This window comes from Agelaius tricolor, unplaced genomic scaffold, assembly GCF_023055355.1.
Source record: "Agelaius tricolor isolate 1412-34295 unplaced genomic scaffold, bAgeTri1.0.p SCAF_3, whole genome shotgun sequence".
NCBI classification, from domain to species: Eukaryota; Metazoa; Chordata; class Aves; order Passeriformes; family Icteridae; genus Agelaius; species Agelaius tricolor.
This window is the reverse complement of record NW_027269263.1, coordinates 41238543-41310631: the sequence shown is the minus strand read 5'-3', so window position 1 is coordinate 41310631 and position 72089 is coordinate 41238543. Positions and strand designations below refer to the sequence as shown.

The window sequence follows — 72089 nt, the reverse complement described above, 5'->3', positions numbered from 1 at the left end:
CTATATTTTATTAGACGACTGAATGCTCAGGAAAAATACCCACAAAGTTTTAATACTTGGATAATTGTGATCATGTCCTAAAGGGGTAGTTAAAAGAATTTAGTACCTTTCAGGAGACGTTGTGATGAAGTGGTGCTAGATTCTGGAGGAGGTGCTTGTGAGCCATCCCAACCCTGCCAGCTCTGGGGCAGCACACTATCTTCCTGTTTGTGAAGACTGAGGATGCTGAAGGTTTCTATAGGTCAGCAGTGGGCTTAGTTGACATGAGATAATCAAAATGGATGTTGGAAGAAAAATCAGTGTAGCTGAGTAAGGCTACAGCAACAGTAGAGAGCACCAAGTTCATCTGTACTTCTGTTGCTGGCATTCATCCTGTAATGGCAAAGGGTCTCCTTCCCTCTCCAAATATCTTCATAGCTATTTTTTTAACTAGGCAGGATTGTATCAGCTTTTCCACTCTTTGAAGAGTGTCAGTTAGTGCTAGCCAGACTTCACAGTTAATTGTATTCTAATCTACCCAATTAGTCCCCTATTCCCACAAAGACTTACACATGTGGTTAATTTAAAGTTTCACGCAAGTGTGAAACTCTTCTGTGCCTGAGCCTGCCTGCTTCTAATGAGTGCAAAACCAAATGCTTTTCTTTCTGAAATCCCTCCTCAAGAGCCACAGCTTTCTCTTGGCCTTTCATCATTAATCTCAGCTCTAGTGTTATATGCTATCTCACCCATGCCTGATCATTAAACCTAATAAAACAAAGTGAAAAACAAATCCAAAATAAAAGCCAAATGGAATCAAATTACCTGATGGTCAAGCTTTGTAAATAATGAGTATCTCATGAAACAAATTCCCTTTCTTTTGCTTTCTGTTGTTTCCTTTCCTCTTTCACCCCCGCTGTGACTCTTCTTAGTCAATGTAATTCATTGTGTTGTCTGTTTTGTAAGCATCCCAGGGCAGGGATCTTGTAATCTCTACAGTCTGCACAGCACCATGCACCTCAGAGGAGTGTGTAAATATTAATCAACACACATTCACATTCAATGAAATCAAAAGCCCTAATTTTATGAATCAATAACACTGTCTCACTGGGTATGAAACAGTAGTAATCCATGGGCACGAAATTTAATCCTTTTGAAAGCTGGTTTCAAATGGAACTTTCATGAGCAGTATGAAAAATACATGGAAACAAACAAAGACATCTAGTAAAGCACTGGTTTGCTATATGAGTAGTGTTTATGGACTTCCACCCACAAAAAAAAAAAGTGCTGTCAACTGCTGGCCCTCAACCTGTTCCCAGTGATGTTAAATTCTGTTTGTAAAATTTTCTTAAATGACCTTTCCAAACTTTTGGATACTCTTAGTCTATCATTTCTCCCTTTCTCTGCCATTCCCTTAGTGGTGTTAAAGCATTACAAAAATGTTAACAAAAAAAATTGTAGAAATTAGAAAACAAGAGATTTATGATACTTCTGTGCAACCTCAGTTTATCCTTGCTCCTGCCTGTGTTTCATGCTGCAAGCTTCAATTGCAAGACCTTGTTCTATGATTTTTTCCAGCTCCTGAAAGCCAAAAGAAGTTTTACAGATCAATCAACCAGCGAGTGCAGACAAGGTGTTGAAGCTGACAGTAAGGATCATACCTGCCTTACAGGATGTCTAGCATGACCAGACTAACAAATGAGCCACAGCCCTTTCAGGCAAAATGTATATTCTTTCTTGCCTTGATTCACTATTATCCTCTGCACTGCATGGACTCAGAGCCTTCTGGAAAAAAGCCCTGTCTCTGACTGTGTCATTGTTAGCCTAAGCTGTTAGCAAGTTTTCAAGGGTTTGGTGGATTGTTTCTCTTAGGAGCAGAAGAAACTAAAGAGGGGGAAAGATATTTGCCTAAGTGTCTCTAACAAGAAAGAAAAAATACTTTTGCCCTATTTTGTCTTATGCATGATCAAATATATATTCCAGCCTGCTTTCCACTCTGCAATGTGTTCCCTAAATATCACTGCTAATTTTAAACCAGAGTCATGTAGTGTTTTACTGGCTGACTATAACTTGTCTTTTTTTTCCTTTGTGGGGGCATTCCTTAAGCTGGGCATAGTGGGGTCCATCCATTCCTATTCCTGGTGCTGCCTTGTCCCTGGCACTGAGCAGGGACAACTCTGACTGCAGCCCACAGGAGCTGGAAGTACATGACATCTCCACACCAGTTCTCTGCAGGGCTTCCCAGCTGTCCCCAAAGCTACTCAGACAGTCACAAGGGAACCCAGGCAGTAAAAGCAGTACATAAGAGAAAAGGAAAAATTCCCAGTGCCCATGTGCTCAGGCTGGTGAAATGTGTGATGGGAATTTTTGTACAATTGTGTGCTCTCACTCTTCTTTATGCTAAAACAGAATGAAACAGATCTTTCATATTGACCCCCAAGTAAGATAAATGTGCAACAGAGCTGCTGTGCTCTGGTGTGTCCAGGCAGTAGCTGATAAGAGAGATTTCACTAGTTATTCAAGCTTACAAAGACAACCATAGAACACCTGCAAAGCAGCACACAAGAGAAAATTGGAAGGCTATACACAACATTATTGCCATTTTTTTCTGGTTTTGAACACATAGCACATAATTAGTTTCCTTTTCTTAGTTTTATCTTTGCAGTGAGCAATCTGTCCTGTTCTTATTTTGTATTGTATTATTCTCTCAAGCCTTCATTATGCACTCTCAACATTCACCAAAATCTACTACAAACATTTCTGTTGAGAATACTGGGCACATCAACTAAAAACCACTGGAGTAAACACTGTTTCTATGTATAAAGCACACATATTCTTTTCACCTGTCTTTCATAAATCCCTTCCCCTGAAATAGTAAACTGTAAAACAGAAAATGCTCTTGCAAGTGTGGTACCAGAGTGTATTGTATAAATCAGCTGTATTTGGTTATTTTCTGAAAATTTAAGCTGGGAAGAATTTGAGGAAGGAAAGAGATGGTTGCATTTGCTGGACTTCCAGCAATATAAGGCAACTTATGGGATACCCACACAGTAGCTTCATCTGACTAGCCAGAAATCTGGCAGCCCCAGGGTCTACCAAATTAATGACATGTGTGGTACACAGATGGTTCATGTACATACAGTAAGTATGATGTGAACTGAAAGTGTCAGAGTAACCATGCACAGATTTAGTCCATGAAATCCCTCAGACACAGAGCAGCCACATTTGAGATGCTCTGGCTCAATGTTTGCCAGATTTGAAGGTAGCATTGAGCTCTGGGGTACAACAGTTTTGTCTCCTCTATTTATTCCACAAAGGAAGGGATCTTTTTTTTTTTCTTTTCTTTTCCCCCTAAATTAATAAGGCTTCAGTAAGGCTTTTCATGCTCCCAGCATAATACAATTAAACATAATTGTCATACTGTAACAGGTCTGCCCCAAGGGAAGTTACCTTTCTTCTTAGCCTGTATGGTACTAAGCTTTGGATTTGTAGCCAAAAAGTGTCCAGAACTCACCAATGTTTAGACTATTATTGAGGAGTGCTTGCACAGCATCAAGACCTTCTCTCTTCCCTGCTCTGCCCTCTCATTACCCTGCAGTGGGTAGGGGGAAGAATTTGGGAAGGGATGTGGCTGTGACAGCTTACCCCAAAGGGATGCTCCATGCCATATAAGACCATGCTCAGCAATGGGCTGGAGTAAAAAAGAGGTGCAGGGGCTTTGGCTTCCAAGACTGAGGTTGCTGAGGCTGGCTGGGCACAGGTCTGCTGGTGGGAGGTGATGAGTGATTATTGCCTTTGCATCACTTGGTTTTGCCTGGGTTTTTCACTTATTAAACGTCTTTATCTTCATCTCTGAGCTTTCTTGCTTTAACTGATGGGTTTGGCATCTGTGTGTTCATTATCTTGTAATATTCAGAGCAGGGCCTTGGGTCCCATCTATTTTCAGGTCCTGCTTTCCAACACCCTCACAAGCCCATTGTCCTGCTAATATCCACTGGCCCTGGCTTACACTTATTCACTGTCATCCTTGTCCTTCAGGATCTCATGCACACGACCCACTTGTCCAGGTACCTTGTTCCAGGACCTGCTCCTCATGGGGGACCTGGTTCCCACCATCCCAGCCCATAGTCCTCCTCCTCCTCCTCCTCCCCAGAGCCAGGCATCAGCTCTGGGAGCAGAGAAACAATCCTCCTACTCCCCTTCCTGTGCCCAGGAACACAACTGAAAGCACATTAAGCTAAATTAGTTACCTCTGGTTTTGTAACCTGCCAGCCATCACAATTTTATCACTAGTTTAAAAGTGTTAGTTCTTCATGCTGTTGCTGGAAAGTAAATTCCTCATTTCTGTAGGATAAGCAAGTTTATAGTTCTCTTGAGTGAGGGGTGCATTCTCAGCAGGTAACTATGTGAGTCTGAAGAGCTCCAGTGCCAGAAGATGACTGCCTCTAAGGCATGTATTTATTTACTTTTTACTTATTTACTATTTACTTTTACATTTTATATATCCTTTTTACTAGGATCTTTAAGCTCACCTGATTTTCTTTGCAATCTGAATCATGAAATAAGTTTTTATTCAAGATTGTGTCAGGATCAATCAACATGTCATTTATGAGGGGATTCCTACTGAAACTTTTTGTTTAGTAGCACTAAACGTACCATCACTTTTTAGAGTGAAAATGATCCTCTATGACAGCAGCAGGAGCTTTGTCATTGATTTCAACAGTATAGCTTTCTGTCTTTTCATATAAAAGAAGCACTTACTGCAGAAAGGAACTGAGATGCTGAGGCTTGGTTTGGACCCTGACTGATCTCCAAATCCCTCGTGAAATCACCCAGGAAGCAGAGCTCTACTGCAAGTCCAGGAACGAGGATGAATTCACTCACCTCCAAAAGAGAACAAGGATAAAGCAAATGCTTGGAAGATTTAAAGTCTTTAGGGACCAGAAGAGTTCATTCTTCTTATTTCCCTTAGCTGCTGTTGTAAGGTTTCCTTCACTGTGAGGCTGATCCAATTGCCACTGAATTTCACTAGTAAAACTGCAAGTGACTTGTTAGCCATAACACACTGAAAGGTTATTGTTGTTATCATTACATGATACAGAAATGAATTTTTAAGAACTTTTTGAAAAAGATGTGTTCCCTCTGGACTGTCACCTAGTCTGAAGAAGTTCCAGCTTTCAGCAAATAACACAGAATGACAGCTTCAGAAGTGTCTTACTAGCTCCCATTTCAAGGGATGTCATTTTTGCCTTCACCATGCCTGTTAATATGCCCTGACTTCAATGGGCTTTGCACATATCCTTGTGGTGATAAAAGCAGTCCTACCACCAATAAAACACCACAGAGAGAGCTTAGTGACAGCATGTAGGAGAAGTTCACTGTTACTAATTAAACCCACATTTTCAGTGTTGGGGCCTTGCTGCCTCACCAAGTACATCATAGGACTGTCTGGAGAAAGAAATCACAAAGAAAAATATTTAATTGGAATTTGCCAAAAGTTCCCCCAGCATACAATTTTTCATAGAATTACTCAAAACCAAGAAATAACTGAAGGTTTGAAGGGCATTTGTTCTTGGATAATAGTGCTAGTGCATTGCATGCTGGCAGTAACTATAAAAGGGCAACCATTTTTCACTTTCCCTGCCCCATGTCCATTCAGTGTACAAGAAGAAAGAGATTTTTGAAGAACATTTTTTAAGTTACTGCTGCTTAGAGTCTCCAGAGTAGGAAATTAGCATTGCAAATAGAGATCACACTGCTGGAGATCCTTTCCATCATGTCTTCCAGCATGATGTTCCCCCACGCTACACACTCATTGCTCATCTCCCCTATTTTGCTAATTTGCCTGCCTGAGAGTCACAAATATTCAATGACACTCTTTGAAACATGCATATTCACAGATTTCTTCATTTCTTTTTGCTGGACAATGAAGTTCTTTTCCTAAGCTAAGTACTCACACACCTTTCACCTTTGGGTCAAAGTCTGTATCTGTGAGAGAGAGATCAGGAGTCTTATCACTCAACCTTCTAACTCTTGCATTGCCCCAAAAGGACAGTCAGCAATCTTGGTGACAGCAGATTAGGAAGTAAGGAGCTTAAGAGAGCCTCAGAACATAGCTTCCAGTGTCCTGCTAGTATGCTTTGAAACAGGTCTCAGTGTATATTTTCAATAATATATTTTTAAAAATTCAACACACACAGAGTGGTCTGTTTGCCCTTTCATTACAAACACATTTACCTTCTGCTGATGGAGTAGCAGAGGCATGAACAACATCTGGGTCGTAGGCACTAGGAATCTTTGGGGATTCCTAGTGTGTTGCTCACTGTTCTAGAATTCCCAGCTGTGTTGCTCACTGTTCGAGCACACTGCCAACAAAAATTTAGGGATTATCTCCACTCCATTCTGTGCTTCTGCTTTAGAAAAGTAATGAACCTTCTTTTAGTCAAAGCTAAATATTTTACTGGGGATGCAAATTTTTCACTAATGAATGAATAGCAGACATACATTTTTCATTTTATAAAGAAGTGCTTAACACTGTCATTTTAAAAATGTATATTCATATAGCCATTTAAAAATAACCAGCACCATTGTCATAATTATCTTTTCATATGTTCAGCAGTGCCAGCAATTAACTATGAATGTAAATGTAATCAAGCACACCACCACACTTTTAACAAGTAAGGCAGTTTCTGTAGCTCTGTTGTGCAGGTGATGGTCTGTAGCTTGCTCTTAAGGAAGATTGAGGGGATCCTTTTCCCAGCCAACAAGGGTGCTGTCTCACTAGCACACCACATTGTCCTGAGTCTGCTCAAACTCCTGAAGACTTGCTCAAAAAAAAGGCATCCAACTCCAACCATGGGAAGAAAAATGAGTTTTTGTGTGTGTCCTCTCCCACAGACATGGGGAGTGAAGGAATGTCTGAAAGTAGTGTGTGGGAATTGACTTCTCTGGGGCGGTACTAAGGAAGTTCTCGCACACCTCTGTTAGCACACGTGCTCTGTATGTTACTACATCACACAATGGAATTGCGACCTTTTTTCTATATATCCCCTTCCCCAGTCTCCTTGGTTCAGCCTCCACCTGTCAGATGAGAGAAGCTCTGCTAATGGTCTGTATGTTTAAGAAAAAACCCCAAAACCATGTGCACAGTAGGAAACAGGACATGTGGTCAAAACACAGATTACCACGAGTGGGTTATTTCACTTGGTCTTGCCCCAGCTCCCAGAGCTCCTCAGCTCTCTCACAGTGCCTCTTGTTTCTCTCAGATTCTCAACTGCTTGGAGGAGACCACAGGTCTTCTCAAAACCCCTGAGACTGCATATTGACAAAAGGATATTAGAAATATAAATGGTGAATTTCAAAGGTATCATAGATATGATATCATTTCCTTGCTATGTGTTGGAAAAAATGGAAGGAGTCCTATTGTCCTTCAGAAAAGACATAAGACAACCAAGATTGGGGCACACAGGCCTGTGCCTCCAACAAAACATGCTGTGGAAGAACTAGCTTCGGGGTTGAAATGGCAATTTACTCACTGGAGTCCCTCAGGTAATCCCTATTTCTGCTGTGAGAAGGGCATGTCAGCAGCCATGTAAGAACATTTTCCCTAGAAAAAGACCAATACAACTTTCTCAGGGAAACCAGGCTACCAGACACCTGTCACTTGGTAACAGTCTTTGGAGCGGAATAGGATTGGACACTGTGCTAGATTTTAAGCAGTGGCCTGAGGGTAGAAGCACCCATGTGTCCTAGTGTTAGGTATTATTCTTCATTGCTTTGACAGGGTGACTGTGCTCTGGTCTGGCATACTGAAAAGCAAAGACTGTATGAGAAGTTTCACCATTGGATGCATCCCACAGGGGTCCAAAGACCCAAGGCACTTGATTAGGCACAGCCAGCACTCAAGTTCAAGTAATGCAAATCACTGCAAGGAGAAAGTGATGCCAACTAGTTAAGTCACTTATTATGAACGCACTGATGTCTGTCTGTGAGGTTAAGATCATCACTGACTAAATTGTTCTTTTTTTATTGGCCAGCCATTTTTGCTTGTCAGGATAGTCACTATATCTTCCACAGCTCATGGGGGTCATTGACAAGGCCACTGGCAGGTGATGAGAAGACTTCTCAGCTGGACACACGTGACAGAATTCCTCATAAGTGTCCTCCTGCAAATTCACATAATTTCTTTCATGATGGATTTTTGTTTCTGCCCAATGAAAACTTTACTGTGTCAGCACCAGCTGGACCAAAGACTTCAATTCAGATTTCACTTTGTGAACAGCACAGAGAATGCTTTTATGTACCCCCACACCTCCTGTTTTCAATTGGGTCTGGAAGCAGGGTTGGGCACAACACATCTTCTCCACTGCCATGTCTCCATATTGGGAAGAGGAGAATGCATCACTTAACAAAAGGTTATTCTGGAAGATTTCCAAACTGGGTCCTGTGCTTTTGAGATTAAGGTACTGGCAGTAAAGAACATCTTTTCAATACTGTCATACATAAAATAGTACAGGAATGATATCTATCTCTTAAGAAAAGAAAGTAAAAGAAACAAGTAGGCTACAAATACTGACTCCACAACAGAGTTTCTTGCTTGATAAAAAAAATAACTAGGGAAAAAATAAGAACAGTATCTTCTTTTCTTTAAACTTACTCCTGGTGCAGTGACAAGGCACAATATCATTAATAGTATTTTTCTTTAATGGTTTTGGATCATTAGTTATCATCATAGTAGATTGCACTAACTAGTTATGCACTTAAATATACATAGGAGAAAGTATGATCAGTAAATTTAATTTACTGGTTCCCTAATGGGCTCATCTCTATCTTCATCTTGGTGAAATCAGTAGTAGCAGGCAGGACTCTGTTTAAAGGCCATCCAAGTTAGCTCAGGATTGTTTCCTTGGACTCCAAGACATTTGAGATAGTTTCATGCAGCATGTCCATTGACACATGTAAAAACGCTTTACTAAAATATGAAACCTCATTTTTCAGAGATATCTTGGTGCATACTCATGCCATGTTGCATACAATAATTCTATTTTGTGTGTATCAGCCTTTCATTTTACTTTCTTAAAGAGGTGTGAGGATAAAAAACAGTTTCAATGGCTAAATTCATGTATGTGCATAAAATGAATTGCTTGCAGTGTAATAGAAATTATGATAAGGTGTGTTTCCACATGTAACGAGGGACAGTATAAATTTTATTATTATGATGTCTGGCAAAAAAATGATACAAATTGTTCAAAGGGCCCTTGCAGATAGATATCAGGCAATACTTCTCTGGTTTTGTAGCTTTCAGACTGCTATTGGTCTTGTGCTAGTGATGTAAAACCAGAAAACACGATAGGAGCTGCTTGACTTTTTTCACTATTCTGCCTTTTGTACCAAACAGACATTAGTACCAGAGTTTGTGCAGAAACATTAAACTCTAGAGGATGAACCAAATGAATCATATTTTGTCTGTTTTTTCAGTGATGTAGCTCTTAGAACTGTTCTCTGACCAGAAATGCAGCATAAGAAATGCAGCAGTTCTTTAAGTAGTTTTCCACAGATGATCACTACTGAAGAAATGTAATCCTGCTTGATATTCAGTATATATTTTCTTATGACAGTTTTATGGTACAATTAAATTTCATACTTTCTTTTCTACCACTCTGAATATGCATTAGAAAGCCAAGCATCATAATTCTAAACCAATTGGGTTGATTTGCTTGTTAAAATTCAGTTATTGCTTCTTTATGTGCATTTCAAAAAAAGGCCATTGCCTCCACCAGTATACTTAGAGTCAACACATGGTCACTAAAGGTCTTGGGCACATCAAAATTGTATTTCTAAGCTCAAGTTAGGCACTTTATGTAAAAAATGAAACAATGTAATTCTAAAATGGTTTCTTGGAGTAACAAACAGTAGAGAAGCAATAGAGCTAATGGAGGGCTAGGGAGAGAGGCAGATTATGAAACACATTGTGTATTACTTGAAAATTATACTGATATTTAGATGGACATAATAACTTAATAAGACTCATTTGAATGCAAGAGAATGAATGTTGAGTTGATATTAACTTTAATGCTTGTCATTTTATGTTAATTTATATTTTTAAATTATAGTATTTTTTTTTTGTAATCAGACTGGCTAATTATACCTCAAACATGTAAATTTGACATGATGGCAAAACCAAATTAAAAAAAAATTCAACTAAGTACTTGGTTATAAAGACCTATAATTCACTCAAACTGGATTCTGGCTGAGTTCCTCCAACCACACAAATCATTATGTTTTGCAGTAGCAGAATCATTCCATTTCTCTGAGATTATTTCTTTAGTTGATTTTCGAGGCAAAAATGCTAATGCACTCTATTTGTGCAATCTTAGCATGATCACTGATTTAACAATTTTTGAAGAAATCCTTCATCTAACCATGATATTTGCAAATGCAGCTTTCGAAGTTTCCCTCATGCTAAAAGCATCATTAAGAAAAATGTATTTTTCTAGCACCAAAATGGTCTCAAATTGGGATAAGGAGCTCTGTTCTTTAATAGTACACAGTAAGTTATTTTCATCAATACTAAACATCTGCTAACCTTCTAAAATCAAAATGTAAAACTAGTGCCTTACATTTTATATAGCTGATTCCCTTTAAGGCAGTTATTTTCCAACACATATTAAACAAAGTCACTGTGTCTAAGCATGCAAAATTGATGGGAGTTTATATGGAAAATGAGCACTTTCTTTTCTTACCTTATACTCTGGAGTTAGAGTTCATTTTATTGTGTTTCCAGAACTGAAATAATAAATTCCTTCTGTCAGTTCTGTTCAGATAGCTTTTTAAATGCTCATGACTCAGATGCCTTTAAAAAAACTATTTTATCTTGAATGACCTTGAACTCCATCAAATTAGGAGGTATGGTGTGTAAAGCTTTATGTACAGTGTTGAGCTGATAATCTTGTTGCACCAGCCCTCTACTCATTTGAAGTTATTTGGTTTTTTAGCAAGTATTTCTGTAATAGAACTCAATCATTTAATGAAATATTATTTTCCTTGCATATGACTGAGCAGATGAGATGATTAACATATATAAGCAACTTGAAAATCCTTACTCCTTCAGCAAGCCTTTCTTTCTCCTGCTTCTGCCTTCCTTTAGGGTCAGGGCTTCATTCATGTTGTCTTTCACAACACAGATTGCAATGAAATCAGTAAGCTAAATTTTAACAAGGAAAATATTCACTCCAGCAAGATGCCAGTTGATTCAAGAGGGAAATTTCTCCTAAATAATAATTGAAATTTGAACTGTTGCTCTGGGGGTAAAAAAGTGTACAGTTAGTGCAAATAGCTAGGTTAGGTGAAGTGAACCTCTGCTTCACTTGCCTCCATGGAAATGTCAAAGGAAAAGTCTGTCCCTGAGTTTATGAAGTATTTTCCAGTGCCATCATAACTCGTCCTCACTCGTCCATGCCTGCAATCCACGCCCAGTCCTGAGTGCACAGAACTGCAGGCAGTGCCTCCCACAGTGCTGAGAAAACACAAGTTCTGTGTGCTGCCTGCCTGCCTGCCTGCCTGTGATGGCTTTTGAGGAGCAGCCAGGTGGTACAGTGCCACCTTGCCAGGGCACTGCAGGGCTGGGGCACGTGTGGCCAGCGGCCCGTGAGCTCAGCAGCTGCAGCCATGGGCTCCAGGGAACAGCTCAGTGCTGGGCTCCACCACTGCCCTCCAGGACTGCAGCAATACAGCCCAAGAGTGATCCTCCTTCCCAGCAGGAGCAAAGCTGTCAGAGTGTGGTGGGAGCTTGCCCTGCCTTGTTTTCTCTAACCTTTCTGTGCGTGTAGGTGGCCAGGCTCACAATCACATCCACAGCTAATTAATAATTACTGTCTCATTCAACAGAGGTTGCTCAAGCACCTGTATGAATGGCTCTGCTCTAGCATCTTTTATCTGCTCTCCAATTGGACCCATAAAATGCATGTAATAGCAGTTACCCAGCACCAAGGCTTACATACCCTCAATGCAAAGCAGTGGAAATAGAAGAATTTTGAAATTTGCAGACCATCCTTATGATAAGAACATATCTTTTCAGTGGCTCAGAGCTGATTTTCTTTTATTAAAGCATCTTCCATAATAGCTAGTGCATACTTACAGTGCTAGTTACATTTTTGCAATTACGTTATTCAGAAATAATTGGATTTCTGGGTTTAATTGGGCTCTAAATTAGCCATAGCTTTCATAAAAGCTATTACAGAGATTTCTAATAGCAGCTTTTCCTGCTATTTAAGGACTGAGTATTTCAATGAGAGTGATTCAGCAATGTAAAAAGTCTTGGCTGCTGTGAACTCTAGCACAGGTTCAGAATAATTATGGCAATTTAGGTACCATCCTTTTGTAATTAAACATTTGCTCAAAACATTACCCAGAGTATATAACTGTGTCAAACAACTGGTTGTCCTTTAGAAAGATATGATTTTGTTTTCCAACTCTTTGGAAGATTAAGGAGCTTTATGGCAGGTTGGCTCCTGATGGTGGAGTTCAGAGGTAGAATAAGCACTTGTCTGCTCTCACCAGGCTTTTCACCAGCTCACCTGGGAGCAGGCTGTGTGAGGTGCCCCTCTGATGCTCCTTCCCACCAAGGGGTCCTGTGCTCCATTTGCTGACCACTCCTGCACACGTGCTTGCATGCAAACGTCCCACTACTGGAAAAACAGAGAAGTAAAAATGCAATCAGCTATTTTGGAGAATATCCTGGGGCAAGCCCTTTGACTTAGTTGCAGATGATTATGGGGTGATGATGAGGTGCTGACCTGACCCTTGTGCTTTTCCCTGGCTTCTGTCAGTGGCACCTCTCCTCCAGTGCAGCAGTATCTGTGATCCTCACAATCTTCACCATAAGCTGTAGGCTAGGCTACACTTTAGGCATCACTTTGATAAGGAATGGCCTTCTCCTACCAGACAGTGTAACTCCTGGCCATGATGATGCCTCCTGTATTTGTGTCCTAGCCTGGTGGGTCATAGTGGATAAGAACAGCAATTGTTTCAATGTGAACTGATTCCTGTTTACTGCCTGGCACCTGCACGCCATGCTTGCTGCACTGGTTGAGACAGGCTGAAGTTTTGCTCAGTCTTTTTTCATTTTAACTTAGGTGAAAAATGAAGTTTCTCTCAGATGCACAACTCAAAACTATGTTGACTGTGTAATACTGGACTTGAGGATAGAGTGTGACCTGCCAGGTCAAAATTCTGAAAGGATTTGAGAAGGCAGACTGATTGGGCTTTGTTTTTGAGAGAACAATTTAGCAAGCCTCTACCTGCTATTTTTTGCTTTGGAAAATGTATAATCTAAGAAAATTTAAAATGTATTGTGGTAAATTTAGCTTATTCTCTAATGCACTCACTCTTCTGATTAAGCCCACTTTCCCAAGGATACTGCCAAAGGAAACAAGCCCAATATTTTTCAAATTATCCCAGAAAAAACAGAACACTCTTCCAGTGATTCATATAAGTCTGAAACATGGTTGCCCTCGTAACAAAGATTAGAATTCAGCCCCAGATTAAAACATGAGAATCTGCATGCCTATAAATACATATTTACATGTGAACTAGGTGACCAAGCTTCCATTTCATCTTTGCAGTTTCAGTCAATAACCCACATGAGAAAAGCAGGATTAAGCCTACTTTTCTATAGCCACATTAGGGCTCAGCTCTGTACCTGAATGCAGGTGCCCAGAGCTACCTGAGAGCCCTGGGGGATCCCAGCTGCCTTTTGGGTGCTGATCCTGGAGGGTACATATCTCCCAGGGTCCACGTGTCACAACTGCCACAAGTGTCACGTCCATGGCAGGGGCACTTGAAATCGCACAAGAATCCTGAATTTACACAACTGAACTGATAGAAAGAAGTCAAAACACTGAAAGAACTTTGGGCACTCAGGGACTTCATAGCACATCATAAGATATCACCATCAACTGAATTTATTATCTTACTCTGAGTCCAAACAATACCTGACCTGAAAGACATGACAGAAGTCCAAATTTGCCAAAACTAAATATGAAGGTTGAAGCAATTCAGTTAAACTTCTGACTCTTCTTTTTTTTTTTTCCTTTTCCTTCAAAATGCTGGAGACTTTGCCTTTTCTGGCAAAAAAGTCCCCTACTGACACAGAGTTCCCTTTACAGGTATACTTTAGGCAAATGGTGAGTGACAACATTTCAGTGTTTTGCTGCAGATGCTTTTTGGCTTTGTTTTATCCATAATAGCTTGGAGGACTCAGACCTACTGCAAGGCTGAGAAAGCTTTTTGGCAATTCATTTGCAAAAGCACATTTTTTCAAATACCTGAGAAAATTCAGGGCTCTTTTGTGTAAATAGGGAAAAAGGGTATCAAGGCATGTGTCAACCCTAGACAACAGGAGTTTCACAATGGATTTCAACAGAAGGAACTTAAACCTTCAAGTTCAACATCCCAGTTTGCCACAGACAAATAAACCTTACTAAACTGTAAAAGTAAATTGAGTCAATTCACCTAGTTAAATGATTGAAAAAATGCAATCAGAAAAGTTGTCTTATTAAAAAGCAGTATTAAAGTACATTAACTTCTTCTGATGCCTGTTTCACACAAGCAAAGATTTATCAATATTCATCAATAATATATTCACCTATGGTGACTGTGAATAATGTGATGTTTAATATTCCCTAAATTTTTTAGATAACCTTAGTGAAAAGTCATTAATTATAGTATTTATCTGCTACTCAAAAAAGAACATGATATAAAATGACAACTCAATTTTCCTCTTTGACATTTCAAATACAACCAGGTCACATTCATCAATCAATAATGTGCTTATCATATATTGTGGTCAATTATGTCCCAACTATCAGTGACAGTTTTCTGGCTTGCAATCTGGACACATATACTGTCATGACAACTACATTCTTTTTAGCCCTTTTGCATTTTACAAGCAGTGCTCTTGCTTGAGGCACATCATAAATGTACAAAAAGGGCATCAGATACTTCATAATCCCAATTCCATTGCTGGGTTATTAGTATATTGCCAAAGAATAAACTTTCAGTGTACTGAAATCGAAGAAAAATATTAAAGTTTCCCTTCTCTGAAGAGAAAGTTACACATTAAATAAAGCTGACTGCACTACAAATAGAGCATTTGCATTTGCTGATTGCAAGGTAGCAATTATAGCTTACCACTTTAATGAAGCCATAAACCAGCTGAGTGTACTTCTTTGGTTTATTGCACCATGATAACCTTTTATTTTGGAGTTGTAGCCATATAAACTATGATTATTAATGGTATCTCTGTCAAAGACATTATTAATACTGTTTGCCAGGACATTATTTATATTCTGGTCTATCCGTAAAGATCAGACAGTATCTTCCAAATGAACTTTGACACAGTTTTAAATAAAACTTCTCATCTTCAGACAAATCATATAAATCTTAACCTTCCTGTTTTTATTGAAATTATTCTGAATGAATGATACACTCATAGATCTTATGATACAGTATTTCTCCACAGGAAAATGCTGACTGGTGAATGGTCTAATTGATTATTTCAACAATACCTGACTCTAATTTCCCTTGGAAATACTTTCTGATAAGGAGTAACAGAACAAATTCAATCTTTTGGAAGAGAACTTTGTTTTTTTAAATGAACTTCTTTTCAAATATTTAAATATTTGAAAACTTATTTGACTTAATAACCCAGCACGAAGTAAAATTATATAAGAAACAAGTCAAAAATAAATTATCCAGAATTTTTATTTTGACATATTTGCTCTGATTAGGAATTTGTTTCAAATTGCAGAGCTTCCCATGAAATAGAAAAGGCAGGTTTTATGAGGCCACTGACTGATCAACCTTCTTCCCACAGAGGTTATGGCTTATGAATAACTATCCTCCATGATTTCCTGAAAATGAGAAAATATGACTTTTCATATATACTTTTTTTTCATCTTTCTTGCCTGAAGTTTGTTCCAACTAGCTCCTAGATGGAGAGCTGAGAAGGGAGAAGATGTGTGAGTTCTCAGCCCTTCCAAGTGCATGATGAGACACATCATACATCTTCCTTTGTAAGTGCCAGCAGCAGAATATGGAAACGAGAGGAAATTTGAATATCAAAAGTCATTCTCCAGTTTACCCACTCTTAAAGCCTGACACAACACATTCCCAGTAGTAATTACCCACCCTGTTCCAATTCAGAAACAAGGGTACCACAGAGGTGGTTGAATGACCCTATCTGTGGCAAACTGTTAATTTATTCAGGATAAAAACAAAGAGAAAGGAATTAAAAAACTATTGTACATACCTAACACTTCAATAATAGCTGTTTGCTTGGTTTTATTGTTTTTACATCATATTTTGATGCTGCTATGCTCACTGGGACATTTAAAGGGTAATATAGTAATAATTTATGAAATAAGGTAGTCTGATATGCAACAGTATTCCTAGTGGTGCATTTCATTTCATATTAGCAATACAAAACCCGTGAAAAGCTGATGGTGGCAGTGGGTTCCCACTGAGACATACCCTATTACAGTGGTATCCATGTCAGCATGTCAGCTTTTTTCTTTTTAATCACTGCTTTGACATTCAGTGACTGCGGTGTTTTCCTTTCAAAAATCATACGGGTTTTCAGCCAGGAGCCACAATCATTTAGATGACATTCCTTCTCCTCCATTAAAGCCAATTAATGAAAGGAGGGCAGGTGAGTCCCATGGAGGAAGACAGATGTACCAATGCTGTTTGTGTGTGCAGGCTGCAAAGGAAAAGCCCTTCCTTAACCCATAGCCTGAGCCCCAGCTGGTGCTGCTGGGACAGCAGAGAGTGGGGAGCACTCCTGTGGCAATCTGAAGGTGCATTTCTTTTGTCCTCACAAACATTATGTTATGCTACCAGTGCACAAATACTGTCAGTAAAACCTGACCTCTTGATATTTAGTTAATGTAGTATACCCAAAACAAAGAAAGGGAAGACTCAGAAATTCTGACCTATAATTACAAAGCTAAAATTAAAATGTTGATGAGAGAGGTATGCTGATATATTGGTCAGCTCAAATAATTAGACTTGGTGGAAAATGGTCCTTCAATCCGTTGAAAAAATTGTAATACTAATAAAGTTTAATAACTGTAATAAAGTTTTCTCATCAATTGTAAGAGACCTTTCTCTGAGACCTTTGCCATTGCCTGAAGTGTGGTCAGACTGCCAGCCAGAGCTCTTGCTCCAGAGGGGGCAGAGCCTGGAGCAAGAGCCTTCCTGTACAGAGCCTTCTTTGGGTTTTAGTGCTGCTTTGAAAGGGAGATACTGCACGCCCACGGGAGAAAAGAGTAGGAGGTGGGCTTTGACAGATATGCATTGTGCAGTGGCACAGGCTCTGCCTTAGAATTACCTTATTTTCCCCAACAATGTCTTTAAAATTGAATCATCCTAGTTTCACAAAATCATTGAATCCATTATTCAATCTTTAGTTTCTTTTCTTTACACAATTTCCAGATTTTTATTATACTACCATCTCCCATCAAAGAGAGTAAACTGAAAATCATTGGTTATGACAAAAAGGAATTCCCATTAGCAAGTCATCATCTAATAATTTTAGGATCTTTGTATCCTATTATCAGCTTTCTTATGAAATACCATTTCTTAATGACAGGGATTTGACTAATACTGTGTGAACTCTGCTAACATAATTTGAAAGTTACAACCAAGTGTGTATTTATGGAATAAGCCGTCATCTTTTTCATGCTTGCACATAATTTTAGCCTGTGATTTGATCAGATGTGGATGTTGAAAGTTAATTTTCATCAAATCAACTGAGGAAGGAGGAATATAGTTATCACCATTTTCTGCTGGATTAAAACATATTGGCATTGAATTCAAGGGGCCTCAAAGGGAATCAGATTTCCCTTCTCATTGTCCACAAGATTTCCTTTGTGGGTGACAGAGGCAATCTATCCATTCAGTACTTTTTTTGAAGGCCATGGTACAGGTTGTATATGAGATATGCCACTTTTACTCTATTTCAGCTGGTTTCAATGAAGGACAAGCATTAGGGAAAATTCAGGCCCCTTTGGTCCCAGTCATAAGCCCTATGCAATGAACTCAATGCCTGATTAATTTCTGCCACCTCCTGCACTCTGAAATGCCACATTTCTTTCCCTGTGTTCCATCTGTTGCCAGTCTGGATTGATTTTACCTTAATCTGAGTTGTCTAAATCAGCTGTCCTGGCTCCCCACGTGGAAATTATACACTGGTGTAACACATCACCTGGTAATTATAAGTCTACATAGAACCATGTTAAAATGGAGAAGAAATTTATCTCCTCTTTTTATTTTTGTTCTGTATGTCTTGTTCCTCGTATCTCTAAGTCAGGGACAAACCACATTTATATTTAATAGTTCACTTTCCATTCATCTGAAGACACATTTCTTAGGTAACAGCTTGGGGGAAATGCTCTCCAAGTCAGAAAAAAAATATCAATTTTTTTTATTTTCTTGAAAAGACAGATACAGATTTTGATTCATTTCTCATTGATGATGTTCATACCACCCTTCCTCATATCTTAAAAGAAAAAAACCTCATAAATTTATTTTTAGAAAATAAAATCTTCTATGAGAAACAGAAACTTTGGATCTATTTAAGAGATATATACTCTGCTAATGAGTAAATATCAACTAACAGAAATGGAATTTTGTTTATCTTTTCATGGGTGGACTGACTCCAAGATTCTGAATGAAGAAGACAAATAATAAATTTATAAGGCTGCTCTTTCTGATTGAATTACAAATATAGAGATCCCTGTGTGAAATACTATATATAGAATCACAGAAGTTCAGAGAAAGATGTCTTATTGATAGGCTGTTCACAAGGCAGCCTCCAGTGGCAAAATGCTGGGCAGCGAGGTCGGGCACTGTCCTTCCAGTTCATGTTTGCACAGCAGCTGCCATTGGCTCAGGTGAGTGACTGATGTTCCCAGCTCTGACACCACATAAAGAGCAATACATTTTTTATCAAGTACATTGTCACAGAATGAAATAGGTAATATCATAAAATGATAGCAAATAGAGCAGAATTGTCCATATGAGCAAGTCACCTATTGTGCTTCAGTATTCTTGGTTCTTTGTCACGGAAATCCAGGTAAGGGGATAATGTCAGCACAGTCATGCTAATGGAAATATTTCCTTTGATTTCCATGAGCCTTGCATCATGCTTTTACTTTCTAATTTGAAAAATCTGATAATTCACAGTACAGCCCATAGAGTTATTAATTTGAATTAGTGAAGTTCTCTACCTGATTGATTTTAAACCAATTTATATAGGCTTGTCTGTTTAAGCTGTTAATGCTGTTGAAGATTACTATGGTATTACTGCGGTCTGCAATATTTCAAAGCTTATGGAGCTGTATCTCACCAAATCCTCAAAAAGGATTTGACTTTCCACACCACTTCTAGTCATCTAAGAGCTATCACTTGTGAAACAAGCCCCTGAAAGCCTGGGCCAGCTGTGCCAAGTGCCAAAAAACAGAATTTACTGTGCTGAAAGATCAGGAATTCAACTATTCAGCATAAAAACAAAGAACACATTTTTATTTCATCCAACTTCAGGTACCTGGATAAACATTTTGGTTAATTAAGCTGTGAAATTCCTTGCTGGATTTAGGGATTCTGATAGTTTTAGTGATTCAATGTTTAAATTCAACCTGTACTTTCCTTTGTGATTCATTCATTTTAGTGAATAATTACCCATTTAAAACAAGTACTGGTTTTGCAAACATGAAAAGAATACCTTAATAAATGTAAGTCACTTCTCTGCTCTAACTGCACCGGGAAGATAGATTAGTGTTGTAAATTAACCCACAAACAGACTTTATGCTCTCTTGCTCCTTAAAACAAAAGCAGTGCATGGCTAAGTAAACCATCCCTGAAAATATGTGGCTCCAATTTCTCAGCCAGTACTGAAAACATTATTAATTTCAGTTTTAAAAGTTTAGTGAATGACAACAACCTCTAGCAGAAAGGGAAACAGAGCACCACCTGCTGTACAGCCCTGCAAATGTTTCAGAACAAAAGCTGCAAGAAAACCATCTTTACCTTAAGTTCTGCAAATAGTTAGGATATATGGAAGGTCATTGTCATCCAACAATGCATGACCATGAGAGAGAGTCCAAAATTAGAGAGACATATGAAGATCCAGGTTCACAGTAAGTTGTCAAAAGCTACAAGGAGAAAGCAAAGCATGGAGTTTTGTTTCTTTGGAGGGACTAGCATGGCTGTGGTTTTTAAAAGTACAGAATTTGACAGCCTATATATGTATGTCTATGTGCTACTATATTGACATGGCATCTGGCAGACCCACTAGCTCAGGCTAAAACACTGCTATGATAAACCACTCAGAGGTTGTGTTAGTATGCCTACACCTCAGCAAAAGGAAAATTAATATGCTCAGTTCCCACATCTCTGTGCAAATCCTCAGTGTCTGCTCATGGTCAGTAGCCACTTGAAGATGAGCCTTTTAATGAGCCCTTGTTTGCCAAAGTTCTTTGGGGGAATCTCAAAAAGCAGATTAGGCTTAGGCATGCACATCACAGGCTGCAGAGGATCTGAGAGTTAGGAAAAGTGTTGCCAGTGACTCCTCAAGTGCCCAGCAAGCCTGAGGGTAACCCATCTTCAACACATCCAATATGAACCATTGATCAGCTCAAGAGTGATGGAAAGTGGTTGATTTCTGTCCTGTGAACAGAAAAGAAATATTGTAGCAGATGCTACACCCCTTGGGCACACACAGGTCTGTGACACCAGATGGGACCCACCCAAGGGTACTGAGGGAGCTGGTGGAATTGCCCACCAAGTCACTTTCCATCATTTATCAGGAGTCATGGCTGATGTGGAGATCCCAGGGTGACTGAAAGTTTGCAAATGTGATGCCCATCTACAAGTGGGGCTGGAAGGAGGATCCAGGGAACTGGGGGAGTCCTTCAGTTCAGTATCTCTATTGATGATCTGGACAAGGGGATCAAGTGCACCCTCAGTGAGTTTGCAGGTGACACCAAGCTGGGTGGGAGCATTGATCTGCTGCAAGGAAGGAAGGCCCTGCAGAGGGATCTGGACAGGCTGGATCGATGGGCTGAGGCCAATTGCATGAGGTTCAACAAGGCCAAGCGCCAGGTCCTGCCCCTGGGTCACAACAACCCCAGGCAGCACTACAGGCTGGGGGAAGAGTGGCTGAAACCTGCTCACCAGAAAAGGACCTGGGGTGTGGCTCAACAGCAGCTGAACATGATCCAGTGTCTGCTCAGGTGGCCAAGAAGGCCAGTGGCATCCTGGCTTCTATCAGCAATTGTGTGGCCAGCAGGACCAGGGCAATGATTGCTCCTCTGTACTCAGCACTGGTGAGGCCACACCTTGAATCCTGTATTTAATTTTGGGCTGCTCATTACAAGAAGAACATTGAGGTACTGGCACATGTCCAAAGAAGGGCAACAAAGTGAGAGCTGCACAAAACCTTCACAAGAAATCCCCAAACCAACACCAACCTAACAGTGTCATATAAATAGAGAGGGGCTACATATTTATTATAGCCTCACAAGAGGAGCTAAAATGAAGAAAAGAGGACTTTCTAAGCAGCTTTTCAGGTGGATAGATACCAATGAATGCAAACCTGGAAGCAGAGTGACCAAACATCTGTGTGACCTGCTGGAAAAGGCTGGCAATGTCCTGTTTGCTTCAGCCATGTCACTCACTTAGCACAGTTTCAGTGGAACCTATTAGAAAAAAGGTTGATTCAACCCTTCCCTACTTTTAAGAGCAGTAGAAATGTTTTGATTGTTTCCCCTGAGCTCTAAATTATGTCCATGATGCATAAGGATATTTTATTGAATCAACAAGCCAGAAGAAACACAAGCCATTTCTGACTCCTTCTCTTAAAGGAAAAGCTGTACTTTGCCACTGTCACTGCCCTTCTACAGGCCTGTGTAAATAAGAAATTAGAGTTCCTTGCATAACTTACTTCCTATCAATCATTACCAAGTCAGAGAGCTCTATTAATAGCCTGCAGAGATCCACAATCCACGGTTTGGTCCAGTTTACAAAAGCACCTGGATAAGACCCCAGAATGAAAGGGTGGTCACGGTCTGGTCTGTAGGGAATCCTTAACTGGATGGAGCTGCCATCATAATCCTAATTTGGACAGAGTTGCTTTTGTCATTCCCATTTCATTTGGACTTTGTGGGCTGCTGCTGTGTCAAGATACCATTTATGTGATGGTTGGTTTATCTCAGAATTGATGCCCAGCAGCTGAAATTGTAAAAAGCAGTAAAGAGCTGTCTCTTGCCATGAACTGGTGAATTAGGCTGATGGCAGCACATGAGGAGAGGTTGAAACAAATGAGAAGCAGAGAGGAGAGTACAGGTGGGTTTGCAGCCTCCATCACAGCCTCCCACACTGTGGGCTGAGCAAACAGGCTGAGTAACAGTGGGAACATTCCCATCAGGGTGACCCTAAGGATGGGAGGGTGACTCTGGAGGCCATGGACAGACCACAGGGGGACACACAGGTGTAGGGTGAAGGTGTGAGGCAGGGGGAGCGAGCTGTGGATGCTGGCAGGGGAGCACCACAAGCCCCAAGCAGAGCAGCCTGCTGTGGAAGTGGCCCAGCCAGCAGCCCCCATCAGTGAGGGGAACAAGGGAATAAATCCAGAGGGGAGATTAAAAAGAATAACAGTCAAGGGGAGACTACCAATTGGATTTTACTTTAACAGTTAAGCTGTCAGTGACTAGTGAAAACAACTAGACTAAAAGAACACCACCAAAAGTAGGCAGATTTCACCCTAAGTGAGACCCCAGTATATAAATATCAGCACTCCTCTGCCTCTCCCCCTTCACTGAGCACTTTCACAGGGTTCAGGAAGTCCAAGAGAGAATACTGGAAAAGTCATTCTCCTTTCTTGGAGAAATGCAGTACTGTGATCCTTCACACTAGTCTGGGATGAAAACATCTGGATGATTTTTTTTTTTCCCATCTGCTGAAGTAACAAAATCAAAATTGTATCATCCAGTTTATTCTGCAATTATAGAGGCTAAAGAGATTTAGAAACATCTTATTTCTCATAGCTATGTGTGTTTTTACATTTTTCTGGCTTTACATCACTTCACTGGAGTGAGTGACCAGTTGAAAATCTACAGCATCTCTTTTCAAAAAACAACCCATCATGAAAACCTTCTTCAACAAAACGAAGGCTTTGGGCATCAAAAACTTGGGCACGTTCTTTCTGTTTTACTCCAGACCACAGAAAAGTTTTCAACTCAGACACAAAAAACCTGAAATTAATTTTATGTTTAAATTAATGTGTTTTCTTAGAGAACTCAGGTTGGCACCAAGTAACTTCTCTCAAAAATATCCATATGAAGAAGTTTAAAGAACACAGCTTGTAGTAGCACTCCTCATATAACAGATTTAGAAAGCAAACTAAAAAGATTGAGATAAACATACATCTGATGCTATTAAAGTTGCACTGCTGTGCTCCCTTCTCCCTGAGATTCTGCTGAATCTAGGGCTCCCAGATGACTGTAAGCAGTAATGGTCTCTTAAAACTAAGACCAAATGTGAAGGAAAAGCAAAGCAGTTTGTGAGCTCTTCCTGTCCACAGAACCAATTACATTACAGACTGCCAAACCATTCTGTGTTTTAATTGCTGTTTGAGATTTCACTGCCTCCTGAAAAATAAAATTCTGTTTCCTTTTCAATTAGCACCCAAGAGATATTTAGGAACAAAACTGCATGAAAACAATGATAACACTAGAGGTTTTATTGAGATGAGTGCTACTTAATTTTTTTAATTTCATGCATTTCCCAAAAGAACACAACACCTAATTCTTCACTTACCCCATGTTCTCTACAATTCCCAAAGGTACCCCACCAATTTTCAGTCCATAGGGTGCAGGATGAAGAAAAACAGTAACTTTATAGCTAAAATATTGATTTAAAACCCTTGATTCAAAGCCCTAGGGTATCAAAAGATTAGTTACTTTTAAGGACTATACTAAAGGTGACTTTCAGCTACTTCATTATTGAAATGCAAAGCAAATTAATCCTGCAATTCAAAGCAGCGAGATACCAATGTAAAAGCTGTTAAAAAGCAAGCTGGTTTGACACCCAACAGACAAGCAGTGAGAGACCAAATAGCCATTGGTAACGACTGTTGCAGTAAATGCCATATCTTCCAGAGGAAAAAAAAAAACCACACCCTCAGTGTTGTATTGCAATCTCCAGATGAAAAAGGAACAGCAAATGATGGACCAGATTAACAGGGCCACGAGAAGGAACCTGGTGGGCATTCCTGCCTCTTCCTGAGGCTTCTAGGGGCCAGAGAGCCTCAGTACCCACAGCCATGACTCACAGGCGTTTCACACCAACCCCGAATCCAGGGCTGGAGCTGACAGCCTGCCTCACTGCAGCATGACTGCAGCCACACTGGGCACTCGTCAGAGCCAGGTGAGCTGGGAGATGCTGCAGGTTCACCCCACATTAATGGGGAGAGGAGTGGGGCACAAGGTGTGCTTGGTGTGCTGGGCTGCCACAGAGAGCCAGGGTCATGGGGCAGGGGAAGCCCCAGGGAAAATGCCTGACAGTATCAAAGTATTTAATCCACTCATAAACCACTCTCAAAATCTCCTTATAAAACTCAGGGCTGGAAATAGTGAGGAAGGGCTACTGTCACTAAACCTTGTGTGGTAGAATGACCCTGGCTGGACAGCAGGTACCCACCAAAAGCCACATCGCTCCTCTCCTCAGTTGGACACAGGAGAGAAAATAGCACATAAGGCTTGTAGGTCAGGATAAGGACAGGGAGAGATCACTGACTCAGTTACTGTCATGGGCAAACAGCCTCAACCTGGGGAAAAATTAATTCCTTTACCAATAAAATCAGAGTAGGGCAGAGTAGGGCAAATCTTAAAAAGCACCTTCCCCCAAGCCCTCCCTTCTTCCCAGGCTCAAGGTCAATTCCCCTTTCCTCTGCCCTGCACAGGGGGATGAAGAATGGGGGCTGCAGTCAGTTCCTCACATGTCTCTGCTGCTCCTTCCTGCTCAGGGGGAGCTGGACACAGCACTCAAGGTGCAGCTTCACCAGTGCCAGGTACAAGGGGACAATCACTGCCCTAGTCCTGCTGGCCACACTGTTCCTGATACAGGCCAGGTGCCATTGGCCTTCTTGGATACCTGGGCACTGCTGGCTCATGCTCAGTCAGCTGTCAACCAGTACCCCCAGTCCTCTTCCAGCCACTCTTCCCTCAATCCTTAGCATTGTGTGACCCATGTGGAGCCTTGGGCCTTATTGAGCTTCAATACTGTCAAATTCAGCCAATTAATCCAGCCTGTCCAGATCCCTCTGCAGAACAGCATTCCCTCCCAACTTGGTGTCATCTGAAAACTTACTGAGGGTGCAATCAATCCTCTTGTCCAAATCACTGAAGATATTAAACAGAACTGGCCCCAATACTGGCCCCTGGAGAACCCCACTGGTGCCAGTTGCCAACTGGATGTAACTCCATTCACCACCACTCTCTGGGCCTGGCCATCCAGCCAGTTTTAACCCAGTGAAGACTGCAGCTGTCCAAGCCATGGGAAGCCAGTTTCTTCAGGAGAACACCATGGGAGGTAGTTTCAAAGGCTTTACTGAAGTCCAGGGAAATTACATCCACAGTCTTTCCCCCCCCCATCAAGTGGATCACCTTGTCACAAAATGTGCTCAGGTTGCTCAAGCAGGACCTTCTTTCCTTAACCACTGATGGCTGGGCCTGATTCCCTGTTGTCCTGTACATGTTGCATGACAGCTCTCAAGATGCTCTGCTCCATGCCCTTCCCTGGCATCGAGGTCAGGCTGAAGGCTTGTAGCTCCCTGGAGATACCTCAGCAGTCACCTTTGCCCAGAAATTTAGTTACTTGGCCTTCTATGTCTACTCAACCCCGTACCACAGTAGGTGGGAGGTAGTGAATATGGTTTCCATGCTGAAAATGCTGAAAATGAATCCAGATCTCAAATGTGAGTATTTGGCAGAGACTTGTTCAAGCTGCTGTCTAGCCAGTACTTATGAGCGTACACAGAGCACAAATGAAAAGACAGTAACTTGTGAAAACTTCCTAATTGGCTTTGTTGGCAGAGATGGATTACTTCCCAGAAATAAAAGGCAGAAGGGTCTTCTATCAGTCTCTGAAGTTCAGTATTTTTGATTTTAATTATGCATTACCTACACAAAGGCCTTCTTTTGTGATCAAAAGGACTTTGGGAAACAAACCAGCAGCTGGAATTAGAAATGCTGACTGAGGAGCAGACGCAGAGATTACCATAATTCCCATATCAGCCAAAACTCTCAGATCAGCAATAGTCTACAGATGTAATGGGTAGATGCTGCAACAGTCAGTTGACCTGAAGCTAATTTTCTCTAGAATGGCTGAGTATCTCAAGCTGTAAAAGACCCATAAGGATCATTGTGCTCAACTCTCTCCTCCTCACAGGACTAACTAAACCAAAAGGCCAAGAGCATTGTCCAAATGTTCCTTGAGCTCTGGCAGGCTTGGGCTGTGACCACTTCTCTGGGAGCCTGTTCCAGTGACTGACCACCCTCTCAATGAAGAACCTTTTTCTAACACCCAATCTGAACTTCACTGATCATTGTTAGATCACCTTAGAGGTTACTAACAAGAGTAACTGACAAGAGTAACACAGAGTGGATTTTTCAGATATAGTAGCTAGGGGGAAAAAAAATTACATTTGTAATTGCATGAGGAACCCTAATGCAGGATGTTATCCTGCCAGGAAGCGGAACACGTATCACTTACTGATTTCTCTTTAACCACAGACCAACACTTAGCATTTAAATAATTTCAAAAATGTTTTAAGAAGAAAAATTCTTTCCTGGACATACTCAGAAATACTTGGAATAGCAAGAAATAAACCTTAAATGGATCCCAGCTTTGGCTGGGATGCACCTTAGCTCACATTAGGAACCTGCATTTTGGCACTTGATTCTAAGCTCATTTCCTAATCTCTATCAGCAGGAGAAAAAACCTGCCTTTAGAGTAAAATTTATTTGATTTACATTATATGTCTACCTTAGGACGAGATGAATCAAGCTGCAGAATTTCCTTGAAATAGTGGTCTAGAACCCTTAATTCAGAGAATTTGGTGTTATGAATCCAATATATGTTTTCAGTAAAGGAGCTATAAATTTCCTGATGCATAAGTCCCTCATTAAGGCAGTGTGAAAGACTGAAATGTTAAAGATTAATGGCTCAAACAATTGGCCACTTGCAAAAGCAGCAGGATGCTGTGCTCTAATCTGCCTCAGGGGTGGGTCCTAGCAGGTAGCACCAAAGAATATTTGAGAAGTAGTACCTGCTATATTGTATAAACAACAATCAAAAATCCTTCTCTTCCATTACAAAGTTATGAGGTTCAATATTATTACAGCAATAAAAAGAACCGAGTTGCACCTAAATTTTACATGAATGCAACAGAAATAACTACTTCAGAACTGTTAGCCAATATAACTATATATGAGACCATTAACAATAATTACAATATAATAATAGTTTTGTATCAATTCAAGTTTGCAACTCAAATTGCCATATAAAAAGTAAATTACAGGCCCGTTCAAGGACGCCAGACACAAAAGGTAAAACACTCTGACGGAAATAAACCAAATGTACTATTAGTAGCAGAAACGTTTTCATGGAAAAACATCTCCATTCCTTCAAAGTTCATCATATGTTTATTTCCTAGTAATTTGCTGAGGTGATACAACTAGACTGTTAACTTTAAGGACAAAATACACTGCAAGACACAAACTCTGTTCTGAAGCGGGCACTGGCCTCGCCTGCAAAACATGTTGTTGCTGTCTGAAGAGAATGGGCATTGTGTACATTCCCTGAGGAGTCTGATTTTCAATAATTTGAACAACAAGCACAAACTGACATGCAGAAGGTTCCCTCTGAACATCAGGAAACATTTTTTTTTTTTTACTTAGTTATGGTGAGGGTGACCAAGCTCTGGCAAAGGTTACTCTTGCAGGTTGTGGAGATATTCAGAAGCCAGCTGGACACTGTCCTGGGCAAACAGCTCTATGTAGCCCTGCCTAAGCAGTGGGGTTGAAGGTCCCTTCCAACCTCAATCCTGTGATTCTAAGACGTTTCTAGGAGTTCTAGAAACCACTTTGTAATTGGGTTCTGCTGCTAGTGCTCTAAAATATACTCTTATTCAGTTTACCAGCTGTTTAACATCCATGAAAAGTGAATGCAACATCCATCATTCATTACTTTTCCATTCCTATGTTCAATCTGGATATTAAAAAATCTAGAAGGTTGGGGGGGGGGGGGTGAATGTTCTTCCCTGTGTCTCTGTACTGTACATGTACAGGCAACTTTGTGCACAAAACAAAGAAAGAGAGAGAGAGAGAGAGAGAGAGGGAAGGAAAGATAGGGATAAGGGTATTGATTTTTTTTTTACTCAATACTGTGTCACAGCCTCTCTGAACCTTGTAGCATGATCCCAAAGCAAACAAATGACTAGGATATCTCCTTTTTCTTAGCAAGACATCACTCCAACACATCTGCAAGACACCAGCTCTAAAATGATATTATGGTATTTGTGCTTGCCAATGAATTAATTTGAAAAGCAACACTTCTTCCCACCACCTCCCTTCCCAATTAAGCGGGATACAATGCTGTACTTTTGGGAATAAATTAAGAACATAAGAAATTAAAACTGCGTTCATTACTAATTAATGTTGATAATGTGAAGGCATTCAAGTAAGTCTTCTGAATTCAGCAATAAAATATGTTTGCATCACATGTCAGTGTTGAAATACTTTAGTGTCCATTAGCAAACCAGAAGAAAGTTAAGCAAACATTGACTAAGTATAAACATTTCAAATTCAGCAGATCTAGACAATTTACAGTAGGAAATCATGAAAGAATTTCTGGAAGAACACTGCTGTTTATAGGTTCAACAAATCTTAGAATTCCCAGAAAACTCCACAAAACAATCTAAATAATTTTAGTATTATTTAAAATACTGAGTAACTTTTAGTTAAGACTGCTATGAGACTATTGTCACACACACACAAAAAATATTACAGAAGTTGCAACACAGTTATCTGGAAAGAAATTAAAATACTACAATCAGAAGTAATCAATGTGTTTTCCAGGAAAATAAAGCTTGTCAAACAAGTATGATATTTATTCCTGAATATATTCTGTTGTTCTATGAAGCTGAAATTATGCTATGCAGGCAAAAACCAGGAACACAAAAAACGTGCAAGATTAACTGGCCACTCCCAACAAATAATCTTTAATAGAAAATCTTTATCAAAGAGCTGTTTCCAGTGAAGTTATGAAGGACAACATCATTAAAAGCTTCCACTGGTAATTTGGAAGGAAATATAAAATCACAGCTGATGAAGTTTGCAGATGACAACACCTGGTAAGATGATAAACAATGATAACAGCAGCAATTCCACAGCTGAATCTGCATTACTGTGATGAAACAGCATTAGGCTGAGCTCACTCCAACAAAGACAAATGCCCCCACAGCAAGGAATGAAGATCCAAGCACAGGAATGGACAGTATTCTAACACGAGCACTCAATGTACAAATTTAGAAAGTACTAGGAAAATTTTACCCAGGTATTAAAATTACCAAATCCTTAACTATACTGTATACTATACTGAATTCCTGTATACTATATTTTATGCTGTGCCCATATTTTAAGGAGGCTTCTGGAAAACTGATGAAGGTATTAAAAAGAGCCACTGAAGCAGTCAAGCTGGAGAAGGATTGTTGTTCTCGGATGTCCCAGCCAGCTATCCAGCACTGCTAGCAGTATGGGGGGCACTATCCCAATCTCCGTGGTTCGGGACAGCACCTGAGGCAAATGCTCTGTGCTATGACAGCAGTGTGACCTTGTGGTAGGACATGGCTTGGCTTGTGGCTATAGTTAGCAGAAAAAGAGAGCGTTCTCCAGCTGTGGTGAATCCAGAATTATAGGGCCCCAATGGAAACCGACAACCGAAAGGAAAGAGAGAGGGATTGCAACACCTTATAAGGAGGGAGGGAGACAGGGGAGGAGTCAGTCCTTGGATGAATAGGGTTTCAGAAGGGAGTGGGATACAAGAGATTGACTCAGGGAGAACACCAATGGGGATAACTTGGGGGTGGGGCCCCAGCCCCTGAGCCAATCACTCGACGCTCAAGCTGGAAGTTCCTAGAGAGAAGGGTGGGAGCACTGAGTGACGGACAGGGCACTGGGGAGGGATTTGAGAAAGGGTACATTAGTCTCCAAGGCAACTGGGGAGGAGTTGGGATGACTGGCAGCACAAGGGAGGGAGGGGAGAACCATGGCAGAACCATTGCATGATAGGGGGAACAGAACAGTCCAACTTATACAGACACAACACAACAAGCGACAAAACCTAAGAGATGTGTTTGAGTAAAAGTTCATGAACTCAATTTGTTTGAGTTATCCAAAATGAAACTGAGAAGTTATTTGATTGCTGTGTTTAAGTATCACCACAAGGAGAAACTGCAGCATATTAAGAATCTCTTTACCCCAGTGGGGAGATGCATAAAAAGGATCCATGGCTGAAACCTAATGCCAGAAAAAATTCAAATGAGACATGAGGAACACACTCATCACTGTGAGAGCAATGAACCATTGCAACAAACAGGCAAAGAGAAGCATCTTCTTTCTTTATGCACTCAGACCAGGACTGGACATTTCTCAGAAAGGCATGGGCTAGCTGGACACAAGTTATCCTTTGGTCAAATAAATTACTGGGTTCATTACAGCTGTAACAGGGAGAAATTTGATGGCCTGTGATATATGACTGATAAGATTAGATGAACCATCATCCTCCCCACCATGGCCAAACTTTATTAATTGATTTATCAGTGCTTTATGCTGCCATCCATTGCTAGGGTATCTGAACACTTTCATACTAAATCAATAGCAAAATGCTTAATGGACTTCAAGGAGCTTCTGACACATCTACTTGCAGGACTAAAACTAATTAGGGGAGGATTTCTGAAGAGGTCAGAAGGTCTGTATTTATCCTTCTTGTTGAAGACTGTGTATTATTGTATTTCCTTTGTGCTTATGGGATATTTTGAAGCATATTTTGAGCCCGTAATTTCAGTCAGGCACAGTACTGCTAAATGGTTCTGTTTAGGAAACTCAGTTCAGTTTGTTTTCTCTAATGCCTGCCAGGGTGCCAGTGGATGTCATGACAAAACTCTCTGCATTTTCCAGTGCTGTTTAGGGTAATGGACACTTGCTTTACTGACACAAAAAATAAATTTGCATCATCAGAAAGTTATAATTTAGATGAAAATGAAGAGTGCTGGTATACACAAGGCACCACATAAACATGCTCCTCTAAAAATTACACCTTTTCAGAGACACAAAACTATTCTATGCAGAGAACAAGTACTTTCACTTCTAAGAGGTATAAAGTTATGGTGTAGGATGTAGTGTTCTCAAAATACATATATTTGCAAAAAGGTATTAATTGCACTTGGTCTCTAGAATTTATAAAACTAGTTAAGTTTATTTTGTGCAAATAAATAAAAATTCTTGATGCCTTATTTGACAAATGTATGCTAATAAAGTGAGTCTAATTTAAATAATAATTAATAAGTAATTAATTTATAAACTGCTTGAGGTCTAGCACATAAAAAAACCCTGTGAATTTGCTAGCTGCTTCATTTTTCTTACAATAGAAAACTGTTAATGCTTTATTCTTCAAATTAAATCAATTTTCATTAATTACACCCTATCCTTCTGGGCAAAGAATAATCAAAATAGGCAAAATAGGATTACTGCAAAAATAAGATATTGATCTAGTTTTTAAGCAGTATCCTACCATCACTAACTTTTGCTCAGTTTATTCAATGTTTTTATGGACCAGTGAAGAAGGTACTTCTCAAAATCCTGTGTGCTTCAATGGGCTATTTGCAGCTGTTAATTTTTCAGCCAGAAACATTTTATACACTGCACACTCTATTGCATTCAGCAATCCCTCTAAAACTTTGTTTGGGCCTTTTGAAGTCATAAATCAATTTCCTCTCCTTGTACCTTCACAGAAAGAAGAGCTGATTGAAGATTGCTTCTTCCTTGGAGGTCATGCAGCACGTACAGGAGCAGGGCACAGACCAAGCCCTCCTGTGACACCAGGTGCCCTGGCAGCCAGGTGCTCAGCTGCTCTCAGAAGCCCAGCTGAGCCTGCCTGCCTCAGGCAAGCAGAATGGCTCAGATCACCTCCTTTCAATCGTAATGGCCTCAACAGCCAAGCTTTCTTCCTGAAAGCACACCTCTGGTAAAAAGCCTTTATCTCTACAGCAAAATAAATGTGGCTACAATTTTGTAATAGTCGATACAAAGCTGAAAGGGAAACTGTTGCGGTGTGATGCAATATCCTGTTTTAGCTATACCAGTTCCTCCTTCAGGTGTGCCAATACCTTCTCCCTTCCCCTCCCCTTGCCTCCTGCTGAGAGGTGTCTGTCAATCTCAGTAGGCCAGCAAGGCCATCGTCTGATTGGCAAAGTTCAAAAGATGCCTCTCAGCCCTGGGGACAGTTGGGCCATCCAAGTGTCATTGTCCCCTGAGCCTTCCCCTCTCCTACCTGGTTGGTGGCACACCTACCCCTTCCCCTCCCCCTCTCCCTGGGCTTAAAAGACATGGGACCATGCAGTTGGGATTCTGTTGGAGCTGTTAGAAGATTCAGAGATCTGTGACCATGGGATAAAACTCTGGATTAAACCTCCAGCAGAATCAGTCTCCTTTTTCCCTTCACCATCATCTGAAGCCTTTCCCCCAGAGGTAAAACTGAGTTCCTGCATGCCTGTGCCTGTTTCAAGTGCCAGCTGCAACATCCAGCCAGCCAGGGGTGTCTCTGAGGTGAAAACTATCTCAGTTGCTGCCCCTGGTCAAGCAGCAAGGGCCAGAGGAGCCCAGGCACGTTCCACCCGGTAATATTGGGATCTTATCTCAATAGGAAACTCAATTTATTCCCCAAGTTCCAATGAAGAAACACACAGCACTGCTTCTGCACTACACTGGGTCAAGAACAGGCTTAGGTGCCCAGACATGGTGCTCATGCAGTAGCTCTGTGGAGAAAGCAGCATGCCTGCTCCAGGGAACCCTTCTGGCTTGAACTTGTACAGTCACCTTGGCACAGGACACAGTCCTGAAAGCACAGTTCTGCATCCTGGTGGCAGAACACATTCAACTGCCAGGGAGATCCAGAAAGATCAGAGAGGTACAGTGACACCAGCTCCTAGAGAAGACAAGCAGCAAGCAGACTGGAGGGTAGTGAAGAAAGGAGACAAACCAGGAAGAACAAGCAGAAAGGATGACAGGAAGTAAACCCCCAATACATCAATTGTACCCACAAGACTGAGAATAATATCAAATCAAAAAACAAACATACATAACACACTTTGGGTAGCAAAATTGGGGGGTTTTATTTCTTGGGCTTAGATCTGCAATCCAAATTCACCTTGAATATTCATGGCATAAAAATGTAAAACAAAAGAATGTTACAAATTCTTTTTTTTTTTAATTTAAAAAATAGCAGTACCAGTGACTGGTCAGAGCTGCATTGAATACTTAAAGAAGTTTCATGAAATCCAATAGGGAAGCAGAGTTTCTTAGACATCAGCTGCCCAGTGAGACACAATAGGTCAGGTCAGCATTATAAGGCTAAAACATCAGCTTTAACTAAATTTGATTTCCTAGTCTTAAATCATTAGTTGAAACGGATTATATTGCTTTAATTTTCTTGGAAGCCTAAAAATCATGCCCTAAATACTCATAAATTCAACCACAAAGATTTGCATTTTAGGATAACTTCTACATCTACTTTTGTATTCCTAAGCTATTCTTATAAATATCACATACCGATTTAATGTGAATTACTCTAGTAAAATGTGTACAGAAATGACTGGCAGAACATTAACATTCATAAGACATAGAGGAAGAAATGGATCTTTGTACCCAGATTATAATTCTGAAAATGAGGGCATGATATTAAATGACCCAAAGGAAGAACAGGAGGGAAAGCGACCTCCCAGAATATGAAGGTATTAGAAAATGATAATAAATTGCCCATCTCAGTTTAATAATTTAATACAAGCTGCAGAAAGTAGAAAGGCCACTTAGGAAGGCACAAAAAGCATTTTTAGCTATCAGTGTTCTATGCCAGTAATGAGAAAATTAAAGACAGCACAATCTAGCAGCACTTCTCCAAGTGGTGAGAAAGCCACAGGTAAGCCCCAAGTTTGCACTCTGTGGCCTTAGAGAGGTCTGAAGTGCAGAAACAACTCCTAGCAAACAAACTTCACACTCTCTTTTCTCCCATTGCAAAATTCAGCTTGGTTTCAGGTGAACATTTATTAAAGCAAAATCCCAAATGTTTGCTTTGCTCTAAGGAGACAAATCAATAAATTATCTGTGGAAAAGAGGGAAGGGGAATTTGAGTGAGACAGTTCAACAGGTACCTTGAAAAGTAGTCATAACACTTACAGACAGTAGGGTTATATTATATGCTAAAGGCTTCTAATATGCTTTCAGAATATTACATGCCTGTATTTTTGAAGTTTAGCATTCTTAAAACAGCAACAAACTGTATCAGACTTGAGAAGTCCTGCTTTTGTAGACTTGTTTTGGTAAAAGAGAACAAGGAAACCTGATGTCTAATCTATGAGTATGGCCTATGACCCATGTTCCTAAATGAGGGTGTTAAAGTGCAAATCTCTGGCTTTGACCCAGACTCTGAAATTAGGTTTAGTTGTTGGTTTTCAAGAGTCATGTGGAATTCAAAAACAACAGGCCAGGAACTAACAAGGAGATACAAATAACTGCATTATTTCCCCTCCCCTTTCAGCATGACCATTGAGAAATAAATAAAACTAGTACAACAATACAGCAGCAAGGGGGAAGTTATTCCTAGTTTCAGAGAGTTTAGATAGGGTGATAATAAGGATCTACAGTGACAAGTTACAGTTCTTTTCCTTGAAATTCACAGTAAACAAGGAATCAGTCTTTTAAGAATTATCTGCCCATCCCTCCACATAAGGGGCTGACACAGGGAAAAGTCAAATCATTTGATGAACAAAGGACACTAACCCTTACATCCACCAAATCAGAAATTATATTCAAGGATAGAGAACTATTTCAAAATTGTTAACTGTATCTCAGAAATCTGTAATTATCTAGCTCCTGTTGTGAAAAATTGTGCATTCCTTGTTATCTCTCTATTTTATTCCTATGGATTACCTGGAAACTTGTTGTCATCTTATTGCAAAGCTCCCATACCTTCTCAGTAATTTCTCATGGGCATCTCCTCACAGCATTGACTCCTTCATCCTCACAGCACAGCCAACAAACTCCAACTCTCTTCACAGCACAGCCAACAAACTCCCTCTCTCTCCTCACCCCGCTAACCCACTCTTTTGTAGCACTCATCCTTATTGGACACAGCTGTGGCCTGCTAAGGGCAGGCCTGTTCCTAATCTTTGGTGATTAGTGCAGCTGCAACTCCTCAGGGTGAGACTGCCTTCTGCACTATCTTTATTTTCTTACATTCTATCCCTCCACAGAAACTGAAACAAGGAAATTAAATAAAAGATGGACACCTCGGAGCAGCCTTCTGGTACCTGAAGGGGGCCTACAAGAGAGCTAGACAGGGACTTTTTACAAAAGCTTTAGTGACAGGATTAGGGAATGGCTTTAAACTGGAAGAGGGAAGGTTAAGATTAGGTATCAGGGAAAGAATTCTTTACTGTGAAGATGGTGAGATGCTGGAACACGTTGCCCAGAGCAGTTGTAGATGCCCCATCACTGGAAATGTTCATGGCAGGTTGGATGGGGCTTTGAACAAGTTGGTCTAGTGGGAGGTGTTCCTGCTTGATGAAGGAGTTGGAGCTTGATGAGCTTTAAGGTCCCTTCCAACCCAAACCATTCTGTGATTGTATGATCTGTAAGTGGAAATAGACTGGGTCCTTGGGTTGTACAACTAAGGTGGCACCCAGATATAGGAGAAGCATTTAAAATCCAGATCTAACAGAACTGATGGTCATTGCTTGGATTAAAGAAACTTGAAATCATATGGATGGAGTAGGCAGGCACCAGCCTGCATGTACCCTAAGAGAACAGATATTCAGGGAAGAAACTACCAGATGATCACTCAAGGAACATAATGACTTTACTGATCGCTGCAAACTTCCTCCTACCTGAACATCATCAAATAGCAGTCTGAAGAAAAAGAAAAAAATAAAACCCAACCACAGCAGGGATACAGGTCCTCCTTTAATTACAGGTTTCTGCAAAGAGACCTGTAATAATACCTCCTGCAATTTTTATAAGCATTCAAATGAAAGAAGAGCTTAGTGATTATCTTTTAAAAGCAGTGCAGGGAAAAGGCAGAAGGGAGCATAAAGAAGCCCTGCAGAAATTTGCAAGCAAATATACAGGAAGATGCACATTCATAAGTTTAAATGAGGACTCTCTCAAGAATTGACTGCAGCTGTGCATAAAGCAACCACAAAACTGAAGAGACACAACTGAATTTTAACACAAGAATTTCCAATTACTCAATATCCCTTCAAGAAACTTAAAATTTTAATAGGCCCACGAAGGCTTGGAAAGGCACAGGAGACAAACATATCTTAAATTTCATGACAACTTTGCAGGACAAGCTGTTCTTGTATAGATCTACTAAATGGTTACAAGAGAGAGATTTTGAGAACTACTTTAAAATGAGACTTCCTCCTCACTTCCTGAAGTGGAAAATTCACTATTACCTCTGTAAACATCTTCTGTTTTGAAACCTGAGTAATAGTTTTGAATACTCTACTAGGACTACAGCGCAACTGTGAGGCAACCTGCATTTCTATAGGAAATTATCCTGCATTATTTAAGACTTGGCAGGTGAATACAGAAAAAGCAAGCTGTCAAATGTTTCTCTGTAGTGTTAGAAAGATCAAACATTTTTTGTTTTCCCAAGGGAACCTTAGTTATTTTTTACTCACTGGGTTTATGCTTTGCCCATTTGGACAACTTGAGCAAATAACTTGGCTGTTAATTGTGCAAAACTCTGTACGAATTTCAGTTATTCTTCTCAAATGTACAGAAAAATGCAGCTGAACTTCCAAAAAAGAAACAGAAGATATTCAAAGAGATTAGAAATAAAACAGTAAAGTCACTTCTAAGTTCCTGTGCATAGAAAAATGCTCAGACTGACAGCAAGAATGCCATAAGACAGATACAAGATCTTTCACAAGATCCATGGTGATGAGAAGTACCTTCCCACTACTTCCTACTTCTACTATCCCTGCTGCAGAAGAATCCACTTCCTGCTAATAGAAGTCACACATTCACATTACAGTTCTCTGCAACTTATTTTAACACAAAAAATCGCTGGAGCTGTTTCAACTGCCATCTATTCACAAAGTAGGAAAGTGGGTAGGAAAGCCACAATAACTATTATAATCACATTAGCTACCATGAAAGAGAGTGTTAAAATAGTAACTACTCAAAAAATTGATAATTTACTTTAAAAATCTTGACAAAAAACCTATACATTCATTTTAATTACACATGAATATTCCACTTAGTCAAGTAAAAAACTAAATCATACTGCCAGTAAATTGATACTGTTAAACCTGTTTGCTAGTTGAAAATCCTTCAATTTGAACCAGAAAACAGACAATGAAAAATAACTTAAGCTTTCTAAGGAGTTCTACATATGTCTATACATTTGGAGACACCTTTATAAACCAGGCAGAAGAAACCAGAAGTCTAGTGTTTTCCTACAGATAGTGTTTTCCTACAGCTCAAGTTAGTGCTGAGTTTCACCCCATTTAATCTGCCACAAACACCATGACAGCCATAAATGCGAGTTAATAAGCAGCAGTAATTCATTGTATTTCCACTCCAAAAAAGAGCCCAAGAATGCACATACAGCTAACACATTACACCTTCAGCTATACCTCTGGCATGTTCTGCTCCTAAACCTTCCAAGCAGACCCAGACCATATCCTACTCCCACCACTAGATTGCAGCTACTTTCTTTTCCATGCTGTGTAGATAGAAGTATAATTTGGGAGGAGGAAAAGGAAGAGAGCTGGCTTCTAATCATCCTGTTATGTAAAATGTACAGATGGAAATGTGGAAAGCCTGAATGGTTGGAGTATGTCTGGTATGGAGAGAAATCTGATACAAATCAAGAAATACAATGACAGCTCAGTTTTCCAATCAGCATTTTGCCAGAAGTTTACAGCTTGACCAAATTTAGGTCAAAACCAGCATAAGGCAACTCCATTCTCTTTTGAAATATGTTTAAAATAAGGATAACAAAAAATATTTCCCCCCTCCCCCAATCTGCTTTCTTTATCATTCTAAGCTTAAACCAAAAGCTTTCCAAAACCAATTCAACTGGCATTAAAGGTCACCACAGTCTAAATTTCAGCAAAACTACAAATAACTGGACAGACATTTTCATAAAGCTTATGCAGCCTTAGTAACTGGCAGTGGCACAAGCACCACACACAAGGGTATTTCAGTCCCATGAAGGGACAGCTTGCTTTTCATATTGTCTACAATGAGTGACAGAAGTTCATCCAAATAAGATATTAACATCTTCACACAGATCTCTTTGCCATGAGACTGTGATCCCTTTGGAAGAGACAGAATAAGGTACCATGACATAGAGACTAATCAAGCATGAGGACGACAGATTTATCTTCAGTTAAACTGAATGTGTATTTCCTGATAATTATATTTTTCTATCAAACTTTACACTTTATAATAACTTTATAACAAATAAATCATTAAAAATTTGATTCCTAAAGGTCTGTAATTTGTTAGTACTCACTATGTAGAAGAAGCAATGCTTGTAAAACTAGAGAGACAAGAATTCCCAAGCTGGATGTAAGCTCTACACTTCTAAGCATCTAAACTTACAAATCAGGTATCCAAATGTTTTGGAGCATAACTGGTTTCTATCACATTATCTGGATTCCCAGTCTTTTTAGTGTCTCTAAATGTTTCCCTTATAAGCCAGATTTGGGTTTTTGTTTGTAAAAGTAGGTTGTTTTCCTAAATTTAAAACACAAGGATTAGAGAACTAAAAATGTACTTGAAACAGACAAATACTCTGCAGAATTACTTAATGGAAGCTTTTTGCATTTTTTGAAACTTTTCTAAAGTGTTCATGAGTGTTACCTGGAGGTGAACTGAGATGAGCTGTTTTCATTTCTATTAAAAAAATTAGTCAAAACGTATGGCACAAGACCATTCTGCTATTTGTAATATGGTAAGTAAACATTTCTAGTTATAAGCACAAAGTAAGAATTTTTGTGCTACAATAAGCATCAATATTAATTCTTTTTGTTCTACTCCACCATAAAATTTGAAATTCAAGTGGAAATATTGCTGCTAAGGTCCACATTCCCCTTTTATTCTTAAATGGTCCATTAGGTTTTAAGAGCATCTTGGCATGTCTTCAACACACTTTAAATAAATTCAAAACTGAAAGTTTCTGCAAAGACAAGCACAAAAAGTCAAAAGATTTTTTTAAATACAAACACAGAGTACAAGTAAAAAGAAAAGCTGAAGACAAATTGATACAAAAAATCAGTATTTATGTAAAAAAATAATGCACTGCATATTGTAAAATCAGTCAGTTACAGTATTCACCTTCACAGAGATTTCTACATTTTCAGGCTTCAAAAGGTTACACAGCAAGAAGAGATCTACAAGAGAGGCAGACTGCTTCCTAGATTCCATCCCAAAAATTTATACCCTGAGCCTGCAGGGAAATTAGAAGCAGGATACAAACTCTGCTGACAGTGGAGTGTGTTCTTGTGCTGCTAAAGCATTTGTCCAGCTCACACGGATCTGGAAGTCAGAGCCAGTCTATCTTTTACAAGGAAACAGCTACAAAAATTAAGCTTCTAAAATGGGGTTGGGATGAAGGTGCAAGTCAGTGAGTGGATCCTCCATGTTCAACACACAGGAACTGTCCTGGAATCCAAAAGCTCACTTTATCAAGACTTCATCTCACTTAGATAGGTTATCTAAGTTCATATATACTTTACAAATACATTTCATACCATGCAAGTTTAAATATTTAACTGTAACACTAGAATTCAGCCCTTCATGGTTTTCTCAGGAGAAAAAGTTTTTATTACTTAAACAGAAGGTTTTATTTTTTCACTAAGATAATTGGAGGAAATCTAATCCTTTCCTGTTGCAAATCACTATCACCCTATCAACAGTAATGCGTTCATGTAGTTGAGGGTCTGCCCCAAAAGTATTTTAAAGCCATTTATTAAAAAAATATTATAACAGGATATATTCTCTAAAAAACCCCATCTACTACACAGTCTGATGAAGCATCAGAACTCTTACTACAGCTCTTCACTTTTAGGTACTACATACTCTATAACAATCATCAGGTAATAATTCCTAGTATGGAAATACAACAGCAACAGCTTTCCACTACTGGGCTTTTTTTCTACTTCCAAAATGCCCAATAAAGCTGCAAAACCATGAAATTTTTTAAAGTATTGTAAGACAAGCAACTTCAAACTGGATTTTTACTTAAAACCCCCTCAGTTCTGCTCTATCTTTTGGTGCTAATGGCTCTATAATGTTGAAACAATTTTTTTTTAATATAAAGTCTCTGTATTTACTACAGAGAAAACTAGTATCACATACTAATCCTTAATTTCTCAGAAAATCATATTTATAGTGTGCAGTTTACATCTGAGATAAACGAAACAAGATTGTCAAAACAGTACTTCAACATGTAAGAGATGAACATATAAAGGCACATACAGATTGTCAATGATTACAACACATTTCTTTGACAAGAGAATATTTTCTGCACTTGTAAACAGCTTTGTTTACATAAAGGCTCACACCTTTAAAGTGAGGTTAGTGCTGCTGACTCAGTTATTGCTACATTCACAGTTTAACAGAATTCTAGACAATATATGAGGTACACTCCCAAACAGAGTCATCTTCATTTCTTCCTTGTTGATTTATCATTAGATAATTGAATTATGCAGACTAAAATTACTGACCATTGGAGCCAGTAACACCCAAATCATCAGATATGAGACAAACATTAGCACTGACTGAACTTCAGAAAACCAGAAAGTCACTGTTGCAGAAAAAAGTTCTTGCTCTTCATTACATGAATATTTTCTTCATTTTTATGTATGCTAGTAAACTTTTTTTCTGGGCACATTAAGAGCCCATTCAAGCTGTAATAGAATTCTTGCACCTTTTGATCAGCTATGTTAATTCAGTCTCTTGATGTAACGGCTAGGAGTCAAAAATCACCTTCCCTTTGATCTTCTGGCATACAAGTCTCTTACACTTTTTGTTAGCTGCTTTATGAATACTTTGTATACTCTTCCACAGTATGTGTGCGTGGTTTTCTGTAACTCCCGCTCTAGGGGCTGCAGCAGCGAATGAACCAGGTCATCTCCAAATGAATACTGAAAAGAGGTTAAGAAAATTTAAGGTTAATAAGGAAGAGTGTCATTACTCAGAGGTATTAGAGTTTTATAAAAATTATTTTCAGCATCACATTTGCTGTCTATAGGTTTATTCCATGTTTTCAACAACTCACAAGTGTTTCTGAATGCAATAATTTAAAAACAACTCTAAATTACAAAAGTCTTCTCATGCTTTCAATAAACCTAAGAAGAAAGATTTCTGTTATGCTAGGCAAATGAACGTATTCAGACAGGCAAGGAGGAAATTTTTAAAAATACCTTACCCAATTGTCGCAGACATCTTTTCACTAAAAATCCTTTCTTTAGGATTTTTCCTTCTGAGAAGCTAAGAAGTCTCAGAGACAGAATGTAAACAATGGTTATCTGCTGCTATGGAATGCAACAGGTCCACCTGTGATTGGCCCATCTTAGATGTTTATAATTAATGGCCAATCAAGGACTGAGCTATCTCGGACAGAGTCCGAGCCTTTGTTATCATTCTTTTCTATTCTTAGCCTAGTTAGCATCTGAGAAAACCTGTCCTTCTTTTTCTTTTTAGTATAGTTATAATGTAATATATATATATCATAAAATAATAAGCCTTCTGATCATGGAGTCAACATTCTCATCTCTTCCCTCATCCAAGAACCCCTGTGAACACAGTCACACCCAATTAAAAATTTACAACTCTAAAATGATTTCTGGATTTTTTTTTGTTGTATGGTGACTTTCTCAAATGACACATAACCTTTAAGTAATACAAGTCTTATCAAACTATAATGAAACAGCAGTATAAAAAGTGGTACTGACGTTTCATTAAATTGAATGATGGTCAAACACATACTATGTTTAATATGGGCATGAAATAAAGTTGTCATTAGCTCAACACTGCAATGTTTTTTATAAACAAATGCTAAGTTAAAACAGCATTTTGAAGTAATATAATTTTGTTCATCTTATTACCACTGAATCAGTAGTGGTTTACGTACTTTCTCTGACGCATCCACATATGAAATGGAATCATAAATAAAAGGAAATAATTTTTTCTTCTATTTTAGACAATGCTCAAAGGAAACAAAGAAATAATATTTTTATGGAAATACAATCACTTTCCCTGCAATGTATTCTCAGACCCCCAAAAGTACTTTTCTTCATTTTTATACCTGTATGACAATGTGTTATAAAGCAACATTAAAATATACTCTTGATTTTTGTAGGTTATACACACACAGTAGCCTGCTGCATTAAAATGTGCATCAGTGCTAAGTTTTACAGCTCTTCAGTGAGTATACTGATGTAGTGATAAATGCTTCATTAGATGACTTATTTGCAGAATGAAAAGAAGTCATTTTGCTTAGTATTTAAAGGAACAGCAACATATTAATACACTGAATTTCTGGAAACGGTCAAAACATAGTATATAAAAAAAAAATTTTACAATCCAAATCTAGATACAATTAGGTATTAAAGTGTTGCAGTAAATACACACTAACTTTGGGAAGAAGGGATTTTTTTCTGCACTTTAAAATCTCCAAAAAAATGAAGTTTCTGGTGATGGCTCATTCAGATATCATGGAGATAAAGATTGTCCCTCTCTACTCTGCACTGGTGTGGCCTCACCTTGACTAAGTAGTGCGTGCAGTTTTGGTCACAATGTAAGGATATAAAGCTATTAGTGTCCAAAGGAGGACCAAAGATAGTGAAGGGCCTCGGGGGAAAGCATGTGAGGAGTGGCTGAGGTCACTTGGTCTGATCAGCCTGGAGGAGACTGACAGGAGACTTCACTGCAGTTACAATTTCCTTCTTAGGGGAAGAGAAGGGGCAGACACCAATCTCTGCTCTCTGGTGACCAGTGAGAGACAGGACCTGAGGGAATGGCCCGAAGTTTTGTCAGGGGATGTTTAGGTTGGGTTTTCAGAAAAGGTTCCAGAAGAGGGTGACTGGGCACTGGAAGAGGCTCCCCAGAGAAGTGGTCACAGCATGAAGCCTGGCACAGTGCAGGAAGTCTTTGAACAATGCTCTCAGGTGTATGGTGTGACTTTCAGGGATGGCCCCATGCAGGGCCAGGTATCTGGATTTCAGTGATCATCGTCAGCACCTTCCTATTATTCAGATATTCCAAGATGTCCAAAAGCTCAACAGAAACAATTCACCAGGTGATTTATTAAATAAATGAGAATAAAGCCTTTTAAATAAACACTGACAACTACAGGCATGGTTCTCGAATCCTAACCTAGATACAGTCTACACTCTGTATCAAACGATGTTCATCAAAACAGGAATTTACTGGAACTCCATCCAATCAATAAAAGAGAAAAAAAACAGTAAAACACTTGATGTTACTTAAAAGTGAAAAAATTACTTTGTTGCAATCAAGGTGGATATCAACATGCCTACAAAATACATTTTGCACTGTAGATAAACATACACGAAAGAATACCAAGTACAATGCAAAAATCACTTACATTTTTTATTGCTTCATAGACAGCCCTAAAAGTTGGTTGTTTATCATCGTGGTAAACACCTCTATTTCCATGAAGAATAAATATACCTTCTTCTTCAGCTGCCTTACAATTGCTTCCATAGATACAGTGGTCAGGCCGGTAATTCCATTGGCAAGGAAAGACATAAAGACTTTCTGTGTGGAAAAATGAGAGCTCTGAGTTAAGTATCAAAATTGTTTCAGGAAATAAACCAATATTTTCTTTGTTTATTTAGGACAGCTTTATAAATTTCTGTAAAGTTGTTTTGAAATCTAACAGTTCATTACACTCTAGCAAGCTCCAGCACTGTCTCAAATGCTTTCAGAGAACTAAGTAAGTGAATAGTCCCTTGAAGGCTTTTACCCAAAAGCCTGCTTATTGCATATTTTCCTGGATTTTTTTCCTGGAGATTTTTTTTCTATGGAAAAGATAACTTCACAGTGGTTAGGCTGAAAATCAATGTGGATTTACCTGGATTGTGAAAAAACATAATGTTCAATAGATCCTGATCACCCCATGTTATGTTCAGCTTGTATTTCTTCAGTAGTGGCATCAGAATTTCTCCCCATTGTAACCGGACTGGTGTCATATCATTCTGTTAAACAGAACAAAGCAAAACCACACACGTTCAGGACACTTACATCTATAGGGATGGAAATGCCTTACAGAATCACAGTAGCTTGCACTGCAAAGGTACAAATCTCAAATGTATAGACAACTTCTTCCTTTTAAACCAACAAGCCTGTCTAAAGAAATTCCTTACAGACATTTCCAATATGCTTTAGTTCCTAATGATCAACTTACCGAAAAATTTTCCTCTAACATCTCAAATCAAGAATTCTAAGAATAGCAAGGGATTTTTTATGCAGCAGTAGGATCTAACACCAAAACTGTGTTTAAGTCATGCAGCAAGTAGATGGGGAGTATTTAAATAGCCACACGTCATGCGATTTCTCTCTTTTTCACAGAATTATAATATACACAGGTTCTAACGCTAACTGCAAAAATTCAAATCAGTTCAATATAAAATTAATTCTTAAATAGGTCCGAACACAGACAGAGAAAAAATACTGGCTACAAAGTAGCATACAAAAATACAGAAATCCTTCAAAGGTTTTCAGAAGTATTTTCATCAAGTTGAACTTATTTTTTTAGTTACTGAACTTGAATTTGCTCATCAACACGACAACTTTTCAGTAGCAAAAGTCAGTAAGAACCAAAACAACAGCTGATACCAAATTCCTGAATTCTTGATGTAGCAGAATCACTTCAAAAGAAAAGGAGCTCTTCAAAGGTTCTGGTTGAGGAGCAGCTACTTGGAGTAAATTGGCCTACACTGAATTCCATGTTAACAAAGGGATTCAAATCTGCAGTTTAAATGGTTACATATTCTAAAGCTAATCTCTTATCTTTACAGCTTATTTAAGCTTTATGAAAAGGAACAAGGCTGCTCACTTTGTACTTCACAGTTTTGAGAGTGGGGATGGAATAGCAGTAAGTCCCATAGAGAGAAAATTCCTCAACAAGTATAAGCAATTTAACCTTGCTGCTTTTTAAGCAAGTTGCCAAAAGAAAAATTATATTAGAACTCCAGTGTCGTTTCAGATTTGCATACAGGAATATCATGTTAAGAGACAGGAGCAAAATACTCAGTTTGAGATGTACAGTATCAAAGACTTCTTTCTCTGTGCTTTACACTGACAAAGTAGAAAGTGCATAAAATTGCAGTTCAGCTTTTACTCTTCCCTCAGATCATTTCAGCCATCAAATACGAAGGGCTTTCAGAACTGAAGACTAAACCAAGAAATACTACAAGATTTCAGACAAGAATTAATACAAAAAAAGATCTATACCTTATATTATGCAAGAAGCCAAACAGAATATTACAGTCTCTCCTCTCCTAAAAAATTTATGATTATGATTTCCTGCAAGTATTCAATGAGCACAGGCATAAGAAATGCACAAGAAAATTCTTTGCCAGTAAGAATTATCATTAGATTCAATGCAAAGTGATTATATTAAATAAAACACAGGCTTTATTACTAAGCTAAACCCTTCCAAAAAAGCAAATAAATAGGACTGAATCACAGTCAGTAAAGATTACTCCCTCACCTGAAATTTGCAATTCCCAGAATACTGACCTAAGGTTTAAGTTTAGACAAAATGCTAAGAATTAAAAACAGAATTAAATTATCTCATTCATACCAGGCAAATGATGGTACAAGAATATACAATGACAAATACAGTTTTAGAGCAACACATAGAAATAGAAGTTTAAATTGTTTAAGTCATTATTTAATAGAATTTTCTTTCCACTTGCACAGTTTTAACAGCAGAGAAATCCAGAGGATATCCCAAGAAGATGCAAAGCAGGTAAGAATGTGCATCACATAGCCAGATGTCTAGAAGCAATGCTACTTGACAAATAGTGCTGTCAGATTTAAGAACTGGAAATTGTAATATTTCCATAACTTTTGCATAAATAGAAAAGAGCTATATATTAATAAAACAGCAGTGATATACAATGACACCAGTGTAGGAGCAAGGGAAACTACTTGAATAATTACTTGTTTCCCTTCTTTAAAATATTCCATTGCAAGGTGAAAGCCTGAGAAGTAGGATTCTGATAGAACTACTTTTTGGAAGTTACTCAAGTAAAAAAAACTCAAAGAAAAAATATTACGTTCATTTTAAAATGTCCAGAATATAAGCCTTCTCTCCAGTATTCTACAACATGCAAACAATGCTAGCAATTTGAGAAAAAAATCCCCAAATGATAGTAGGCATTTCTGTGATAAGATCACACTGATACAGCCAGGTTCTTAAGAACTCTCAAAACTCTAGTTTATTTGAGCAGAAGAAAATGTGCAAGAAGAACAAATATGGAGGAACATCAAAGTATTTTCTGACATTTTGGGTTGGTTTTTTGTTTGTTTGTTTAGCTTAGTCATTACTCATTTCTGTACCAGAAAACTTCTGCTTGGCAAAGGCTGAAGTCATTCTCAAAAAAGCTGTCACATTTAGCCTTTACTTTTTTTAAATTCTAAGAAAATATAAAGCTGAGGAAAGGTTTTCAAATCACACAGCAATATCTAAACAAACTGCAGCTGTGTCCCACAAACAGCTGACCAATTTAAATTTCCTTAATGCCAAGGGAGAGCCAGCCCTCTGCCTTCTGTTTACATGATGCTGTTCTTACACTAAAAATGTAGTGCTAACACTTACTATGTTTATGTAAGCTGATATACTTCAATAACCCAGCAGAAGGTTTTCTTTTTTCTACTGTTAGCAAATTGAATTGAATCACAGAAAGGACCGAAAACCAAAGGCTACAATCAAGTAAATAGGAGAAAGTAGGGATAAGAAGCTGCTAAGAGACAGGAGCCTTCCTTTTAGAAGCAATTTGGTTTTTTGCAGGCTTACCATATTTCTTGAAACTACAGCCCTAAGCAACAATGAATGATAAAAAAAAGTTGTAATGGTTTAGGTCACAGAAGCTCTCTGAACTTTGTTTCTTTTTTCCTAAAGCATAGCTGTGAACCTTTGCACACTCTATCTGAAGTTAATTTATTTGGGGCTTGTTTTATTTTCTAAGAGCTTGCTCCCTTCCTTGAGTGCGTGCATCTCAAGTATCAATAACCTTCTCAATAAATGTGATTGAAGTCATTCCTCTCTATTCACATTGCCTCACTGGTCCTTTTGCTTAAAAGCACCATACCTGTAGCATTTGCTATATCTCTTTTAAAAAAAATCTACATCTATATGTATACAAATACAAAAAAAGTCACCTACTATTACCTCTTCAATATCCTAAACAGTCTTGACTGCTTTACATTCCCATTTTCTAACTGCTGCTTAGCAGAGACAACATGTAGGCACTAACCATCAGAAGCTTCATTATGAATTCTAGCATCATGTGCAGTTATGCAGTATAATGACCAGTACAATGCAGTATAATATTCAGTAACACATCTGTGCATGCACTTCTAGCTGTACACAAGCATACACACGTGTGCATTTAGTGCATGCATTTGTGCTGTACAGAGACTCCACACACAAGACAAATAAGATAGGACCAGAAGGAACAACATCCATTAGGCACCACTGACAGCCCAGGAGCTGGGATGCTTGTCTGAAATGGCCTGACACTCCTGAGAAGACTGAAGAGGCTTAAATAGGTAAGTGGATAAAAGATTACTTAATCCTGGAGCAGTACATGGAACTACAGGTTATTGCTACCCAGATGAACATTATAACCATTGGCTAAAATCTCTAGTTCTATTTTTTATTTATCCATCTTCTGGATCTTCCTGACTCTTAAAAATCAATGTGACAACAGAAGAAAGATGCTTAAAGGCCTCAAGCGGCTCAGCTTGTAATTTGGGCTACAACAGACAAAGAACCCACAGTTTTAAATCCATAGCACTGGAGGAATATCCTGATCCAAAACTTTCACTTCAGATAAATGCTCTAGCTCTACAGTATCATGCAAAAAGGTCTATGGATATTTTTAAAAAGATAAAAAAACTCCCAGAACTCCTTGAAGAATTTGTTGAGCCTCCTGAAAGAATATAAACAAATTCACACCTTCCCATAACACAAGGAAGCATTTTCTAGTTCTACTGTATTTCACTGGAATAGTTAATGGGACACAACATGGAACTGGTTACCTGTAAGGTCCAAAAGCATCTGCAGTGTCACTGGCAAGGGGTATTAGGACAGCCCCTACCCCTGAATTTGGTCTATTTCTTTTCCAAAGGTTTGAGAATAGTCATTCCTTTGCTATCAGTCACAAGCAAAAGTCATACACTCTCAGGCCTACTGTGTATAGACTCAGAAACACTAAGTTGTACTGAGAAGCCAAACCAGAATTCTGGCACAGAGTGAATACAAGACCAACTTTATCTTAGTGTTTACCACACTGAAAAAAAATCACTAGACAGAAATGCACTGCCAGAGCTTAAGATATAAACTTCTTCTCCAATAAGTTTTCTTGGAGAAACTGCGGCCATGTACTACAGCTACTATAACTCTACTTTTAACTACAACTGAGATAATCCATTCTCCATTTCTCTTAAATTCTCTGAATTTTTTTTTCAAGAAAAATACACAGCAAGAATGCTAGGAAGAAAGCTGCTTATCACACTGGAAATGGGGGAGAATTAAGGTCTACTGCAAGTTTATATTGCTCCTCTTATGAATGCATCTTCCAGAAGCTTTGGACTGCATGATTATTTTTCCCTTATCAAACTTCTCTTAAACAGAGATGTACTTTCTCCCAAGCATAATCACACAACACTGCTTCTGTACTTGTGTTTCAAGTACATAAGAAAAAACTTCAAGTCTGAGAAGCAGTGACCATTTCTACTGGTGTGTGCATTGCTTCCATGCACGTAGTAGTAGCTACTTTCATGAAAAACATCTTTGTCTACAAAAACTAGGACTTCAAAGCAAATAAAAAGATACTTAGGGTGATAATCACCTGGCTACAATGTAAAAGATCAAAATTTGGAAATCTTCTTTTCAACAACTTACTAAATGTTTTAGCACCACCTCCTGGTCATACAACCACACACATTTTACAAATTTACAATAACTGTTTTTCTGGGATGCCTGTAGTGAAGGAATAATGTAGGCATATGTATTAGCAAAAGTAACTTACAGCAAACTGTATTAAGTCAAAGGATCTCTCAGAACTATGAAAAAATAAATCAATCAAGCACACTTGAAATTAAAAGTCTTATAGTGAATGACATTTAAAAAATAGATACCATTTTAAACACAGTGTACTTTCAGAGCATTATTACAATTACAGAAAAAACATTTTGAAAAATACATATGAATATGAAACAGAAATAGAATTAAAAGATGGAAATTCACCAAAAAATGCAATTATAGCAACACACATACCTTGAAATATTTTCTTCTGATACGTGTCATATTCATTAGCATGACTCCAGAATTAATTCCAGTTACTCCATAATAGGGATGTCTAGCAAATCGATTATACCACCCAATACGAGGCTCTTCATGTTCTGGTGCCATTGCAGCAATTTGTGTGGAGTTGAATTTTCCCAGAAAAGACCAAATATCATCAACGGGCCTCAAAAACAGGATGTCAGTATCAACATATAGTAGTGAATCCACATTTTTGAGGATTAACTGTGAGGGAAAGAAATTTAAAACCAAAATTTTAAGTTTTATTGAACTTCTCTTAATAAGACACAAGAAAGTTAAATTTTTGTCATATGCAAATAAATTCACTTTACACTGACAGCTTGCAGTCAATAAATTTGTATCATTCCTTTTTCTCACATTTTAAAGAATTTCTGTAGAGGGAAATAACTTTCATATAGAACAGCATTACAAAAGTACTCATTCTACATTTTATATGTCAGGGCTCCTTAGGAGTAGGTGGAGGCCAGGTGTTACCCTAACAGGAGCTCCTCTCTGGCTCCTGCTCCCTTGCTTGCTCATGCAGCCAATCAAACAAGTGTTAAGAGCCCACCTCTGGGAGATAGCTGCCCTGGCTCTAATCCCCCAAGCATGAAGCACATCCTCTGAAGTATCTTAGATGAGCACATGCACAAAACACTGGCAACAAGAGCCCACTTCTTGTCTCCCTTTCTCTAGGACTTCTCAGACCCATGCATACAGGAGACTTTCCAATGGAATGAGGAGATGAGGTGTGATAAATCCATCTCACCTCTGAGATGATGACATGACCTACACCTCTTTCTGAGGATACTGTGCCACAATGCATCAAGTGAGAAAAGGACTTTTATGCCATAGGGGACTAGTGCCACAGAAGAATGTTAAATTCAGAGGACTTTTTCGGATGTCAAAAAAGTAACTTCAAGGAGTAGTGGTAGTTCTTCATTTAAAACCAAACAGAAATCAGATTAACAAGGACATTTGATGCTTCATAAACAGACTTCTGGACTGTCCTACTACAAAGTCACTTACTGGCAAAAATAGTCTTTGTGAAGCACATGGTTTAAACAATTTCTTCCATTCTGCTGCACTCTCAGATGGAAATGTTATTGGATATATCGTGTAATTAACTTTTCCTTCATAGGGGAATTCTTCAAGCTATGTGAAAATAAGAAATCACAAAAATTACTTCAATTCTATAACAAAAAAAAATCAAATCGCTATTCAAATTGATACTTGAGCACAAGTGCAATGCCTCTTTTCTACAATAGAAATCCAAGAATTTGTTAGCTAATCAAAAGACTTGAACAAAAAGTGGCACCTGCAAGCCACTGTGAAGAAAACACATCACATCAGATCACATGCAAAAGGAAGAGGAAGCAAAGTAAATTACTATTTATAAAAGTAAGTATATTAATTAAAACTCTTCCTCTCTTAACAACTTACCATGGAACAAATACCAATGAACTATTTCCAAATTTAATCTTACTCCATTTTTGACACAGCTACTGTTTGCATAACAGTGTATATAAATTAGCATGTGTAACATACTAAAGTCACAGTTGATATGACATTTGAAGCACAAAAATAGTAAAACCCTCCACAGTTATAGCTTCAGCAGCTTCTACAACTGCTACTCCAGTCATAATGTAATTTTAATTAACTGAAATTTACTAAAATTACACATAACCATATCGACCACATTCAAAAACAGGTGTTTCCATTTCTCTAAACAATATAAGACTGACTCATGCTGTAAGCACAGAGACAAAAAAAAGGACAGATCTATAATTTTTTCTTGTAAAGCCAACTTTAAATAAGCTCATACAAGGTAACTGGTTTGTGATCAGAACATCAGGCTTGCATTTAACAGATTCAAGACGACAGATCAGAAAGTTTTGGTCTGTCTCTAGGAGAAACTCTGGTATCAGCGGTTGGCATTCTTACACATGAAAAAATTTCAAAGATCCCCATTCAACACTACAAATGCCTTATTACCTTAGACTCCTGCATTTCTGCCACTCTATCAAACATGTAGAATTGCTATATATTCTGCTACAAATTGTGCTACAATTTGATTGAATACATTTTTGAATACTTACTATGCCTTTGAAACTCTCGTGCAACTGGTCCTCAGCAAAAATATGAAAATGGAGAGGTTTGATGCTGAAAATAATGGCTGATCTCAACATAGTAACAGTCTCCTCCAGTCTTTCACCACAGGCCACCACTGCTAGATGCATTTTCTCAGAAGGATGTGTTTTCATATAATCATATCTGATACAAAAATATTTTTTCATTTGACATTATTTCTAGCACAGGCTTAAAGAAAAACTCTACTGTTTACTGCAGTAAGTAATTAACAAAACACCCTTTACCATACTTAAACCAGCAAAGCATAACTCTACAGAACATGCTCATATGTATGCTTACATTTAACCTGAACCATTCTCATAATCACTCCCACCACCCCAGCCTACAAGGGAAAAAAAAAGGTCTAGAAGATCTATATACAAACATTTATTGTTTACAATCTTACAATTCATTACTAGCAAGGAAATTCATTAAAAGAGCTATGCTAAAATAAAGACTACATGAAGTTACATTAAAATGTCAAAGGCTGACAGTAGATTAAGTCTATACTTGGGTTTTTCCCCCCCTCCCTGGACTAAATACAGACATAGGAAAATAATGACAATTACAGCAGAGTTGAACTCAACAACAAAAGTGAGATAACATCTACTTCCAAGAAATTCTGTTAAGAACATTTTTGACTGATCTAGGTTTTGTCCATTTTCTGCTCCAGTAAGTCCTTTTTTGACAAACATACCCTTCAGCACTTCACCCAAGCACTGACACACAGAAAGCTTTCTCCTGTCCTTTCGTCTTGCAGGAGTACAACGTGGGCTGGATGAGGGGGAACTAATCAGATGGCCTTGTGGATGCCCTGGTGCTCCCAGTGCTTCTGGAAACCCCTCAGGTACACTGACCACACACACTGCCCATGGCCTTGAGGCTAAATCATTGCAAGGAGTGGGGACAGGGAAATCCTTTATTCCTGAAGACACCCGTGCAACAGTTATCGTGACATGTGCCTGGAATGTATTATACAGGCACATTCTAAAGTTATTTTGATACCTCAGTACAATAGACTAAAATTGTCATCGGGCAAACACCATTAGCTTGGTGGCAAACAAAGTGGGTATACCAAAGATCTCCTGGATTTCACAGATTTAGAAAGAAAAGCTTTCAGAAAAGCTTTCAAAGTTTTTAAACACACATTAATTCAAAGCCCATGTGGAAAACAATGTTATGCACTTGAGCTGTTTGCACAGACCATGCGAGGAGGGTGCTAACAGAACCAAAAGTATCTGAAGGTTTAAATTACAAGTTTAATGCCAAATTATGAACACAAAACCAATTCTGAAGTTAGAAAAGACTAAACTACTAACAATAGAGAAATGCTTGACAAATCACCCATTCTTAGAAACTTGTTGGAGACACTTCAAAACAGAAATTACCAGATGTGATTCTTAGTGCATAATCTCAGCTCAATTTATGCAACCAAGTAAATACATACAAGTTTTCGTTTAAATTTACAATAGATAATATTCAAATATGCCTCTTTAAGGCACAGAAGAGCTACACACATTATTTTTACTTCCACAAGGCAAAATATAAGCAAAGTTATCACTGTAAAACTATTGAATTTGAATGCCATGAATAATTACTGCATTTAAAAACATTGTAAGTTTTGAAAGAATTTAATGCCCTGGAAATAAAAAAACTTTTTTTTTCCAAAAAATTTTAATTAGATTATGCAGCAGTCTTAGTCAAGGTCTGGAGCATTATAAAAATCACATGGATGAAAGACCTCATAGGTCAGATTTACATCCAAAAGAGGGCACCTAAATGAGGATGTTAACCTCAACTGTGTCTGAATTCTCATTAAAGCCAACAGAGATGAGCAGGTTATGGAGTATAGAGAGTAATCCACCTTATTTCAAAGTAAACACCTAATGCTTGAATCAACTTTCAACATAGGTATAGTGCCATTTAGTAAATTCTAAAATATCCCACTTAATCTCCAGATGCCAAAAAGACTGAATATTTCAAAGATCATTTTGTGTCTACTACTCCTAAAAAGATGTCTAGGATATCCAAGTGCTTCCTGATTAACACCAACCACTCACATCTCAGCAGCTAAGTGGCTGGTCACCTGGATCATCCTCTATGCCCTTTCAATTTTAGTCACTGTTTAAGACCTAAGTGACATAGACACCAATATGCAAACATCTATATTCAGATTATTTAATCTGCAGATTGAAACCTTTTATAGATCTTGAAGCAAAATCTGAAAATTAGTTCAGGTTAACACACACACAAAAAAAAAATCTTGAAATATAATCAAGACATGCCTATTCAGGCCTTTATACATAAAGCTAATTTAAACATTACACCATGTAGTAGGTAGTAATGTAAAACACACAATGCAAGCTGAATATGATGAGGGTAGTTGAAACTGAGAAATAAGTACACTGCCACAGTGTGAACAAGCTGCAAGCAGCAGATTAGCCTCATCACTAATCCACTGAAAAGGGAATTACAATAATTAAGCCCTGAAGTCATGAGAGCCTACAGTGATATTACAAGGTCATGTGATAAATAAGGGCAAAACCTACACAAACTGCATAGCTGAAAGCCAGTCCTGAACTACATGTTCATGTAACACACAGCTTTCCATGAATAAAGTATGACAAAAATTATGCTCACAAAACACTAAAATGCACTAAGATTCAAAGACTGTAGTTTATTATTTCTACATCTAGTGACCTCTGTGAATAAAAGAACACTTTTAAGCCACACAACAAAAAACTGATTATGTTATAATGTTGTTACAGTCACTCTGCTCACACAACCTCTTCTGTAACTTTCAGACTTATTGAGTTCAATGTTTTTAAATCTGTGCTTAAAAATTATTTCTTTAAATGCAAAAAAAAAAAAAAAGTTAGAAAGAGCTAACAAAAACTGAATTTCAGCTTGTACCAAATGGGAAACAGCTGGACTCAGATCCATAAATTCACAACAAAAAGTTTTATCCTTGAAACAAATGGAGCAGGAAGCCATTGGAAAGAACAGGCCACCATTCCCTCTGTGGACTACCCACTACAAAGGGAATGAGATACATTAGATATCAGAAATGTATTAAGGCAGAAGGTAAGAGACTTTGGAACTGTGGTCCTTACTCCAGACTCCATGAAAAAACACCCTTTAGTGATTATAAGCTGCATTTGACTTCCCTGCATACAGACCACTGGGAAGCACAGCCTCCCTTTTAGCAAGCAGGCCTCAGTGCTACTCCTCTCCTCTTCATACACACCTCTGTCCACTCCCAGAGAGAAGCCCTATCCTCACCTTCATCCAGGAACACTATTTACTGAAACCCTCAGCTGCCAGCACCTTTCATTTCTTTCCTCTTCCTGACATGAGAGGCAAATTGTTCAGCAGAACTTACCAGCTTGAGCTTTGCAGCCTCACCTTCAATGTGAATGTGTTCCACCAACAAAGCCAATTATGTTTTTCATTATTTTTTTCACTTACTTCTTCAATAGTATATCTACATGGCTTCAGTTTTTCCACTGATTTTTTCCCAAATTTTCTGCCTTCAACTGCTCCCTTCTTTTCCCACCTCTGTAACCCTTCTCCCCATCTTTCTTCCACTGCAGTTAGGCATGCAGCTCCCTCCCCAGAAGCCAGGGAAAAGAAAACCGTGCTCATTTAGATAACTGGTCTGGTATCTGTTATGACCAAGTGATACAAGATCTTTTGGCAATACATTTTCTTTTTAGCAGTTCAGTTGCTGAGTTGACAATGAGCAAAATAAAATTTATTCTACATGAATAGTAACTTGTCTGAAGCTAAAAAGGTTTGGTACCAGGAATCACAGCTCTGGTATGAACCTTTAGTGAAAGTCAAATACAGGTTCTGAAAGGGTTAAGATGCTTTCAAAAGTGAGGAGATACTTTCAAAAAACTTCTTGAGAAGCAAAAAAACAAAAAAAAATAGATTTTTTTTATATGCACATTTCTAATTAATAATAGCTCCATCTTTTGGTGTGGGAGAACATAGTGGAAAAGCTGGAAAAAAGCAACAATAGAGTGAGTGAAATACAAACTGTATTTTAGTAAGGATGTTGGATAGACTAACAAAGAAAACTTCACAGACCCAATTTCTAAAAAAAAAATCCAATACTGTGGCAATCCTCACTCCTGCAGGGGAAAAAAAACCTCTGGTAATTAAAATAGAAGAGAAAGAAGGTACCTGTAATGTAGTAAAAGATACTGCGTAGGATGCCATGACAGGATTTGAGTCTTTAGGAAGAAATAAGAGAATTTAATTTTTGTGAGGATACTAATTGCACATGAGGGGTAGGGACAGTAAAAATAAACAAAAGCCTAGAGACAAACCTCCACACATACTTCCATGAGTTTAGGAAACACATTTAAAACAATCCATTTTTGCCAATGTGAGTAAAAACATGTATGTTAAAACATGCTACTCAGCAGCAGCAAAAAGCCAGGTACAAGCCTTGTCCTGAAGTATTTCTGTGCCAAGTGCAGCCCTTCGTTCTATACTGATTAATTCTTCTGTTAATAACCTCTGAGAGAAGAACATAGGATATCCTCAGTGAATCTGCTGTAACAAGGTTTTCCAGAGCCTGTCTGTCAAGACACTGCCTTATATTTAAAGATGTTTACCATGATACATTGTATATTAAATTAGCATTTCTAGGTCAATTACAGCTACTAAGCTGTAATTTGATAGTAGGCTACAGAGGTATGTTTTGACAAGTTATACTTTTCTAGAACCTTCATGGCATCCCAGCTGCATTTCCTGGGGAAAAAAAAAAAAACAACACAAATTTTATTGGCACTAAAATATCCACCAGCTCCACAAAAAGCTTAGCTCTGTCCTTTAGACTTGACACAAGGAATTGCAGTAGAGGTCACCTTTATTTGTATAAGGTAAAGTTCTCCTACTCTCACATAAATACATGGAAAGCACAGGTGAGAGGGGACCAAAACCACAGGAATATCCTGTATATAGTTCCATCTAATTTGGTGTAATAGAAGTGGTTTTCATCATTAGCATAAAAACCACTAATTATATTCATTAAATTGTGCAGGGAAAGTATTTTCATATAATCAAACTGTATTATTTCAAAGCTGACACTATAATATACCTCAGAGAATCAAATGGTAGATATGTAAGTACAATACAGATGGCTTGCATCCTTTTTCCTTTTAATGCCCTGTTTGATCTAAATCAATCAACCACTAAGAAGCCTAACCCAGCAGCCTTTAGTCACCAGAAAAACAAAGCAAATAGGCAGAGTAAGAAGGCAGCAAAGCTACATTGATTCAAATCCAGCTGTTAAATCACTCCCACACTTACTACAAATAGGGTCAAGGTAACTACAGACATTATCTGGATTTGGAAGTGATGAAAACTCTAGTTTTTACTTAGCTTAACGGTCTACTACAGCACTGCATGTAAAACATGTCATAATCAAGAGCTTATTTTGTAAAAGTACACTAATGATACCACTGCATATGATGTCCAATGTAATCTACTCAATGCCAACTCAATTAGAAGATTTGGTCTGAAGTTACAATATACGAATAATTTTAAATTGACTATAAAAATAGAAGTACCATTCTCCAATGAGCCTGCTAATTTAGAGAAATTCCTTTTTGCAGGACTATCAGAATTAATTTCAATATAACCACACCACACAAAGCTCAATATACCCACAAACTTAGTGAAACTTTCTACTTTAGCAAGCAACACAAGTTAAAACCCACTTAGTTGCAACATCCAACAACTGAAATCAGCCTGGTCAGATAGCCATAGTAATGACCCCTAAGAACTTCTTCCTAGTCAGTCCCATTAGGAAATAAGCAGCCATACCAGCTAGACAGTTCTGAGCACCTTCAAAGGTGTACTAGAAAAGAAAAGCATCATCTAGACCATGCAAAATCTGAGCCTCATGTTATCTTTATAAGCATTTTTTAAATTTTGATAATATCTATACCACTGCACACAAAAGCAATCTCATGCTTCCTCTGTCAAGGTGAAAACTAACAAATACTCTGTGCCAGAATAAAATTAATAATCAGAATGGTGGTGAAAAAATGTGGGTGCAAAATAGCTACAAAATCCTTCCCACATACATACAGCAAAAGCAATTGATCTTACACTGACTAGCCTGAAGATGCTTATTATTCCTTATTAGAACCAGCACCTGTTCAGAGGTCATCAATTTCAAATGCTCTTCAACTACTGCATGACTCATACTGAAGTCTATATACACACATCTCTCTCTTAAAAATTTTCCAGATTCTTCTATATGTCTCCAACATTTCTATCACATATACTTGAATCTTAAAAATCTATACGTGTTTTCACTTAATACACTTAGAGCTACTTAAAGGAAATAACGTAGAAAGCTGCATTTCAAAAATGTCTGTGCCAAGTTCTCTCAAGAGTAAACATGTAATATATATAAAATATAATTTTCCTGATATCCAGGAAAAAAAGCTAAATGGAATTACAAGTTAGAAACAGAGAGATAACAAACTTTTTATTAACAAAAATACTTAAAAATCCAAAAGCTCCCAATGTTTTAAAAACTTAGTGGAAAATGGAAAAGAGACATTTTAACTCTGGGATAAATTAGAGCATCTCACTGAGGACTTCAACAAGCACTGAAGTCAGCACAGCATATGGGGATTAATTTAATAGTAAGATATTGATAAAACAATCCAGATTAATGTAAAATGTTTAATCTGAATACCACACACCCTTTACTCATTTAAGCAGCTTTTTTTCTTTCAATTTCAAAATGTATAAACATGAAATTCTGCAAACCTTAGAGCTCACCATGAACCATGTTTCATCATGAAAGTGGACTCACCCAGTGAAGTCATAATCAATGCATACTTCAACAGAATTGTCTTCATAGCCACATATGGAATTCTTAATAGATTAATACAAGTTATAGCTTAAGGTATGTGCAAATAAACTGCATGGGATTTGTCCATTTCTGGTTCCAAGGTTCCACTTGCCTCAAGCCTGACAGAATATCCAGAAAGGGCATTTTCTGCTATTTTTGTGCATTACTTTGTATCCATGGACTTCTTCAGGCTTAGGGGGGGTCAGAAGACAGCAAGAACCTCCCTGGTCTCAACACTACAAATGTTAGACTGGCACAGATGTCCAAGGATTAAATGAAGCTTACAATCATATCCTGTCCCTCCACCTAGCATAAGCTAAGCCCCTTCACCCTCAATCACAACAGCATTTCATTTATCCCACTGCACTAAACTTCATAGAGCTAAACACCCAAAACATAACCTATAAGGAAAAGAAAGTTATTTCTGTCTATTCAGATAGCTACATCTGCCTAACAAAGTCATGTGCATCCCTATGGATTGAGACACAGTGTGGATTGCTACCAATAGCAACGAGAAAAACTCAGCAGCCCCAAATTGTTGATGAAGTTCACTAACAGAATAACAATCAATCTAAGTAACTTCTTTAAGGAATTTCTTGACAACCAATGAGCTTAAAAAGCACTGACAACACACAAGCAGAGAGGGATAAGGGATCTAAAGCCTTTCCCACAATAATTTTCAAAAAAACCAGTAAGTCTTGTGAAGCTAAGCTTTTTTTCCCCAGAAATATTTAAGCTTCATGCTAACAAGAAAAGATATCAAGATAAAAGATATCAAAGGACAATCAGCAAAATTTTAAATGTAAGAAAAATTGACTTACAACTTCAGTTATGTACTGATGAGAACTATGAAGGTTAGAGAACTGTCACAGACATCTTTAATGAAAAATCCTTTCCTTAGGATTTTTCCTCCTGAGAAGCTGAGAGGCCTCAGGAACAAAATTTAAACAATGGTTATTTGCTGCTGTGGAATGCAACAGGTGCATCTTTGATTGGCCCATGTTGGTTGTTTCTAATTAATGGCCAATCACAGTGAGATGGCTCGGAGAGTCTGAGCCACAAGCCTTTGTTATCATTCTTTCCTATTCTATTCTTAGCTAGCTTTCTGATGAAATCCGTTCTTTTAGTATAGTTTTCATATAATATATATCATAAAATAATAAATCAAGCCTTCTGAAACATGGAATCAGATCCTCGTCTCTTCCCTCAACCTGAGACCCCTGTGAACACCATCACAGAGAACTACCTGACAAGTAGCTTACTTCTTTTCAAGAAACCTGTGTAATGTGACAGCCTAAAACATCTGAGCCACCACATCAAAACATTTAAACTTATTGTTAAAGATGCAGCATTAAGGCAGACAGTCTATTCTTTAACATACTTTGTTAAAGAACATTCAAAACTGTCTCTTCAATGCTTTTCAATGAAGTACCCTCCTTAAATTCTATATAACATTTAACTTGAATTTAAAAAAATCCACATGTACTTACTAAGCATATCATTTTATTGCAAGTTATATTATGGGTATTCATGTGCAGCAAATTTTATTTTAGGAAAATAATTTATCATTAACTTTTCAGACTATACTCAGACAGGCTTTTAACAGATGTTAGCAAGTTTCTATTTAACGAAGCAATATAACTGAAAAAAATCTACTCTTGGTAGTAACACTTGAGTCCACAATTCCAGAACATAATGTAACATGAAAAACCCCAGATAAAGGTAACCACAATATAAGCAGGTGAAATGCATGTGAAGTAATCAAGATATTTTGTTTTGCCACCTTGCTAAAGAGCCAAGAAACATCAGCTACATCTGTCTGCAATCAAACAATAAAGTACTATTTAACAACATCCTACCTAAAAGCAGCTTCCCAAAAGCAGTTCATTCCACAAACATCAGAGGGCAGCATCCAATAGGAATTCCAGAAAGATACAGACAAATTCTTACACCTAACAGAATAAGACAAAAATAACCTATATGAATGTTACTGATTTTATGGCAAAGTTAAATGGATAGTCCCCTAGCTCAAGCATAACTTGAACAGTAATTAGCTGGCAGAAAACTGGCCATGTAATGCAACTTGAATACAAAGGAGAAGGTATTAGAAGCCAATCAGAATTTTTGAAAGGTAGAATGGTCCCCTTCTTTAGCCTTTCCTCTTCATATATTTTCAGAATGAGAAAAAACAGAGGGGCTGAGATTTTTGAGGCTCCTGCTATGTTCTAGGCTTAAATTAAACCCATCGGTAACAACAAAGGAGTGCATGGCAACACTTATTGCTACAAAGAACTTCATCCTTTCAATATCTTTGTTTACTTAAATTAGAGGAGCAACTGTAACTTTTCATTTTTGAGGTTACCTTGTCCGTTTAACACAATCCCTATTCACCCATTACTCTAGTTAGTGCAAACGTGCAAATCGGATTTTTAATAAAAAGCAGGACTTAGCAGCACCAAGGAATTCCATTGTTTTGTAACAGATGGTTAATGCAATACAAAAATAATCACATTTCACAAGTTTTCTTTCTACATACTAAAAGCAAGACTAATAATTTATTGATTTGTACTATGTTAACAGCTAAAAAAAAGCAGGGTTTACTAGTTCATCATTACATTTTATGCAACAGCAATATAGGAAATATTTTTAAATAGAAACAAAAGTGTGTATTTCAAAGGTTCTGGTAAGAAAATCAACATCAAGAATTACGATCTGAAATGAGTAAGGAGAATATTGTAAAGCAAGAGACACTCTCTTGAGTGACCTTCTCTGCTCCCTGCCCTGGTGATACAAAGCCAGTAGTGTTTATTCTCCTTTGAAAGTTAGTATCTGTGAATGAAAGACATGTGCAAGAAAACCGACACAAAAGCTGCTGAGTTTCATCAGGAGTATTTAAGGACTATGGCTCAGAACTCTACTGAAAGTTGGCTTTGCAACTTTGAAATTAATCAGTACCATCTTGGTAGCATAATCTGAAACCTGTGAAGGCCAATGTTTTGCAATACCAGACAATAATAGCTCAATGTAGCATCAAAGAATGTCAAGATTAGTAATTTCTGCTTTTTGTAACACTTGAGAAAAACGACCTGTTAAACACAGCGTTTGACAAAGCCTCATTTAAGTGCTGTGGGGGATGGTGCAGTTCTTTGCTAGATCACAGGAAATCCTTGTATTCTGCAGATAAATGTGTTCACAAGAATTTTCAATTTCATATTATTTCATGACTTAAGAATGCTCTCCACAAATAAATACCCAGGTACAAAAAACCAAAAATATAGACTGCAACTCTATTTCACGGATATCTGCACTGCTCTTTACCAAAGTATAAAACCACGAGTTCTCTGTGCCAGGTTCTCTTTTGTATTACTCTTTGTGGCTTTTCAAGTTTTATAAAAACTCCAAAGCACATAAGGTCTTCCACCTATGTGAAGAACAATCTTTATGATCTCTACTACTAGCTTTTTGAAGGAACTGTTTCTCACTACTTTTAAAATAAATTAATAGACAATCTCTCCAAAAGAGTTGTGTGGTTTGGAAGACTATTACGCTATTTTTACAGGGGATTCCTCTTTCATTTGTCAACAAGAGCTTTCTTAGCTGTCTTGAGCAGTTATTATCCTACCCAAACTACCAAGGCAAGAGGCAAATCTGAAGTAATGGCTGTGTCACTTCTCTGACACATTAGGCCTTTCAAACATTCCATTTAGCACAAGATTATCAGCCTTGGGTTTGATTCATAAACTGCATATTTAAAACAAAAGTGTTACTAGGATACATATGTATGCAATTTACCTAATGTTAGCTCAAGACATTCTCCTGTCAACAGCAATCTCCCTCAGTTTGGCCACATGCTACCATATTCCCCAAAGGTTTTTCATTTAAAGGATTAAGATACTGGAATAATTGGACAACATTTTCTTCTTGTCATTCACATTAAGATCATTTAAAATGCCACTCATTAAAGTATTTTTTTACTTGAAATGAAATTTGATGAAAGCTTGGACAACAAACAATTGCTTTGTACAGCTAGGGAGTTGCATAATACCTGTTCACAAACAGGTACAGTCATTGTTACCTCAGAGAGGTTACTAGTCAGACAGGAATAGTCACCTTCAGTACCATGGAGGGATATTTTGCTCACATCTATTATTGTTATGTGATTAAAGGCCAGTCCCCACAAATAGAAAGCAGAAAATTATGTGAGGTGAAACAAACTCAACAAGGCACACGGAGTATCCCAACACAGCCCCAATTCACAAGGGCAGAGAGAGCCCATGAACCAGGCAGATGATCCATGCACCAGCCTAGGCATGGTAACAGGAGAGACTCTCCAGGCCAGTTTACCAACTGCCTAATGGGATTACTGCCTGAAAGGGTGTAGGACTCATTGTGGGATCAAAGGTGGGCTGGGGAGGAAGGAGAATGCAAAAAACAGAGAGATGATTAAGAGGTTCCAGTCACATGTGAAGAGTTCTGTTTTCCTGGGTGTGGGAATGGCTCCATCCCATCTGCACACGCAGAGGTCAGAGTGGCTGCAGGTGAGAAGATGGCCACAGCCACCAGATCAGCCTGCAAGCAGGGCAAGGGCTGGGAGCCAGGTGTCAGACAGGCCCTAAGACTGGCCAGACTGCAGGGAACAGCGAGTCTGAGCTACTGAAAGAACCTCTCTCATAGCCACAAGAGATTAGGGTCTGAGGCATGGCAACTGGAAGCACCAGAAAGTCTGAGCTGGCCACCTGGTGTTTGAGAAGTAGCTAATGTGGTCAGGAGCAGCTATCCATAAGACTCCCTTTCATGAGGCAATCCTGTGGGCAGCTGCCACAAGGCTAAGGCCAGGAACTGGAAAGGTCCAGCACATTCACCTGTACAGGTGTCTGCACATCCAAGAGGGTGTCAGTAGCAGAAACTGAATTGGGTCTGCAAGCCTCAAGGATTCACACACTCAGGTCAGCAGCAGTGGACGCCAGAGGATCAGGAGCCTGTTCCTGGATGGAGCAGGTGTCTAAGGCCAGTTACTGGAGGAATCCACCTAACATACATTGATGTATTTTTCATTAAAACCTTTCACCCTGATCAGTCAGAGAAGGGAACAGGATCAGGACGCTTGTTTGTGGTTGTGCAAGCACTGTTTCCTGTGTGCTGATCTCTGTGGCCAGCCATGTGTGTTTGCAATAAGAGCCTATAATCCCACTGGAATAAACACCCCACTTTGCTACTGCCTGGATACCCAGGAACATGGACATGCAGGAGCCTTGCCTGCATCACACTACTGGGCTGGACAATTCCTAACACATATGACTGTCAAAAATGCAAAAAAGAAGAAATATGAAGTTTCAAAATTCATTGGTGTCATAGAGAAGCATTCTCAATGATCTGTTTGCCAATTCAAAGCACCTTTTCCTTAAGCAACCAGCCACTTCTTAACAACCTTTATCAGTTAATCTAGCTTCAACATCTCTGGGTAGCAGAAATTTTAGTATTGCAGACATAGAAAAGGTGTCTATATTGTGACCTGAAAACTTTTTAGAAGAAAGGACAATTTCAAATTAGTTTGTGAAATACATAGCAGTGAATAAATTGCAGTCATGAAGACTGAGGCCCCGTGCTCAGGCAAGTCAAGTTTTAACCATGAGAAATCCCTCAACAATCAGTGGCAACCTCCTTTTGTTAATGGAGATCATCATTGTTAGAAACACTTTTCAATCCATGTGGCATATTTGTACTACTGTAACTCCACAGCAACTTAGCAGAAGGTCCAAATGGTGAGGGATGCAGCCCTGATGACAACGTTCCTGTCAAAATTCCTTTCATTAACAACCTAAGTTTTATCAACTGCATGAAACAACCAATAGACAGACTCATGTCTCTCCTACAGCACAGCCCACAAAACAGGAAGGATGCATTTCCTTCCTGCTCATAATCACACAGGAGTAAAAAACTGGGATGATAAATGCTTAATTCAACTCTGAAACGCACTAAGAATTTCTAATTCTCCTCAACAGCTTTTCTGAACCTTTCCAGCAATACCACAAATTTGTTATGACATATTTAGTCATAGAAGCAATGGCTTTATTAGATAGGAGATAGTTGATGCAATGCTAGATGTCTGACACCTCAACTTTTAAACTGGAAAAATCTTGATAAAGTTTCATTGCTTCACAACATTCCTATGCAAATAATATTTGCTGGTCAAATGCTTGCCAAATTCAGCAGAGTTTTTAAATGAAGTTGCAACTTCAAATCATTGAATGTTTAATCCTTTTAAGTTTACTTCATATTTTGAAGTGCTTTGACAGGTTCTGGACCAATTTCTTAAAATAAGAATAGCTGAAAAGCAAACTGGTAAAACTGCTGGTTAAGCTCTAATACCAATGAAAACAGCTGTGTACAGGCCAAGGAAAGATCCAGCTACCTGTTATAACCACCCTCCTCTGCTAAGCCTGTGGATATACTTTCTGCCCTTTTCCATGCACTATAATCCACTTAACTCTCCCTCTGCCAGAACAGTTAGAGAGCAAGAGACTGGTTAAACCAAACATCAGTGCCACACATAGAAGAACGGTATGGCTGGCAGCACAAAAATGCTAAACTACAGTGTAAGGGAAACGCGTTCCATCTTAATAGGGTCAAATTCACCGACCTCACTAAATTCACAGAACTGACAACAGACTGATTCCTTCTGTATATCTCAAAATTGCTATTATTAGAATAGTACTTTTTTGGACCTGAATAGAAAGATGAACATTATCTGCCTAACTGAAGTGGCAATACTGACAAAATATTGCCTTGGAGGGAGTCAACAGCTCCTCCCAGTTTTGTATCATCTGCAAACTTGCTAAGTATCCCTTCCAGTCGTGCATCCAAGGCATTTATGAAGATGTTTAGCTATTAAATTCTTAAAGTGTTCTTCAACTGCTTATATCAAGTCTCAAGATACAAGCCTTCAGTCTCCAGTCCTCTTGTTCCTCAAGCTAGAGTAGTATTTGAAACAAACAACTCCTTACTAAACTGATTATCCAATAAATTCCTGTGAATTATTATGTTTGTTGGAGGACCCTGCCTCAACCTGTAATTCTAGCTTCAATATGGTACTTCCTTTTAAGTTATTTTCTTCTTAAACATGTCACCACCATTGCTAAGTTGTTCCAGGTGTAGTATTCCAAAGCCTTATTCGATGCTTGAAGTTTTCATGTTTGCATGTTTCCAAAAACCAACAGAAAATTCAATGTCTCCCTTCCCTATCCCAGAGCATGATCAAGCTCTTTCTGCCCTTGTGGAATATACCAAACTGGACTATTCAGGCAAAGAAAACACTTCTTGGCTAAAGAAAACAGAAAAACACTGCTGAGTGTATGAATGCCTTAAGATGATAGATTCGCTTTGCTGAACTGTATTTTAAAGCTATCAGTGAACACAGCTGAAGCAACTCACTTATGAAAGTTACTATTAATGCATACAAAATGTTAAACTTCAAGGACTAGAAGGTGATCTAAATGCAATTTACTCTGTAAGGTTATGCACCCTTCAGGATATTACATGATCACCAGACAGTCAGAAGTGGCCACATGATATGTGGCCATAGTGCTCAGTCAGTCTCTGCTGAAGAAGTAGCTGATGTAAAAAACTGAAAAACACCAATACATTCAGCAAGATGTGTGTGTCACTTACAATAGTGAATGTAATGCAGCTTAACACTCAAGAATAATTTACAAATGCATCTAAAGGAACATTCAGTGGGACATTTCTTAACTGCCACAGGACAGAGCTTTTCCCTAAAAGCCTTTTCTCTTTTCTAAGAGTCTGACTCACAAATAAGTTTTGCACATGCACTCTTTGCACAAACATCATGTTTCAATAACTTACAACAGGGGACGTTTATCCTGAGCCTTCAGCTTGACAGCAGTTTATAAGTAAAGAGCTCCCACACAGGTGACAACGCACACTGGTTTTGCAAGGAGATGTACCCCCAAAAAACTGTATACAGTAGAATGTTTTGTGGCATTTCAGACCTTTAGAAAAGAGCTTTGTCAGTTCATAAAACTTTTCTATTTGATGACACATTTGGGGAGATTTATATCTCATCTAACTGCAGCAAGATGCTTCTTGCACCTTGCTGAGGATCTTCTCCACTCATATATTTAATTTAAAAACTACACTTTTAGTACGAATACTAGAACAGTACAGCTTTTAAAATAAACTTGGTTCATTTTTTGCTTACTAGGAGTATGATGCAGCTGAAAGTCATTTCAGTGTTCAATAGTATAAATCATTTATTTACATTATTATCTTCTACCCAACAAAAGTTTGCTTCATTTAAACTGCATGTTTTCTTTAGTAAAACAAATATCATACATGTTTTTTTTATCGTATTTTTATTTAGAACTAGTAGATTTCAACCACTCACAAGAAGTGAGTGGTTCTTCACAAACTAGAAGTGAGGCACAATTATCCTTACATCTTTTTCATGTTAAAATCTGAATTAACTTGAACTAATGCAAAAACACGGGGGAAAAGTTCTTTTAAGTAGTTACACCAGTCGATAGCTGGGTTTCACATTTCAGCTGACTCCACCCCTAGTAACTCAGAATGCTGTTTCATGGTATTCCAAGATTATTAAGTCAGAGTTTGTCATCCTGCCATCCTCTGTAAGTCCTTTACAACAGCATCGACACTTTTATAATTACATGATGAGGCAATACATGATGAGCGCTGAGTTGGCCAAAAACTAGGTAGTTTTCAAGCAGGTCACCACACCAGATCAACTCACTCGTATGCTCAGGGGAGCACAAGCAGTACAAGGACTGGGGGGCGCCAGAGCTTGTACAGCACCGGGAAGCAGCGACCATCGCCAAACCTACAAACTCACTTTGCTTTAAACTGCTGTGGAATCTGAGCAGAGGTAGAGCTAGACTGGCCCAGAATGGTCTGGTCCTCCATTTTTCTCCATTTTCAGTAACAGATTTCTCATCACTCCCCTTTTCCTGGCTTTAGGGTTCCGGTAGCCACAGGTGAACAGGATTATGAAACTATACTCTAAAGGAAAACTAGTAATTTCCATTCCATAGTCTCAATCACCACTTGGCCACACTAAAATTTCTGCTGACAGAGGGCAACAGAACTTTGCAGAGTGTGAGATGCTCGGATATGCACTCCTTTAATTACAGAACTGAACTCACTGCTTTCTGTGAGACTGGCTCTATTAAGGTATCCCATAACAAACAGTTTTGGTTCACTGAAGTTATGTTCGATAGTCATACAGTTACTAAGTTTCAGACCTGAACGAGCACCGTGAAATTTTATCCTTTTGGAAGAAGGAAACGCAGCCCTTCACTCGCCCTGTCCCACCAAGCAGCAGCAAGGGACGGGCTCAGCGCCGCGGGGACGCGCACGGGGACGGCCTCGGTCGCCGGCAGCGCCACTGCTGAAACTTTTCCTTGCTTGTTTAAGGCTTCCCCATCCGCCAGGACCCGGCCCGCGGGAGGCCGGGAGGGAGCGCACAGACACCACCGCCCGCTGCCCCGAAAGCGCGGCCAGGCCTCGGCGCCGCCGCCCACCCGGCCCCGCTCCGCCCGCGGCCGGCACGGAGAGCGGCGCGCCGCTCCCGCCCTCCCGGCCCTCCCCGCAGGAATGCGCCGGGAACCGCCGCCTGCGCCCGGCCCCGGCCCCGCGTACCTGCCGCTCCCCGCCGCGCCTCGGCCCGCGCTCCCCGCCTGCCGCCAGGCACCGGGCGTGGCGGGCTCTCGGGCCTGCCTCTCGCGGCCGCCGCCGCCGCCGGGCTCCTGCTCCAGGGACAGGGCCAGCTGGCTGAGGCCGTAGAGCAGCGAGCAGACGGCGCAGCCCAGGCACAGCAGCGCCACCCGCGCCAAGCGCCGCATCCTCCCGCCCGGCGCGGCGCGGCACTGCCGGGCGGGCCCGCGGCTCCGGCGGCAGCGGGAGCACGACGGGAGCGGCAGCGGCGCGATCCCAGCGCGGCCCCGGCGTGCGAGGGGCGGGGCGGGGCGGCCAGGGGCGGGCCCGGGGCCGGAGCGGGGCCGGGCGGGCCGCAGGGCGGGGCCGGAGCGACGCCCACTGTTTATTTGCCCCAAAAGTGAAAAAAGGCGCACCTCCTTTTTCCCGCTGCGTCCCTGTTTTCATCGCGGCGCTGTGCTTAACCTGGTCTCGGCCCCATTCTGGCCTTGGTCCTTGGGAGAAGTCGAGCGATGAAGTATCCAAAGTAGAGACAGTGGCAGTCCCGGTCTGCTCCGTTCTGGTGCGACCTCACCTTGCCCCCACTAAAATTTCTGCTGACAGAAATCCCGTGTGCAGTTTTGAGAGCCTCAATATAAGAAGAACGTAAAGCTGCTAGAGGGTGTGAGTCTTCATTAAGGGCCAAAGCTCCCTCAAAATGACACTCTTTCCTTGCCCTTAATGTTTCTGTTGCAGTAACTTTTCCTGTGTGAAAACTTCACAGCTGCCTCTGCACAAGAATATTCTGTACATATAAATATCTAAAGGGAGGGTGCCAAGAAGGAGACAAACTCTTCTTGGTGATGCCAAGCAGTAGAAAAAGAGGCAATGGGAGAAACTGGTACACAGGAAGTTCCACCTGAATATGAAGAAGAACTACTTTACCGTGCAGGTGACTGAGCACTGGAACAGATTTCCAGAGAGGTTGTGGAGTCTCCCTCACTGGAGATATTCCAGAACCATATGAACACAATCCTGTGCAATGTGTTCTAGGAGGACCCTCTGGTCCAGGCAGGCTGGACCAGATGACCCACTGTGTCCCTTTCAACATTTACCCTTTTTGTGATATGCCCCCTCATTCCTTAGGCAGCTGAAGTTACACAGATGTCCTTTCTCCTCATACAGACACAGTCTGAGAATGCAAATCACTTTGGATGCAGGCCCCTTCCCTCCTCTGGCCTTGGCCCACAGGTGGCTGCGTGGCACCCTGGCCAGAGGAACAGATGGGTGCTGCTGGGCAAGGGAGATGCTGAGCCAGAGAAGCTTGGAGAACTGAGCCTGAAGGATTTGTTTGCAGTCACTAGCAAAAATAGGGGTATTTTAACGCACCAAGTCATGCTTCTGGACAACAAAATGTAGGTCTGAGAAGTGGCAGAAGAAATAATAGCTGTACATCTTGCTAGATGGGGGAGTATTGGTTGGGTTTCAGCTGAATCCAACACAGTAGTGCATCCTCTGTCTAGCCCAGACCACTGAGCAAAGGCCTAACAGTTTGACTAACCTATACTATTGCCAAGGTATTTTAAAGTCATTATTCAGTGCTGCTCCCTCAGCTTCTGGAACTGGCTAAAAAAAATACAAATTTGGAATAATTCTGTTTACTTCTTTGTCCTTACAGTGCATTGGCTCTCATTTTTTCTATGGACTAGAAACATCCTTTTTTAAAGCAAGTGATAATATCCCCATTCAGGACCCTGCATTTTAAGAAAAACGCCAACATGTTCTCCAATAAACCATTAAAAACAGTTCTGTTATAGCTTTTGTGGTCTAAGGATGAATGTTGTATGTCAATGCCCATAAAACCTGAGCCATAGCTTACTGCTGTTCTTGGCTGTGCTTGAAAGAAGGGGAAAGCAGGATGCCAGCTGGCAACTCTGATAGTTGGAAGAGAAGTAATGCCAAAATTGTTCATCACCTCTTCCTCAAAATAAAAAGAAAATTAGGAGAAAAGGTGGCCCTCAGAAAATATAGGCTACTCCACTCTGTTTGCAGTGAAGACACTGGGATGATTATCAAAAGACAGAAGCAGGGAAATTGAGGCTGAGAAAAAAACAAAACATAGAATTCAAGAGGAAATAAGGAACTAGGGAGGATGAAATCAGGGCCAGAGATGGCAGGGTGGTGATGGGAGAGTCATAGGTGAAATGGGAGAGGATTAGGAAAAAGAACTCTGGAAGGAGGTTACTGGCTTGCATTGCAGGAAAAACTAGCTCTGAAAGCACCACTCAAGGTCTTAGCTGGACTTTCTGTCCCTCTGTTCTGTGTTTCTTAGTGTTTTCTGCCACAGGCTGCCATTCAGCTTCCCTGATTTTGTGTTTGTGCTCAAAATCGGCTCCATGGCTCTCATTGCACCTGCTGACCTGTGTCACGAATTCTTGCACTCTCCCACCTCACAGCCCTTTGCACACACTGTCAAGTCCATATGGCAGGGAGCGAGTGTGTGAGTAACACAGACATGAGAAGCAGAGCAGAGAGATATAATGAAGTATTTACTGACAGCAAGCTTAAAAGCAGAGACCACTTATTCCCTGTTACACTTGTCTTTTATATGGAAGAGTGTTCCAGCTAGGGAAAATGAGGTCTGAAGGGTGTTATAGTGGCACCAAGAATAAATGTGGCAGAGAAGAAGAAATTATATTTTTAAGAGGAGAAAATAAATAAGGAGTGCTAAAGAGAGGTGACAGAGGGATAAATTTTTTTTTATTATTATCAACCATGTCATTACCCAAGTATGAATTTAAGGACTTCATTCAGTGCTGTTCAATAATATGTGAATAATTAATGAATGAGAATATATCTGCAGTGTTCTAAGAATATAACTAAGGCAAGGTCAGAAAGAAAGCATCTTTGTTAAGCCCTCTGTTGCTATTGGGGAGAAAAAAACCATACACACACAAGGCTTTTTGTCAAACTGCAAAATCTGTCCATTTAATCTAAGTATCAGTTGGTCTGATAAAAGATAAAATGCTTCTTACTACAAACTTGGCCTTGTGAATAAGGAAAATAAGCAAAAGTTACTGCAATGCTATACCTAAATTGTATCACTGAGGGAAAAAAAACACTATCAGATGGTATATAATTACCCAATTAAGTTTACAAATTATTTAAAGATTAATAATTATATGTCTTTATTACTTACCATGAAAAGTTTATGAACAACATGTAACATTTTATGCTACAAGGTCTGCTAGTCTTTAATTAACTTAAAACATGAAGAGTTACAATCAGATACAAGATTATCTGCTTTTATTGATTCTAAATCTTTAATCCTTTTCTTGACTAGAATTTAGTTATTTAACTATGTATCTTTTGTATCTTTAGTATTCAATTCTATTTACTGCCTCCAGAAAACAGCTCAAATCCAGAAAAAAACTATCTTAATAAACTACAGGTGACA

At 39.1% G+C, this 72089-nt stretch overlaps 1 protein-coding gene across 2 annotated transcripts; it reads right to left on the bottom strand.

Annotated features, from left to right (window-relative positions):
• Positions 1-39646: 39646 nt before the first annotated feature.
• On the bottom strand, positions 39647-68952 carry GXYLT1 (glucoside xylosyltransferase 1). 2 transcript variants are annotated; one of them, XM_071423591.1, is made up of 8 exons: positions 68639-68952; positions 60826-60918; positions 52053-52227; positions 50983-51108; positions 49927-50178; positions 44488-44611; positions 43999-44171; positions 39647-41533 (listed from the first exon to the last, which is right to left on the bottom strand). In XM_071423591.1, exons 1-8 carry the CDS (start codon positions 68839-68841, stop codon positions 41372-41374), a joined length of 1308 nt encoding a protein of 435 aa, XP_071279692.1. In that variant the 5' UTR covers positions 68842-68952; the 3' UTR covers positions 39647-41371. The 2 variants fall into 2 exon arrangements, with proteins under 2 accessions (XP_071279692.1, XP_071279693.1); XM_071423592.1 differs by lacking the exon at positions 60826-60918.
• Between the last annotated feature and the right edge of the window lie 3137 nt (positions 68953-72089).

What these genes read in the sequence shown, in the direction of transcription:
- GXYLT1 (XM_071423591.1), bottom strand. Translation starts at nt 68,841, where the DNA reads ATGCGGCGCTTGGCGCGGGTGGCGCTGCTGTGCCTGGGCTGCGCCGTC. An exon ending in TTTTGGGAAGCTGCTTTTAG is followed by an intron (nt 52,228 to 60,825) that starts GTAGGATGTTGT and finishes TTTTTGTATCAG; the next exon opens with ATATGATTATATGAAAACAC. An exon ending in ACGAGAGTTTCAAAGGCATA is followed by an intron (nt 51,109 to 52,052) that starts GTAAGTATTCAA and finishes ATTTTCACATAG; the next exon opens with CTTGAAGAATTCCCCTATGA.